At 39.6% G+C, this 58675-nt stretch overlaps 2 protein-coding genes across 2 annotated transcripts; both read right to left on the bottom strand.

The window, feature by feature from the left end:
- Positions 1-3384: 3384 nt before the first annotated feature.
- Positions 3385-10681, bottom strand: LOC133215370 (ciliogenesis and planar polarity effector 1-like). The gene is made up of 9 exons (XM_061359371.1): positions 10542-10681; positions 9553-9688; positions 9213-9332; positions 8129-8358; positions 7642-7748; positions 6242-6398; positions 5371-5474; positions 5083-5265; positions 3385-3668 (listed from the first exon to the last, which is right to left on the bottom strand). The coding sequence occupies exons 1-9, from the start codon at positions 10620-10622 to the stop codon at positions 3407-3409; spliced, it is 1380 nt and encodes a 459-aa protein (XP_061215355.1). The 5' UTR covers positions 10623-10681; the 3' UTR covers positions 3385-3406.
- Positions 10682-13947: 3266 nt separating this feature from the next.
- Positions 13948-43089, bottom strand: NUP155 (nucleoporin 155). The gene is made up of 35 exons (XM_061359370.1): positions 42891-43089; positions 41317-41454; positions 40874-40970; positions 39679-39749; positions 39016-39108; positions 38045-38211; positions 37487-37592; positions 36862-36935; positions 36466-36557; positions 36230-36327; positions 35985-36137; positions 35125-35225; positions 33926-34096; positions 32696-32806; positions 31757-31851; positions 30709-30788; positions 28169-28231; positions 27933-28047; positions 27196-27262; positions 26244-26362; positions 25940-26043; positions 25157-25290; positions 23793-23984; positions 22372-22510; positions 21574-21709; positions 21003-21156; positions 20626-20730; positions 20337-20491; positions 20118-20247; positions 19741-19854; positions 19156-19276; positions 18113-18223; positions 16831-16967; positions 16018-16118; positions 13948-14802 (listed from the first exon to the last, which is right to left on the bottom strand). The coding sequence occupies exons 1-35, from the start codon at positions 43024-43026 to the stop codon at positions 14664-14666; spliced, it is 4119 nt and encodes a 1372-aa protein (XP_061215354.1). The 5' UTR covers positions 43027-43089; the 3' UTR covers positions 13948-14663.
- Positions 43090-58675: the final 15586 nt, after the last annotated feature.

Raw genomic sequence — 58675 nt, 5'->3', positions numbered from 1 at the left:
AAAAATATCAAAGTATTACGGAGAACATAATGAAGGACTCTGCAGAACACGAAGGACTCTGGAGAACATAGAGAAGGACTATAGAGCCTTGGGATAAGTGGTTAGGGGCTCTGGAGCTCAGCCTGTCTTTTCATCAATTCTCCAGGATACAGGGGAGAACCCTAAAAAGGCTAGGATTGCCTAGGTTAACAAATGGTTAGAAGGGTGGTGCCATAGTCAGGGGTTTGGGTGTCTTGAACACAGGAACTAAGTTTGTAGGCCAGGTCTACTGGAGGCTGGTGAAGCTGCTGCTTGAAGAGTAGTTTGGTTAGGAGGCTTACTAGACTGGTCAAGGAAGCTTTAAGCTAGATGTGTTGGGGGAGGGGAGTATCATTCCATCCCAATGCAACCAGTCAGTTACCAACACCTACAATAAATGCTTGGAGCAATGTAGAGATATTCCAGCTGCTCCAGCCAATGAGTTGGCTTCATTAGGAGCTCGGCTCAGATGCCTCTATACAAACACCCATAGCACGGTGAACAAACAAGAGGAATTAGAGATGTGTGCACATCTACGGGGGTATGATATAACAGGCATCACAGAAACATGGTGGGATGGCTCCTATGACTGGAGTGTTGGAAGGGAAGGTTACAGACTCTTTAGAAAAGACAGGCCCAGCAAATGGGGAGGGGGAATTCCTATTTATGTTGGGGACAGACTGGAGAGTATGGAACTCAGTCTGGGGAGAGGCGAGCAATCAACAGAGAGTTTGCGCATCAGGGTTAAAGGGAGAACAGCGATGGGAGACATTACTGTGGGGATCTGTTACAGACCGCATGATCAAGAGGACTGTGGATGAAGCTCTCAGCAGACAGACAGGAGCAACCTCATGCGTGCAGGCACTTGTTCTCATGGGGGACCTCAACCACCCTGATATCTGTTGGAGGGACTGTACGGCCTAGCACAAGCACTCCAGGAGGTTCCTCAATCGTGTGGAAGACAACTTCCTTCTGCAAATAATAGAGGAGCCGACAAGGACGCGTGCCATGCCCGACCTCATGCTCACCAACAGGGAAGGGTTCGTTGGAAATGTGACACTCCACGACAGCCCTGGTTGTAGCAATCACGAGATGGTCGAATTTGAGATCCTCAGGACAGCAAGAATTGCATGCAGCAAGCTCACTGCCCTGGACTTCAAGTGAGCAGACTTTGGCCTCTTCAGGAACCTGTTCCATGGGACATAGCCCTAGAGCGCAAGGGGGCACAAGACTGCTGGTTGATATTCAAGGTTCACCTACTGCAAGCTCAAGAGTGTTGCATCCCAACTAGAAGGAAGTGAAACAGGAGGGCCAGGAGACCTCCTTGGATGGATAAGGAGTTGCTGGGGAAACTTTGAAGGAAAAAAGAGGCTTATAAAAGGTGGAAGCAAGGACAGCTGGCCTGGGAAGAATACAGGGATGTTGTCCGGGAAGCTAGGGACCAGCTTAGTAAAGCTAAGGTGCAGTTAGAATGAAACCTGGTTAGGGATGTGAAAGATAACAGGAAGAGATGCTATAGGTTCGTAGCAAATAAAACACAGACTAGGGACGCGGCCCCTCTCCAGTAGCTATCAGGAGAACTGGCTACCCTGGATTTGGAGAAGGCTGAGGTTCTTAAAGACTTTTTGGCCTCTGTCTTCACTGGCAAATGCTCTGAGCACACCACCCAAGTCTTGGAAGGTAGACACAGGGACTGTGAGAATGATGACCTTAGGTGCTCTGCAGGAGAGGATCTGGTTCGAGACCATCTTAAAAACCTGAACATACACAAGTCCATGGGACCTGATGAAATCCATCCGTGGGTCCTGAAGGAACTGGCAAATGAAGTTGCTAAGCCACTGCCCATTATATTTGACAAATCATGGCAGCCAGGTGAAGTGCCCGATGACTGGAAAAATGGAAATATAACCTCCATTTTCAAGAAGTGGAAAATGGATGACCAGAGAACTACAGACCCGTCAGTCTCACCTCTGTGCCTGGCAAAATCCTGGAGCAGATTCTCCTGGAAGGCATGCTAAGGCACATGAAAAAGAAAAGGTAATTTGTGACAGCCAGCATGGCTTCACGAAGAGGAAATCCTGCCTGACCAATTTGGTGGCCTTCTGTGATGGGGCTATGGAGCTGACGGACAGTGGTAGAGCAGTTGACGTCATCTAGCTGGACTTGTGCAAAGCGTTCGACACTGTCCTACACGACATCTTTTGTCTCTAAATTGGAGAGACATCAATTTGATAGGTAGACCACCCGGTGGATAAAGAACTGGCTGGATGGCCGCACACCGTAGTCAATGGCTCAATGTCCAGCTGGAGACCAGTAACGAGAGGTGTCCCTCAGGGATAGGTGTTGGGACCAGTCTTGTTCAACGTATTTGTCGCTCACATGGACAGTGGGATTGAGTGCGTCCTCAGCAAGTCTGCAGATGACATCAAGCTGTGTGGTTTGGCTGATACACTGGAGGGAAGGAATGCCATCCAGAGGGACCTCGACACGCTTGTAAGGTGGGCTGATGCCAACCTTATGAAGTTTAACCATGCCAGGTGCAAAGTCTTACAGCTCGGTCAGAGCAATCCCAGGCATAGCTACAGGTTGGGTGGAGAAGAGATTCAGAGCAGCCGTGCAGAGAAGGACTTGAGGGTGTTGGATGATAAGAACATGAACATGAGCCGGCAATGTGCACTACCAGCCCAGAAAGCCAACCGTATCCTGGGCTGCATCAAAAGGAGCATAACCAGCAGGTCGAAGGAGGTTATCCCGCTCTGCTACTCTGCTCTTGTGAGACTTCACCTGGAGTATTCTGTACAGTTCTGGTGTCCTCAACATAAAAAGGACATGGAACTGTTGGAACAAGTCCTGAGGAGGGCCACTAGGATGATCAGGGGACTGGAGTACCTCCTGTATGAAGATAGACTGAAGAAAGTTGGGGCTGATCAGCCTGCAGAAGAGAAGGCTGAGTGGAGACCTCATAGCAGCCTTCCAGTATCTGAAGGGGGGCTATAGGGATGCTGGGGATGGACTATTCATAAGGGACTGCAGTGATAGGACAGGGGGCAATGGGTCAAAATTTAAACAGGGGAAGTTTAGATTGGATGTAAGGAAGAAATTCTTTCCTGTTACGGTGGTGAGGGACTGGAATGAGTTGCCCAGGGAAATTGTGAATGCTCCACCAGTGGCACTGTTCAGGGCCAGGCTAGACGAAGCCTTTTATGACACGGTTTAGTGTGAGGTGTCCCTGCCCATGGCAGGGGGTTGGAACTAGATGATCTTAAGGTCCTTTCCAACCCTAACTATTCTATGATTCTATTATTCTAACATATACTAAATTGAGGTACTCAGTTTAAAAAGTTCCACACTTTTACACACTTTTTTTGCATAAAATCCTCAAAATAATTCATGACCCTACCTTGGAGTTCAGCAAATTTGAACTGATATTTTCAAGCCGTTGGGTTGAATCAAGCAAAAGAGTTCTTATGAATCCTGATGGTGAAAGGTTGTTAGGAAATCTAACCACTGTTATCATGTATCCATCAGAGACAATGAGGTAGGGTAATCTTGAATGTGAAGAAACCGAAAATCTCTGTCTGATAAAGTCATTTTCAGAAGCTGAAGAACCAACAGACTGGCTAGAGTCTTGATAAAAAGAGTGTTGCTGTCTAAAATAAAGATATATCAACATTTAAGCAAATATCACATGTAATAATCATTAACAGATTAGAGAAAAAAAATATGAATGTTTAATACTACTCACATTACTACCCTTATAGGTCCATTCAGAATTCTAAAGCTTCTACATTTTTTAGGATAAGCACTGCAAATAACACTATTTATGCTTGCAAAATACCAGTATTTTGCTGAGTTGCAACTTTTTTTATTTAAAGAAAAATAAAAATGCTCTTACTATTCTCTTCTTCATTAAGAAGTAGTATACATATTTTTCACAATTTGACTTCAAATTTCAATAGCACACTTTCTTACCTTTTAGTGTCTATAAGTGCTTGAAGATGGAATTTTAATCAGATGCTAAAAGTCATGTATGAAAAAGAAAAAAACCCTCTCAAGTTCGGAATCTCAGTATTTCAGACACATTTCAGACATTCCACAGAAAAATTTTGTATCAACACTCAAGTCTTCTCTTACGAAAGAGGGCTTACAAAACCTATTGTTACAAAGATATCACTCCTTAACTAAGATCCCGAAATCTGTGTTGTGCATGTAGCCCCATAATGCTCTGACATAATGTTGCTGGGTTTGGGGTTTTTTATTATTTCTTCATATTCCAAAAGTTAGTAGATAAGGTGAAAAAAGTAGCTACGTACATTCAATAAATAACTGTAACTGAGGTGTTTTAAGGTATTTTAGTATCTGATTTTTCAACCACTGTAAGAAGGTATTAGGCTGCTTTGAATGTTTTCATAAGATGTTTACATTTATACACTACCCACCTGTAGTAATTCAGAACTAATAGGATAAAAATTAAAGTTAGTTTTCTATTTTGTTTCCTATTATTATTCAAACTATTTTACTTTTTTGTAACTTTGAGTTGACGCTAGGAAGTGTTAGAGATCCTTCTATTTCCCCATGCATCCAGTAGTATAATTTCAAAGATTAGATCTGGAGTACCCCCACAAAAAAACAATACAAAAGCTAACTAGCTTTTGTCATACAAATATGTTATTTATAAGACATATGACTATGATAGAAAGTTCTGTAAGTAAAATCTAATATTGAGCAGAGAAATGCCACTGGATTAAAATAAATCTGCACTTTCAGCAATTCTGTAAATTCAGTTTCTTCTTATATCATAAAATCATGTCATTTTTAGTTACTACTAAATCAAATACTTCTAAAAATCAAATCACTTCATGTATACTTAGTGTCATTATGCCAATTTTCATCAAAACAAACTCATTATAAGAAATAGAACTATGAATGAGAACGGATATTGAGAAGGCACATGAAAAGCAGGAGAGGGAATCTGACATAGGAGGTTTATGTGAAATTGTAAAAAATATGAGTAAGATATGATCATATGACAAAAAATGTATAAACATTTTCAAATCCTTTTACCTGTATGTTATTAGTGGATGAAATGAAATAAACTCTGCTGGTCCGAACTCTAAAGAGCAGCCAGAAGTAATCAAGGTCAGCAATTCACCCATGCATGTCAATAAAATCAAAGATCCACGTTTTAACATGCAAGCCAAGAAAAGGCTATCAGGAGTCCAACTCATATCGCCAACCCAGTAAGACCTAAATTGGGCAAGAAAAAAAATACTTTGTCAAATTTCCGTATCAAAATGTTAAGTTAAAAAAAAAAAATTCACAACAGCAGCAAAACCAACATCAGTTACTGACCTGATGAACTTGGCTGGAACTGTGCTGTTCTTGCTACTACAACCTTTAAGGCTACCCGAAACAGTTACAAAATTCAACGTGTTTAAAAACAAAATCTGAGTTGCCTAGAAAGAAAGAGTAAATGTAAAGAAAATATACATTCACATCAAACTGTCACTGTTGTAAAAACCAATTTCTACTAGCAGTACATTTGATGTACTGGAAACATTATTATATATGAAAATGACATGACACTGATATTTTTCACTAATTAGCATACTTACTAATTTCTATGCCTAATTCTATATTTAATGTATACTTGATATATAAATCAATATGCTTTTTAACACAGATTTTTCTAAAACCCTCAAAACAATGTAAGATCACACTTTTCCAGTTTCGCCGATAAATAAAACCTGGAGCTTTGAAGGACTGCATCATCCCATCCTAGTACACTAAATAAGCTGGCCTGTATTCCCTCCCTGTCATGATTAGCACTAAAAACAACATTAAGATTTGGCCTCCAAGATGTTAGAAGAAATAACAATATGAAGTGGGAATACAACTTCCAAGACATGTTAATCATGCCTCAGCCTAAGAATCATCTCACATCTTTGCAGATAACATGCAATATCTAAAGCTAATCCATTACTGTATTTCCTGGAGACTGGAAATGTCAGAGGGTCTTATATGGATTTCTTAACAACAGCATTTAAAATATTGCAGCTTGTAGCAGAATATTTTAGCTATGGTTCATCAATTTGAATATAATCACATGTATCAATAGGAATGCTGAAAAATCATTCTTACAAATATGTTATTAAACCTCTGTTACCATTTCATTTCAACTGAACTACTGGCTTAAATGATGTTCTGTCTATCACTCATATACCTTTGGATCAGTTTGATTAACAGCTACTGCAAGTAGAAGTCCATCTCTTGCAAACGCACACAGCAAAGCTCCTCTTGACTTTACAGACACACACTGAGGAACCATATTAAGAAGCGAACATGCCTGTTGTACCCAGTGTACCTGGTATGGCAAAGAACTGAGTACCAAAACAAAGACAAGAAAAAAACGTTACTCAGTTATGCTTAACGAGATGATTGATATATAGAAAAAAACCCAAACAAACATGCAAGACAAAAATACATAAAGCATGAACAACTGGGGGGAAAAAAAAAAAAAGCCTATTTTTCTTCAAAAGCCTTACAAATGAAAAATATATTTACACAAGTTTAAAAATTATGTCTGAGCACTGAGAATTATTTTTATGGGATGGGAATTTGAGCTATATGTATAGAACATGAAAATAAATATAGATGTATGCCATATAATTAAGGCACTTGCATTCTAGCCAAGAATAGCTTCCTCAGACAGTATAATGTCCTCCAACAGAGGAGTTCAGAATTCAAAAATGAAAATCAACAGTATGCTGCAATGAACAAAGAAGCTGTGGACGCCTCATCATTAAAGAGTACAAAGTGAGGCTGTATTTGGCTTCCACTAAACTGATCTAGTGGAAGTTGTTCTCACCCATGGCAGGGGGGTGGGAACTAGATGATCGTTATAGGTCACTTCCAACCCAAACCACCCCAAGAACCTAGAAAGATTCTTAACATGGTAGAAAACACGAGAAAGATTCCATTTGGAAGCATGCCACCTAACACAAAAAAATGAAGCAGTACCATGAAAAAGTGTATTAAGCAATAGTAAACAAAAACAAGCCACAGTTGCTATAAAGAAATCATGAGTAACACAGCTGAGAAATGTTATAACGTCAGGCTGCAAGTATTATAGTGTATATATATGCACTTCTGCTGTGGGAATGTTATATTTCATTTTAGTATTAACAGAGAGGCATTAGCATCCTACTCACAAACTGAGTGCAGAGTGGTGCAGCTTAAGAGGACAAGGAGGACATCAGTATCAAGAGTATCATTAACAAAAGCAGTTGTACCACGTGAAGCATAGGGCAAATTTCTAACAAGTTACTCAAGTTATACTTGCAAAGAACATATCTATTTCATTTCATATATAATTGTATCTCACTTAGAAAGAAGAACGGACTATACATGGAATGGACTCAGGATTATTGTTCAATTGCATTTTTAAGAGGTCGTATCAGTTCAACTATTTCAGTATATGGTCTCAGCCCAGATAAAGAAAAACACACTCTTGTCTAGGCACACATGACAAAAAGGGGAACAGGAAGCAAAATCCCAGCTCGAAAGCACTTCATAACAAAAATCTTCCTCAAGCTAATTAACTTCAAACATCTTTGAACTTACCTAACATATTTAAAGCTATTTTCATGCCATCGAATAATTAAAAATGTGAGTACCAGATGTTCTCCAGAGTAGAATACAAATGAGCACAAACAGCAATCACCAAGAATCTGTGGGGAAAAAAAAAATCCAAACAACAAAAAAAACCCAATACAACTAAAAACCAGAACAAAACCAAAAAACCTGGTAACACACAATTTTGTCTGTAATTGTTTATATATTTAGATAACTTGCCATTACAATTCACATTAAATAACAATGTCTTTCAGAAAAATAAAAGTTTTCAATATTACTAGGCCAGATAAACTTTTGTCTGATGCAGTATAGCTGTTCTTATGTTTTCATTATATCCAATATGAACTGAACAATAAGCCTACGTACAACACCAAGGAGGTGAAGACACAGACGCTGCTCTCAAATTCACTGTAGCTTCTGTGGCTCTAATTTAAATAAGAGATTGAGTGATCACTGTAGGGCTTATTTTTTTTACCTCATTTTGTATGAAAGCAGCATGCACTCCAATTTCTTTTTCTTCAGCAGAAGGCAACATGACTGATTCATCAGGCAAAATCTGTGTCCAGCGCCCAGGAGAAGAATTTTTACAAGAGGATGTATTTTCATGTTCTGTGCTTTCCCATAAAAAAGCACATGCTGTAGGAGTAGTTAACAGTGCTTTTCTGCCATCTCCGGACACATACAAGTACAATCTCATTAAACACTCTGGGGGGGGAAAAAAGCAACACCACCACAACAAACAGAACAATGTGCCAGAATAGTTTCTGCTCCTCTGTTAGATTCAGATTTAAAATTAATTATAGATAAAGGAGATTTCTTCTCTATCACACAAAATCCAAGCTGCTACCCTTAAGTGTCTCATTTTCAGCTTCATCATTGACAACAGACCTTGGGCAGCAGGGATGTCGGACAGAACACACATTTTTATGCATTTTATTAATTATCTTCTCCACAAGACTCAATCAGTAGAGTTGTTTCCAAAGATATCTTTCTTGAAATCCATCTTTCATGAAAATGCCAAGTGCTCCACTATCTATTATTTTCAGTACCTAAATGCACTACTGGTCATCCCAGAAATGAGATAGTTGCTTATACAGTACTTCACTTTACAATCTGGTATCAGTGAGATTATTTCATACTTAGTTTGCAAATATGTACCTTTGTATTATTCTCTTCAGTGAGCGTTTGTCATAAAAATCTACCTACAGAATACATTTAAATTATGCATACAGGGTTTACATCTGATGTATGTTTTTTCTAAGCTATTCAAAGCCTAGTAAGGAATGTTTCTGTACAGTTAAAAACTAACCATTAAAAAATAAAATACTCACTGGTTTTAAAAATTAATTACCGCTTACAGGAGACAACTAAACACAGAAAACTGTACCATTCAAGTAATATTTAGGACATTTGTCAAAGCTTAGCCAGCATACAAATTATATAAATGCAAAACAATGGGAAAGTACAGCTTTTACCTGTTTGTACACTAACACTTAACAATAAGAAAACCACTGTTGCTCGATTCTAATTGTCAAAAGACCACTTGGAAAAAAAATTACCTTGTGCTGATGAAACTACTTTCCTAGACTCTTCAACTGCTGGCACAATTTTCAAGCAGTCCTGATCTTTATTCCAAAGAAACAGATCTCCTCTTGAAAGTATTCCTGCCAACCAAGCACCTGTGTTCATCAGAAAAGAGATGCTTTCAAGGATATTATTGCGAAGTCTTTAGAATTACTTCCCTTCCATCTTAGCCACAGTTCCAAAGCTGACATTTATGTGTCAGTTCTAAAGCTGACAGTTATCTGTCAGTTAACTGTCTGATCCTTTAGATATTCTACCTTTCTAAACTCTTAAAACTACAAAATGAGTTTTTAAAAGTAAGATATTGTACTTAACCATTTCTTGATGTTGTTAAAACAACTACATTTTTCAGCAATGACTGCAAGTGAGGGATTTTCTTCTTTGTCTTCCCCGATGCCAGGTTAATTTCATTTATACGTTTATCATCTAGAAGAAAAACAGCCTCTTTTTCCTGTTGAAAGAAAAAAAAAAGAGCATTTCAGTTTCTAAAATATTATTTTCTACCTAAGCCTGGAAAACAATGCAGCAATAAAAAAATGTTACTGAAAAATAATTTAAAAAAGAATAAGAAAGAATATGTTACAGCTGCAATTACCATATCAATTTCATTCTATGGTATATTTACTTTACACTACATCACACCGAGCATTATTCTACACTGGTAGGATGGTTCACAGGTTTCAAACTAACTAATTTTGCAATCATTCAAAGAATCTCAACTGAACTACCTGCCAAGAAATGACAGCACAACAACAAATTAGACACTAGTTATCTCCTGTTGTAGAGTTTAATTTAGGGAGATTTTTGCCAGTGATTTCAACAGAAGAAGGAATTGATCTTAAGTGGTTAGCAACTTCAACATAAATCATACTGCAGAAGAAGAAAGAGATTATCAAAAAAGCTTAAGAAAGCACATCCCTCAACAAGTGCAAGATGGTATGGGAAAAACTTCTGTTCACAATTTCCAACAATGTACTGTAAAAATGGTTATGAAAAACTAGAAGCATCAAAACAACAGCATATAAGGAACAGGTCTTTTGGAAAACCAAACCAAATGACTCTCAATTAATTGTTTATCTGAGAATTTTTTAATCTCCTGCCTCCAGTCAGTAAGACAGAAGAATAAGCTTTTTATTTCAAGAACTCTTACATCTGAACACTTCCTGAGGTTTGCTTTTTTTGTTTTGTTGCAGTTTTTTTTACGCACACTCACTCCCACTACACATAAGTGCAAACTGTTACATAATTAAACCCCCACTCTTTGCATATTTTTATTTAAATAAAAAAAAGTTCATAACATTTACCTGTCCAATCCATGAGATGCGGGGCCATGGCTTTCTTTGCTTTATAGCTGTAGAGATGAGTACATCTAGCTTAAACTCCATTCTTATTAAACTTCTAGGTAGCCACTACAAAGAAAAGCAAACAGTGGCATTTTCACGTATCCATAGAAAATCTGAAGAAACAAAGGAAAAAAAATACAGGAAGTTTTTATTACTTGAGGATATGGGATGGGAGTACAAGGTGAGAATCTAGACACAAACTCTTCAACTACAGCAGCCTCCTGCTAAACAAAACAGAACTGATACTTACCTGTATTTCTAAACTAAACTGTCTACTTTCGTGGAGGCCATTTGCAGTTCAGATTACATTGTTCCAGAAGTGAGAGAAAGACGCCGCAAGACCAACGGCTTTACTGAAAGCTCTAACAAGAACGAGGAAGAAACAGAGGACACATAAAGCCTCCTAACCGCGAGAGATCACGGCCGGAGCACGATATTGGCAGCGCTCCTTGGGTGTCGGAGGAGCGCGCCCGTTCATCACCGCCTCGGGGCCGCCCCGGGGCCGCCGGCGCGCCGGACACCCCTAATAAAGGGGAACAGCGGCGGCGGCCAGGCAGCTGCCTCACCTCTGGGAGAGTCACTCGCGGGTAGGTGGGAGCAGCCCCCGAAGCGAAGCGTGGGCTGCTTGGGGAGCGAAGTGGTGGGAAGACTTCACAATAACCCCACTGCCGCTTCTGCCCGAGACGCGGATGTGGCCCCTCAGGCTAACTTCTGCTCGAACCGCACTGCCCCCTCCACCCCCCGCCGCGTCCCCACCAGACCAGCGCCACCAAGGCCGCGCTCACCAGTCGCTACTCCACCCGCCGCGAACAGCCGCGAGCTGAGCGCGGGAAGCGGGGCGCGGGCGGGACAGCTCGCAGTGCGCATGCGCGGGGTTTCGCCGCGAGAACAGCTTCCTCAGCCGAGCCGAGCCACGATCATGGCTGCGTTTTCGGGTTCTGACCTGCAGGCAGGGTAGAAGGCTCACGAGAGGTCATCAAGCCTGGGAGATGGCGGGGGTTGAATGACAGTAAGAGATACAGCTTTAAGGGATCAGCGCTATCAGGTACACGAATTCAGGTGGTGTACAAGAAGGTGAGGTGAGCACATGATCACTGCGTTTTATTCCCTTGCAGAATGACTTAGATTCCTTTAAAGTAGCTACTCTCTCAAACTAGTGCTTGTTCCTGAAACCACTTTGTACCAAGCCTCTTTCCTTCCCTCCCTTAACCAGTCTTGATCGAGAATGAGTAACACTGGGATTAAAAAAAAAAAAAAAAGACCCACAAAAGCAATTATCCAATTGTTGATAACTATTTTAGTGAGATGAGATTCATATCCATGTTGTCAGTTACTTCCTTGTCATCATCATCATCATCATCATGGCTTGACTTTGCGAACAAAGATTTGGGAAGGGCTTTACGCACGCTTACTACAAGCACGCTGATGACTAAGAAGGCCAATGTGGGATAGGCAAATCCGGCTACAAAAAGCACAGCAGAAGGTCTCCTTGGGTGGAACAGGTGGGGTGCAATTCTTCCTGCATTGTCTTTTTTCCTCGAGACTAGTTCTTCGTGAGCACTCAAAGGAGTCAGCGGCATTATGTATGGTGTGCCTCCAAGTCTCCCGATTGGAGGCCAAGGTGGACCACTGATGGTAGTCAATATGGCCAAGGCTAAGGTATTGTTTCAGGGAGTCCTTGTATCTCTTCTTTGGGGCACCTCTCTTGCGGCTACCGGTGGCAAGTTCACCGTAAAACACGATCTTGGGGAGGCAGTGATCCTTCATTCTAGAGACGTGCCCTTGTACTTCCTTGTACTCATCACACATCTCACCTACTGCTTTAATCCACCTATCCCTCTCTTCTGATCTCAGGCTTCCATATTGCTCCAAACTTAAATTGGGAAACTGAACCGACCTTTTCTCCACCTGAGAGCAAAGCAAGTGCTGTGAAAATGTAAGATAATGTCTACACTGAAATTACCTTAGATCAGATGAAAAATATCAAAGATAACTCATAATACTCTTTGAAATGCTTACCTTGAAAACCTTGTAATGTTGCCAGAGGCATTCTTCTTCTATTAACTGGAAAAAAAAATATCTGAAACTCGTATCTGTGTCTTGCACCTGTTCCTAACTCTTCAGTCATTTCTCCAGATATAAAACTAGAAATCAGATTCTAGAGTCATAGAATAGTTAGGGTTGGAAAGGACCTTAAGATCATCAAGTTCCAACCCCCCTGCCATGGGCAGGGACACCTCACTTTAAACTATATCACCCAAGGCCTCGTCCAACCTGGCCTTGAACACCGCCAGGGATGGAGCATTCACAACCTCCCTGGGCAACCCATTCCAGTGCCTCACCACCCTAACAGGAAAGAATTTCCTCCTTATATCCAATCTAAACTTCCCCTGTTTAAGTTTGAACCCATTACCCCTTGTCCTATCACTATAGTCCTTAATGAAGAGTCCCTCCCCAGCATCCCTATAGGCCCCACAACAATTGCACCACTTAACATGCAAACATTAAAATTTAGAAATAAAAAATACATCAGGCAAGACTTGGGACATCACTTTTATGGAGTATGAACTGAACTGTAAGAACAAGACTTGGGTATATGTACATGGCATCCTTGGTGTGAAACATGGCTAACAGCATAGAGTAATTTGTACTAACTAAAATTAATGTACTTTTATATAGAAAGATGCAAATATTTTTCCCAGGACATACAGTAATTCCTCCATTCAAATACTTTGTGAAGGAATTTCAACACTAACAAGAGAAAAGCCAATATTAAGATTGCAGCTCTATTTTCATCTAACAAGGTAAAAAAGGAATACAATTTACATACTACTTTACTAGGTGCATTCTCTGGCTGGAAACCATCATAATGTACCTGACAGTTCAGAAAAAAATAATACTGTAAACAAAACTTCAGAGCATAGTAATCACATCTGGTAGTAAAGGTTTTAAGTTGATAACTTGCATGTAAATGTCAATCTGTATGTTTTTCCCCGTTTTTTTAACACCTCTGATGTGTATATGAACTGCTAATTCTCCTGGGAAAAAAAAAAAAACGAGAATACATTCATCTACTCTGTAGGCATAATTTGCTTCTTCCCCCATTAAAAAGTTCTCTGATTATCTGCTTATGTGAAGAAGATATTTGAGAAAGACTTAAGACTAGCATGAACTGGTAATTTCTTGTGCATGATATACAGAGTTTATGTTGTCGAATATGTACAGAATGCATAGCAGTAAACCAGACAAAACAGATTTCCTTCTAGGACAAGATTTTAAAATCTTAGGAAGCATGTGTAGACTTTGCTCCTTTCGAGGAATATACACGATTTGGTGCTTGTGTGCATGCAATGGAAGCAGACAGAAGTCACGTTTTGAGTACTTTATTTCAATAGATACAACATATTCATTAAAATGCAATATAGAAAGCAAGTCAATGGGCTTTCAATACTGTTATTTCACTTGCAATACAAATTAGACTGCTAGTGTCTGCAATTTCATCCCGAATACTCTACCTGCAGAAGCAGTCTCTGTTTCAAGTAAGATTTATGAAATAACGATTCTTTGTAATTGGAAGACCTGGAAATACAATCATGCAGAGTTATGATTACATCACTACTCCCTGGTATGGCCATGTTTACAGCCTGACTCATCTACATGTGCTTTTATCATCATCCTGGCTTCTGCAATTGTCACTGTTTTGATACTTGTAAAAACAGTGATCAACTAGATTTTGCATCCTACTTTTCTCCATTACTTCAAGTAAAAAAGAGTATTTTCCAAAGTGTTTAATCCTCAAGGGAAAGATCACACAATGTGTTTTATTCCAGGAGTATAAAAAAGCTTTCCATTGTTAAAAAATTTTGTAGTAGTAAAAGAAAATGTCACATTTACATTCTACAATTTGTAGATACCGTTAGAATAGCAAGAATATAGGCCACGCAATCTGTAACTGCAGCAGGAGATACAACGTTCTCAGAATTTCTGATGATCTCTTCTTCCAGAGATTCACTGCAGACATTTGAACTTTCATTTCACAATTCATTCTATTTGAGATACTGCCTGTGTTATTGTATTAGTCAATTAGTGGAGCCGTTCTAATTTAGCCTGTAGTGATTTAAAATTCCCAATCGTAGTCTGCACCATTAGTGTTGGGGTCATAGACTGAAGTTCAACCAGGTAGCAACTAACTGCGTCTAAGCAAACATTTGTGAATTGTCGCCTGTAAAGAAACACAGAATAATGATGAGTTCCTTTTTGTTCCTGTATATTAGAATAAATCTGAAATAGTGAGCACTCTTTGAGTTTTAATGGAATAAAATATCAGCAAGACATCTATCAGCTATTTTGAAGTATCCAACTTAGAAAAATAGATTTTTGAAATCTAACGCTTGTGACTATGGTATAATGGGAAAATCATCAATATGGTTTATCTGGTATTAAATATAAACAATAAAACATGATGCTTAATAACAATGTGAAAGATTTAATATTTAGATACTACTTTATCAATACAATAAATATGCTATCAATTTAGATAATTTTAAATTCCTCAGTCTCAAAAATTTAGACATTAATATCTTAAGTAGATTATTAGACAACATTCATGAAGTTATTAGCACTTTAAATCAGCTAACTATAAGAGATCAACAAAGTGAGAAAAAATAGATGTAAACTCTACACGTGAACAGGGGCTATTTATGTGTATCTTCAAGAGATTCAGAAAAAAATACAGTAAGGTGAGTTACCAAGAATTTGTCTAGTCTAGCACACTGCTTCTGAGGCAAAATAGTTCTGACTGAAGTTTGTATAGTCTATTCACAAAAGTTGCTGAAGCTAGATGTTCCATAATATGCAGGCAACTTACTCAAGTACATAGCTGTACTTCCAGGTAGAAACTTTTTTTGTTACTACAACTGAATTCTTCCCTGTTGCAGACTAAGCAGAATATAAGTCTTGGAGAGTGATTAATCTAGCAACCTTTTCCAAACAACTTGGAAGATCTACCCCCATGTTTAGTCTTCTCTTTTCCACAATACAGTAACTCAGCGCATCTAGGCTTTCTTCATTAAGCAGTTCATGATTTCATTCACAAAATGCCTAATTCTCGTTGTCCCCGATTTCCTTCGATTCCCTCAAATTTGTCTGTACTACTCCTTAAAGTATGTTGCCAAAATTTACAAAATAATCCTCTTAACTCCTTTATGAATCTTCAGTGCAGTGGAGAAAATTCTATATATTGAAGCACTTTATAGATAGGACCCTACAAATTTCCACCAACCTGTGTTGAATGAAGTATCTTAGTAGCCACTGCTAGGAAAGAAATATTTAATTCACTCAAAAGCAAAGAAGAAAAGCTTTGGAGATTGCTGAAGTGCTGTGCTTTAGGATATTTTACCTCTGTCAGTAGTTATTAGGGTATAGTTGCATTTCTTACCTCAGAAGAACTCTGCTTGGATCATGTACATATGCTGATAATAATACATGTATACACTCTAAAAGGTGTAAAGGCTTTTTCATTCTACTCCAATAAGGGTCCTAAAAGAGATTCCAAAATATTAAGGAGGCAAATAATGAGACAAGGAAAAAATTGCCAGCTGACATAATTACTTATACATTGTAACAAAAATGTAAGAGAAATGGGAATCCTATTGTAATCTATATTATGTCTATATTTAAGTACTATTTTGACTACTAAATCTGTATGTGAATTTAACTTAGCTTTCCATTACCTTACAGTCCATAAAATAATAGATTTTTAGGAAGATCTGAACTCATTAAACTCTAAGATATCTGGGTAAAAAAAGTTTGTTAATTTTATAAACCTGTTCTACAAACCGAAAGTTAAAAATATGACTTCTTACTCTTTATACTTATTTCATCAACAGATTAGATAAGATGCAATAATATAGCAAATTATAATTATTAATAGGAATCAAATAAAATTTATATACTCAAGATACGCTGTTTCTTCTGCAACAAGACAATTCTAATCCTATTTAATCCAAAATCACCTTTAGGTAAAATAAGAGAATTAACAAGTTTCTTCATACTTTGGGATTGAAGTGAATAAAATCAACAGGGAGGGTAAAAGCATTAAGAGCCTCTGAGTAAAAAAAGAAAAAAAAAAAAGCAAAAGCGATGAGGCTAGTATTTTGATATATCACACCTTATATTATGTTTCCTGTTACAGAGAGACCTTAATAGCAGTTGAAAACAAAAATCTTTATTTTGTGGGTATTTTCCTTACCCGTGCTTTAAACAACTGATCATATACTTCAAGCAGCCTTGGCAATGGTGTTCCAATTTCTTGCATGGTGTATGTTACAAAACCTACATCCCAGTTCAAAGCGCAGACCTGTTGCTCTAGAAACTGCACTAAAAAATCTGCAGGACAAAAATAATGGGAAGTTTAGATTCCAATTTGTTAATAGGAGTCTAGCAAGGAGAGCTATTTAAAAGCTTTTTATATCTAGCATTTAAATCTATTTACTCCAAGTTTAATTTTCTGTCTTCCACACAGCTTTCTCCCGTGAAACACATGTAACAGTTTCCCTGCTAAGAGAAAGATATACAGAACATATCTTAGTGCTATTTTTGGCAGTATAAATGCGTGGACAAGGACTACTCATATTAAGTACCTTATTTTGATTGTGCCATGGAACTGTGCTGTTAAGAAAAATTTACTAAAGTTTCCGCAGAAAAGAATATAATGTCCTTTCATTTGCTAGAATAGCCAGCAACGCTGCTGCATCTTTTATCATGCTGAAGTGTCAGTAACCATTAACAGCGCACTGTTCCCCACAAAATGTTTTTACAATACTAAAAAAATATTGTTCAGCACTATTCTTTCATGATATTTTAGTGCTGTAAAAGAACGTTTAGTGCTGAACAATATATTTCCCTGGCATTTATATAATACCAAATTGTCAAAATAAAAAAGCATCTTAAAAGCGGAAAGAAACTTCAAAAAGGACTCAGAAACCTCCTGAATTCTTTAAAATCAGCCGCTGCAGATAATAGTAGATACTTGAAGCGACAGCAGACTAAAATCTTACTATATGTATAAATACACATTTTTACTTTGTACTTTGATACAAACAAACTGTATCACTTTTGAAAATGGGATCTGCAGAGCTATACAAAAATAACTGTTGGTGCCTTCTAAGCTTCACTTCCCATTCAGGGTGAGAAACTGTAAGTTCTGGTTAAATCCCTAGACACATTCTACAGAAAACTGCACATATAAAAACTTTAATGGTTCTGTAGTCATACCTCATGATCAACTCCGTCAATACTAACAGTTTAAATTACCGGTGAATTTTTTCACCGTAGCTGAAGCAACAAATTACCACAGTAATTACGTATCATATGCATGTAATTACATATCACAAAATTATCAATATTCTTTCCTTTAGGATTTAAAAATCTAGACATTTCTTAGGTTAAGACTTCTTAAGAGGCTAAAAAGAAACCTGAGACCCAGTCACATAAGGTTTATGTTTATTTACTATGCAGGTGAAACAACTTGCCTAAAGGGAAGTAACGAGGTGTGCCAGCATATATCTTTCCAAGCAATACCATCTTCAGACTAAGTGCTTGCATTCTGTCATCAGGGCTCAGGGACAAACTATCACTCAACTCTGAAAGTGAAAAGAAATCATGTGAAGTTGCACATTGATACACAACTATACTGAGGTACTAACACGTCTAAATGTTACACTACTGTCAGTCAAAGTGAAAAACTCAGCATGTGGAAGTGAAATACTGCTTTTTCTGGTGTGTATGTACATGTATGTTCACAGATTTTTGTTTCCTTGATGTTCAAGGCAAATCTACTTAAAAACAAACCAACCCCCTAAAACCTGACCACCAAACCCAACAGCAGCTGTCAATCACCATCAATGTTTGTACAGTGGAAACCTCCGGCACAAAATCAAAGTAAACAAAACACCACCAAAAAAAAAAGGGGGGGGGGACGACGGATGGGAGACGGGACGGAACAGAGTGAATGACCAGCTTATGGTAAAGGGTGGGGCAGATGATCATATTAAGTGGCTAAGCTTGTAGAGCTGTGCCCACTACTGTTCTGCTCCATATAGAGAAAGCTTTTGCATTTCCACTCCTGTAAACATTATAGAAATTCTGATCGCGATAAAGATTCTTTAATCTTTGTTGCAAAAATTTAACATATTTTTTGTAATTTCCTACTCATGAAGCCTTTGAACAAAATTTTAAAATGTTCTGCAGTCCATACATAATGGCATCTAAGAACAAGGGATGAAGCGACTTAAATGTTAGCTGAAATGTGATTCTTCAATCCATACATGTAATATACTCCAACATATGTATAAAAATATTACTTTTCTGTCCTTAGAGCACACAAATAAGAAGCTAGTAACATTAAAGAACTACTAGGTAACTACATTTAGCAAATACATTACAGAATAGATCAGAAAAAGATGCATCTCACTTGAACAGTGTATCAGTAACTGCACAAAGTCAATCTTAAAAGCTTTAATTATACTGTTTTCCTACAGGTCTAGATTGTACTACTGCTAGTCCATTGACCTACCTTTCTCAACAATTTCTTGCCAGAGAGTTTGTACCAAGATAGGATCAGAATGACCCGCGCAATGTATAATTGCAAGCTTACACTCTGAGAGCTTAAAAGGGTCAGCAAATTCTCCATACAGCTGAAAAAAAAAAAAAATCAGCAGGTTTATATTGCAAGCAGGATGAAAAGGAAATCAGCTTTTCTTTATTTTGTATGGTAGACGTCGGACTAGCAAAGGTGCAACTTCAATAACAGTTGTCAAACACTAGATTTTCTTTTTACTACATTTAGTTTCCCTTCTTAAGTACAATCCCCAAACTTATTAGAAGTTCAATTAATTCTGTTAACTTTCTAACAATTTTCCCAATAAATTAATAAATGTGAGAGACTTATTAAAGAAGGTAAACACGTGGAAGAAATTAAAGTACTGTAGATTGAAGGAGTATCGAAGTACAGAAAAAGACAAAGTATAAGGTAGCAGACATTCTGAGACCAGGAATGCGTAACTTATTTTTTGTAGTCTGCGTATGATCATCCTCTGCAAAAAATCCCCCTCCCCCCAAAAAATGTGGTGAGTTGATTTCTAATACAAATTTTCATCACCCTGGTTATATCCATCAGCTCAGCATCAAGCTGGGAGATGGCTTCTTGCACTGAAGAATGATGGGAATACTGCCGTTGTAATGTTTCTTGTATTTGAAGCTGAATCCTTGCAACCTTGTTTAAAAAGAAAAATAAAGTATTTCAAATACAGATTAATTTAAGTTTACAAATACACCCAGGCTTAATTTTACCTTATTTAAATGTAGAAATGTTACTGTCTTATACCTCAGAGTCTCCTTATCAACTGCGTAACTTTGCCACATCAGGAAGAAAACACAGAAAACTTTCTACAGAATTGGTAATAAAAACATCATATGCCAGTAAGTCAAAGTGAAATAATGCATTCACAGTGTAGCTTAGATTAATAGTTTTCTTACATCCATTTTCTCTTCTAATTCATGCAGGAATTCACCATCTGCAGCTACACAGGACATAGCAGTGGAACTTTTGGCACTCAAAATGGCACGTGCAATGTATTCAAGACGCTGCTGAAGTGAAATTTCTGTGCTGCAAAACAAATATTCAAAATACTAGTTTATTTCCTCCCCCACCCCCAATTATCTCAATATATGCAATAGATCTCACATAATCCATACCTATGCAGGTCAGCCAACTTAGCCAAGATTCTGGCTGCATTATTAAAATTTCTGTTCTTTTCAAAGTATCTCCACAGTAAATCCATGTAACGGACTTTGTTTTGGTCAAGTCTGGCCATCCGCACAAGGTAGGGCTCCAAAAAGGGGGCAGTAACCTGCAGAAGTCATAAAGATAATATTTATATTCTTGCTCTCCTCTTTTCTTAAAGCATCAGCATTATTACAATTAACTCTTCCAGTTCAGTGGAACCTTCTGACAAATTAATTAATTGTAAAGACATGAGCTCACCTGTAATAATTTGTCTGTCAAGTCAACTTGTATCAACCAGTTGTAAAGTGTAGTACTGAAGAGCTCATCTGTGGAATGCTGAGCCAGCTTTAGCATTTGTTCAAACTAAGGGAAGAAAATGCCAAAGGTGTTATTCCAAAGTGGTTAATTACATCAAGCACTGAATAATGTATGTGACAATACTTAAGTTCACATTATTTGCATGTCATCATTTCTATGAACACTAAGTACATAAAGCTGCCAATTCATGGCAAAGCTGGACCTCTATCTACTTTGCCAAACTACTCAGTTGTTTTTTTTTTTTTTTAATAATAAATTCTACACCTCCTCAAATAACACTTTTTTATGGAGAGCAGTAATAATTTTGAGCTTCTTACGTGGTGCCCTGCTTCTTCATTGCTTAGCATATTGGGGTCAGATGACAGCACTGGAGGACCTGGCTTTTTGGGTACACTGGGAGACTGAGGAGCAGCTTTACTTTGATTCACTAACTCTTGAAGGGTGTCAGTGATACACTTGTAGCTGCTCAATCTGTGAACAAAGCAAAAGAAAATAAAAGCCTTAAAATTACCATTTCAATTATCTATAAAATACTCAGATATTATTTTATGCCTTTCCAAACACAATTTCTGAAATTTTAAAAGGTCACAAATTATTGTCAGCTAGTTGCTGCAGTCTAGTTTGTCCTCAGCCATGTCTCGGACAGTATTTCTGTAATGTTCAGATCACAGCATTTTCTGCATCTATTAGTTTACCCTCTGTTCCAGATTAATGGTACCATATTAACAATAATCAAGAAGAGCATGCTGGGCAAAACCATGTATATTGTGTGTCACATTATAAAAGGTTTGTTTGTTATTACCGTGCATACCTTTCCCAAGCTACTTTTTCTATCAGTTGGAAAAAACCCACCCCATATAATGGCAGTAAAGTATCCTGAATACTTGCCTCTCTTGAAAAGCTTGAAGTCCGACAATATCCTCTTCTGGTTCTCCATTTTTATAGAAATGAAGGCCAAGACCTTGGGGATCTTTCTTCTCAGCAGCTGTGAGAGAAAGCTCCACTACTCCCTCATAGAAACGCACTAGGGAAAACAGAAAAAAAAAACCCAAAATAGTATCACCATTAGCTATTAAACCTATGACAAAATGGTAACATGAAACACCATTTTAGCAAGCAAGAAAATATAAACCCTATTCACTTGAGTCTGTATCATATAGAAGTTTACACCTGTACCTAACCTGTGGGATTCTATGCAAGTTTGAAGTTACGTATTTGTAGAAGCTAAAATCTTGACTGTTACAGTACTTATATCCATATCTAAACCATGTACTAGCTTCTAATGCACAAAACAGGATTCTGAACCATCTTTCAAACAGCATATTTGGTATGAAACCTTATCTGCAAAATAGTCATTTAACCCCCACTTACATAGAGCCCAACAATTTTCCAAAAAATATTTTCACCACATATATATGAAATAAAAAATATAGGACAGTGCAACATGAAGTAAGTCAAAGAGACTGTTTTTACACAGAAGTGTTTTCTGGTTGGTTGGTGAAATCTAGAAAGGCTTTAAACACAAACAGTTAACAAATACTAATTGCAAGTGTTATTAAAAACTGTTTATGGTAAACACTATAAAATGAATTGAAAGTTGGCAAACCAATCAAACAAAAAATAAGATGACCCAAAAGGATACTACAGATAGTATTTGCCAGAACATGACCACTGATTTCCTCTTACCTTGCCTATACTGTGCACAAACATTAGCAAGGTCTACTTGATTGCTGATTTTCTGGTACTCTTTCAGTGACTCTCTTAGCATCTTCTCTTTCTCCATTCTGCTTTGAGCCTGTCGAGAACGCTGAAGCAGTTCGTTTGCCTGAAGTCAGGTAACAGGAAAATGGAAATTATTCATATGAACAAAACATAGATACTGTTAACAAGTGGTTACCATACCAAAGTTCAAAGCTGAAACAATAGAGACTACATCCTCTCAAAAACACTCTATCATCACTTGGTAACACTAAATTTCCAGCAGAAAGACTGAAGAAGAGCAGTAGAAAGAAGGGCTTAAAGACTTTAACGAAGTGGTTCCCCATTCTCCCCTCACCAGTTACTTTTTCAAATTTATTTGAAAAGCTTCTAAGACTGCAGTTCTTTAGCACAGGTATCTTTTGATAAAATTGAAAAGCTCAATATGAGCTGGCAGTGTGCGCTTGCAAGCCATTCGTGTCCAGAGCTGCATCAAAAGGAGTACGACCAGTAGGTCAAAGGAGGTGATCCTGCCCCTCTGCTCTGGTGAGACCTACCTGCAGCACTGAATTCAGCTTGGGGGGCAACAACATAAGAGGGATGTGGACATGCTGAAGTTAGTCCACAGGAGGCCACAAAGATGCTCTGCGGGCTGGAGCACCTCTCCTATGAGGACAGGCTGAGAGTTGAGGTTGTTCAGTCTGAAGAGGAGAAGGCTCAGAGAAGACCTTAGAGCAGCCTTCAAGTACCTGAAGGGGCCTGTAAGAAAGCTGGAAAGGGACCTTTTACAAGGTCATATAGGGATAGGACAAGGGGGAATGGCTTCAATAAGGTGAAAGAGTGGAGATTTAGATTATATATTAGGAAGAAGTTCTTTACTGTGAGGTGGTGAGACATTGGCACAAGGTTGCCCAGATAAGTTATGGCTAAAACTTCTGTCCCTGGAAGTATTCAAGGTGAGGCTGGACAGGGCTTTGAGCAAACTGGTTGAATAGAAGGTGACCCTGCTCATGTCAGGGAGCTTAGAATAAGGTGATCTTTAAGATCCCTTCCAACTCAAACAGTTCTGTGATTCTATGAAATCCCATGAGATCAGGAAACAGACAGAAAACAAGAGACTATGCTGAGGAAAGCCTGGATGACATCAGGACGACAGTTTTCTTAGACATAACGCTCGAGATAAAGATCCTATGAACACTACAAATAACTGCAAATGCTTTAAACCAGAGTTCATGTAATTTTCAGCATTAATCAACTACAAGACACAAATATGCACATAACCTGCCTTCCTTAGTTCTTGTACTCCTGAAACTACTTGAGCATAACTATTTACTAGCTCCCCAAGTCATCTCATTTGAACACGTTCTAAAGTAGTGGTTTGGTGCTGTCAAATCTGGAAGCACGCTTACCTTGGAACACACAGCATCATCAGTGCTATAAAGGAGAGGACATATATCTTGCAAATGGGCAATGATGCCATCCACAGCAGCGTTATCTCTGATGTAGCAGTTCACAAGAGAAGCAATCAGTGCTCCAGTCAACTCCCTGTCTCTAATTACCAAGTCTTTAAAAGCAGTAATCTTTAGATGTTCTTGAAGTTCCTGAAGATAGACAGAATTTCATTAGTTTACCAAAGCTTTTACTTTATTCTGTTTAGAAACATCACCATGTGGCAGCAAAATTGCTTTCCAGTGAAGATAAACTCCAATGTGCACAGCACAAAAAAAATATTTAAATAAATTATTTAAAATGCACATTAAATAGCAAAATGGAAATAATAAAGCAAGCCCTATCAGTGAAGGCACTAGACTCTGGGATGTCAAAGGACAGCAAGAACTTTTCTCAGCAGACACATCTTCCCTATGTACCACTTTCAGTTATCTGTACAAACGAAATTAGCAGTCCCCCTTACTTCGCAGGGCACTGTCAGAATGCATACCCTATAAAACGAGTGTATCACAGATTTTAATAATTTGAGTACTATCATAGGTGAAAATACAGATACACAAAAAGGAGAAATTTTAAGAGTTTGAAGTCTGTGCTCTTTATGTTTTTTATATTAAATTTTTCTTTTTGTTTTATTAGGAATATTTGCTTACACAGAAGTGCCAGTAGTGGCTGTGTAGCGTCTATGGATGTTAACTAGAATCAAGAAAATACTATTACAAAAATATTACAAAACCTCTGAAACTACTGGTGATAGAAGAAAAGACTGCATGGTACTGTCCTACCAGCTGAGCTTAAACCACGACACCTGCTGCAGGTGACCTTGCTTTGAGCAGAGGGGGACAGATAATCTCCAGAGGTCCCTTCCAGCCTCAGCTGTTATGCGATACATTCTAGACCCTTACTTACACAAAAGTGCAAGGGTTTCAGACTTTACAGTCATATTGGTCTCCGCTGTTAAACCTTCACCAACAGTAAGGGAAAGAGTGAATTCCTCTGGGCTGACAACATTGGTCTATAAATTTCAGCACAATTTGCACTTTGTGCTTAAGGTGACAACACAGTGATTATAAAACCATACTCATTACTAACTGTCAACAAAAGTAAAATAAAATCTATTGTGACACTAAAATCAGGTGATGAGGTCAATACTTCAAGTCAGTCTCTTAAAAATAAACATAACCCAAGTAAAAATCTGTATGTAGTTTAAAATTAATTATATATTTCTCAATGAATTAACGTAATACTTCTTTGGGAATATTTAGGTATCAGAAGAAAGTCAGATGTCATATACAAACAAATTAAAATCATATGATTCAGCTCGTACCTTCTGAAGCTCACCTACTACAACACTGAATTGGTGCTCACACAGCAACTTCCATAAAGCCAGTGCCTGGCAGGTTTTGCGAACAAGCTGCTGGATGCCTTGAAGTGAGGATTTCTCAGTTAGCTGTGCCTCAGCTGGAAAAACAAAGAGATTGTCAGTAAGTAACCATTTTATGCATTTTAAAGTAGCATGGAAATTTTTGAGGTTTTACAATAACAATCTCCTTAAACTTCCTTTTTTTTTTTTTTTTCTGCTGTTCTTGATTAATGCTGTTTAGCTCTCTCTGGAGAAAAGTGCCAGATTAAAATTTCCTCAAGACATACAGTATCTGTTAACACTTAAGTGTTGCAAGATGTTTTATACTCACTGACACAATAATATGGGCACACTTATTACTTGAGTGAAACATAACTGCAACAATTCATGTATTTACTTTTGAGTGCTTGCAGTTCAGAAATAAGGCAGCAATGATTATATCATGTCATTTAGCAACCCAGAAAGGTTTATGGGCTCTGGAATACATAAAAAGGGGGAAAAAAAATTAAACAGCTATCAAATTCTACATAATGACTGATGACTTAACACTTTCGCAGCCCCTGCCACAAAAAAACCCAAAACCAAAAAACCTTCCCACTATTGAAAGTGAACATTACATTGATTAATGTCAGATTTTTATTGAAAAAAACATGTATTTTTACTCAGAGGTTTTAACAAGAAGGGTGAGAAAAGCAACATCCAAATGCACCATTCCCTCATACTTCCTGTTCAGAAGTAATGGCATACCATGGTATTTCCTCTGGAGTTCTTGCTGGAGTTGCTGAGAACTTCCACCATCAGGCCGCATAAAACCCAGGAACCTCTGCTGTAGATCAGCTGGTGTGCCAAAACTGCAATTCAAATAAAAAGATGTTAATATGACTAGAAATACTGAATCTGTTACAGGCGAAGTCTTAACACTCATTTTTAGCATCTGAATACTTGAAGCTGGAGACCATACATACACCTTCAATTCAACACAGACACTCATGGTATATTCTTTCAAGAGCTGAATATGAAATACCACTGCTAAACATAACACAATTAATACCTTGGGTTTCCAAGGGCTCCTACTGTAGCAAACTGAGAATTTCTATCCAGAAATTCTTGTAAACCTTTTAGTTCCTGTAGTACACATTCGAGCACATGGGATGGAACACTGCTTTCTACCTGCAAAAGAAAACAGACTTCTTTATAGAAAGCGTAGTTTCCAAACTTTTACAATTTTTAGCTAAAGCCACTAAAAATACAAACACTGAGAGGTTTCAACAATTAACTAGAATAACAGTAATGCTGCCACTAGAGCACAACATTGTTACACCACAGTCACTAAGGTGGGGGGACACAGTTGAAGAGGCAATAGTCCACTAAACATACACAGTATTCAAGGTGCCACGTTCTTTGCCCTTCTGATACCTAAATAAGCTGTGTTCTACTATATACAACTCTGAACTGAAACAATGGCAGCGTATGACTGTCAACATCTTCCACAGTCTCCCAGTTACCTTATAACTGTAGGAGGAAAGCTCATGTAGTAGTTAATTTGCATTGCTGAAATTACTCAGCCAGAAAAGATCTTGTTATTTTGACATGGACAAAAAGTGAAACACTAAGAGATTATGTTAGGAAGATGCTGGACTTTTTTTTTTTTATACTGTCATGTAACTGCAATGCTTCTCTAATCCATTTAAATTTCAGGCTTTGTCTGGAGGGGGCAAGCATAAATGAAATGAAATCACTGAACATGGAGAAGACTGGCCATTGCCAATTAACAACGAAGAACAAATTACAGACAGGTTTCCTAAAAAGTACAATTTAAAATAGTAGCTTAAAAATAATTAAAACCTAAAATTACTCCTCAGTTAAGAGCACAGAACTTAAGCAAAAATTGAAATGACAATTTTTTTTTTCTCATCGATCTATAATGGAGAACATAAGCATAACAGGGCTTCAGACATGTACTGTAAGGAACATTTAAAAATACAGAATTATCTTTTACATACTGCAACAACTTCTCGACTGCCACTTTTGAAAACTCTCTCCACAACTATACTGCCATCCCAAATATTTCTGCAACACAAAAAACAGTACTGTGTTAACAGTGTTAAATGCCAATTAATTTCAGTAATGTATAACATCTTCAGAAAGAAATGGTAATGTTTTTTTTACTCCAAGGTGTAAAGCAAGGATTTAATTTGAATGACAACTAAACAATTAAAAAAAAGTTATCATTATACATTACTGAACAGTAATGTATAATGATATAGATATAATATGTAACAGATATAGATAATTGAGAAAGTTTCAAATTTTAAAACTTTAATCATACTTTAGATATAGGCTGGTATTATTCTCTGGACATAATAGTGTAGGCGAGCATGCAAAAAGATGACTAACATGTGAAGAGCTCTGTTCTTGCTTGGGGTGTTTAGCAACCCAGGACTCAACAGAATCCTCTTTAGTCTTGCTTCATTGCACTGATTTGTGCATATAGACTCAATTGCTGGATCAACATCTAAGCAAATTTCCTGTCCCAGCTATTCACTGAATGTATTATTAAGACAGCGAAGAAGAGGAGGTATTATATCAATGGGTACTTCAAACACAACATCAAAATGCACTTTACTGATTTCAAATTTAAATGCTATTAAAATAGGATTCATCCCCTACAAGCATTAAGGGAAAGAAAAACTATGGAACAAATTGAGTGACAGAACCTCTTTATATACAAACACCTCACCCTATAATCCGTGCAAAGTATATGCAGATGCCATTGTGCCTTCCAGAGAATACTATCTCAGGGCCCATCATTCCAGCACCAGCGTGAGACATGGAATTCCCAGAAGGTTGTAAACCTAGGGTAAAAGCAGGTACATATCACTCATATGAATGCAAATAAAAAAGCCTAGGTAAAAAAAAAAAAAAAAAAAAAAAAAAAGGAAAATTTTTTCTTCATTTGGCCAGCAAAGGTGTTACCTTGCCTAGGTGTTGTCAGAAAGCTAAGATTAGGACATGGAGTATCAACAGACAAGGAGGAACCTAAAAGGAGAAAGAAGTAATGGTAAATTTGTTTAAAATAACCAACCAAAACTGAACCAAAGTATAACCCATAAAATCCCTGTGCAAGAGCAGCAAAAGTACTTTAAAGTCAGAACTATTCCAACAGGGCTTTTTTACAGTTAAGTACCAGACTGCACTCACTTCGTCAACCCAATACCCCATAAGTGAACCAAATGGATATGCTTCCTTCAAGAGCAGTTATTAAAGCATTTTTTTTTTCTCTCCCAGCATTCACATTGTATTTATTGCATACCATCTGTTTCCTGCAGCCAATACAGTACTGTCCATATACTACTTCTTGTTCAGTACATTCTGACTGTTTCCATTCCTCATATGGGCACGTATTAAAGCACTCACTTTCAGTCATTTAGATCTTTCCAAACAGTATGAATTTTACCATCAAAGCACTCAGCTCAAAGAAACCGGTATTATAGTTCTTAATTGTTACATAGGGCAGTTGCACAAATACCACAGCAACATTAACTTAGAATATTCAGTTTGAGATTGTCCACAGATTCAGCTGAAGTGAATACTCAACCCTTCTGTAAATTAAGTCTGAATACCTAACTTAAAGCCCCAAAATATCAGGAACACATGTGGTTATCTACAGAAACGTTCGCGTACTACCAGCACATAGGACGATACATGACAAAAGGGCAAGAAAAGTGTCTCTGGACGTCTGGCTTTCATCAATGAATCTGTCTCTCTTGCCTTAATCACTGCAGTTCTCTCAACCTGGCAACATACGATTGCATAAAGGGTAACAAACTCCTTCCCTAAACAGTGCAAATGCATTCTCAGAGCACATTCTCCTGTGTGCCAAACCACAAACTTGCAGAAAAGCAGCATGCGAATGCACAGCTAGACTTTCAACAGTGAGAACAGGAGGGTACCAAGTTAAAGGTGCCTGGCTTTTTAATGCTAACATTATTGTAATGTAGTATCACATGCAGAACTTCAAGGTGTTTTAATCCATTTCTGTCAGTGCTGTCTGACCCACCACACAGGACACCACAATACCCGAATCTTAATTTCACATGACTGTTCTCTACCCTTTGAGCAAACGGAGTAAGGAGTAGCAGAAGAATGGTGCCATCTTCCACGTGGAGCTGACACTGAAGCAAAATGGAAAAATGTGGTTTGATACTTAATTTCAAAAGGCATGTATAACAGCAAATGATAAAAATAGTCAAACATTTAGGCTTGGGAAAAATATATTTACTTATAAAAGGAGTCACCATGTTGATTACAGAGCTTCTTATAACTTCCTTCAGACATTACTTTCATTCTCAGTCTGTTTCTAGCACCTGCTCTTCCCACAGCTGCTGTCCTCTCCAAATCAGATTTCATTTTACATTCTTATGCCCTGCCTCAGCTCCTGCCCATATTGCTATTGTTCCACAACATCAGGCTTGGAAAGTGATGCCACTGATGCATTAAAAATAGCCACTCCTTCTGGTGCTTTAATACTAGCTAAGAATTCTGAAAAAAAAAAAAAACCACCAAAACCAAACAAAACAAAACCCCACCTCAAAACGGGTCAACTGTTTTTTCAGAACTCCATCCCAGTTCCTAATTTCTCCAGAACTTAGTAATTTGGATATATGTTAAAAATAGATTGAAATAGAATTTCTTTGTATTCTGGGCAATCAAGTTTTTTCCCCAAGTCTGATGTGTAAAATGGAATGCTACATATCAGGTAAGGGTTAAGAGCTTGGAAATTAATGAGCTCCTGATTGAAAAAAAAAAAATAAATTAAAAATCATTAAATTCAGTAATTCAAAACTAGAAGTTCCAACTTCATAATTTCTTTTTAAAAAAACCCTTAAGATCTGGAATTGAGTAAATCCTGAAGCAATGTAGACATTTAAGTGAACCTGAGTAATACAGAAAGGCTTCCACTCCAATTACCATCAAATTCTGAGGAGAAACAGCAGACCGTCTTCTCATCTGTAGGTAGCACTGACAACTCAAGCAGATACCACATGCTGAAGCTTTTACAGGAAGAAACCACTCTAAACAACTAACCCGTTTCTTGACCAAAACTTTTGTTTTCTTGTCATAAGCAGTATTTGCAGAGGTATGACAGTGACACTGTCAGAAGATACTCTGTTACAGCCACAGAACAATCTTCGTGAAGTCTGAAATACAGCACTGATGAACTGATCTTTGGCTGATGAAGTGCCTCTGGCAGCAACAAATACATACCTTCTTCACATAATCTTAACAGATTAAATGCAACATTCAGATAAATTTTGAGATCACATCACCCTCTCACTGACTCCAAAAATCAGTCAAGACAAATTGAAAAAAGCCATGTAGTTAATTAGACAATGAGTGGAAAATTAAGGACTATTTCAGACAGTAAGAACACAGGTACTTGTGAGGAGACAAAATACAGCATACTTATGGAGGAAAAAAAACCCTGTCCAAACCATAAAATGGTTGCTACTTACTCATAGGAACAGGAGAACCAGGAATAGGTGCAATGTTGCTTGGAACTGATGAAAATCTCATTTGCGCTTCTCCACCATACCTAAAATTTATGTGAAAAGACAAAAATTCCTTATACTTCATACAGAGTTAATTTAATTTTCATGTCTTTGAGGATTAACAGTAGTTTTGAGGGTCTTTTAAAATGGGGAATAAAAATCCATTAGCATAACATTTCAGAAATATTCTGTGTGATACTTTTGTCAAAATATAACTTCTATTCACCTCTCTCCAACAGTGCTACATGAGCACTTTGTAATATTTTTCCTTGCTAACACCGATCTTTCTAGAGTTACCCGCCTTTTCCCTCGGATAACAAAGAGCAAATATTCGCACCCTACTGAAAATAGATGATTAGATATAATACCTGCACATGTTCTGCAAAAGAACAAGCAAGCTTTTGCAGACACAACATTCAAAATCTTGCACAACCATACAGTCAAAGCTGTATATTTTATCATCACTCTCAACAGCTGTTTTTTATCAAAACCCTCTTTTCCTCCAGACTACATGCCCTGTGAGGACAGCCAAGATATCTACAACATACCAAGTTGTTTAAGGCAGCTAATTCAAATACATAAGTCTGCATCATACCTAAGATACGCAGTACTTAATATACTAGATAACAAATGAATCCTCCAGAATGGAGGCTAGTATTTCTTCACTCAATTTGTAGTGAGTTGGTCTCATTAAAGATACTTCTACACGTTGTATTTAAATGGTCAGAGGTACTGTGAAGTATAGATAACTGCATTTCAAACAGATTAAACATTTTCAGTAGCCTCCTCTACATGTGGAATGCAAGCATGCCAAGAGGAGTATTAAGCAGAAATCATTATAGGAAGCTTCCTTTGTTTATGAGCCCTAAGTTAGTGCAAAAGCATATGCTACCAGGTTTAGCAAGTCTATGCTTATTTTGAAACAGTGCTGTCTCAGGCAGCACGTTAAAAAGCCTGTACAATTACTTAGTGGGTACAATATTCAGAACAACCCCCCAGAATTGAAACTTACCTGAAGAACGCTCGAGTGGCCCAGGCAGATACTTCTCTATCACAGGCAGCATTAGAACATGCCAAGATAAGGCAAGTGGCACAGGCCTGATCTTCCTAGAGCATATTATATTACTAGTTCAACAGCTTTATCAAGTTGGTGAGAAATATATAGGAGTTATGTTGCTCAACAATTAAACAGTAAATACTTTTTGCATCATTTTATTTAGAAGGCAAGGAAATCAGCTCTTCCCAATTAATATAGACAGGAAGTGAATTATAGTGAGGCATGCCATCATAGCAGGTAAGTATCGGTTACGCAGTTTTTGCAAACTCAGTATGCCTACTGGTAGGAAACATTCCCCATGCCTGTCAACTACATATGACTAAGACTCATGCATTTTCTACATCAACATATATTAAAAAAACAACTATACAAATAATGGATTGCATATTCTAATAAATTTAAAATATCACTAAGTATATCCTACCAAAGTACAAGAGAGTAGATTACAGTGAACATTCACTACTGATACTAACCAGTACTAGTCAAAACTGTAATCCATGACAGCTTCCTTCCTGCTTGTTTATTATTTGCCGTAAACAAAAAAAGAAAACCAGACCAATACTACACATCTTACTGGCCTTCAAAATGTAAAAACATCTTACAGTGGTAGGAATTTAGCCTTCTTAGAAACTCTTCCTCCCCTACTCTTAGATGCATGCTTTTCTGAAATCAAGAACTACATTATGCTTCTGCATACAAGACATAGGAATTTTAGAAAAAGTGAATTAGACTTACATTCTTAGCTACCATAAAATGAGAAATCATTATACAATCTTATGTAGACAATACAGGAGAAAAAACTGATACTTTAACCAATGAATGAAATATTAATTAGATGTTTATAGCAACAACAAAAAAAAGCTAAAGAAATTGATTAGATTTACATAGATTTACCTGATGCAACTTGAAAAATCTTTCAATCTCTTCTCCATCTCCACCTATATTGCTAACAAGCAGATGGCGCAGCTGATCGACAGGTCTGAGCTTATGAAACATAAAGCTCCCCTAAAAGTAACCCAGAATAAGTCAGAATGAAGCTGCCTTTACTCTGGCCATCCCAACGTTCGCTTCCCACAATGCTTATCTTTAGCCTTCTGAATTTGCTTTGCCAGCAGGTCAAAGTATAACATGAGTGGTGCCTAAAGCCCAGTCCGCATTTGCATGCAGAAAATTCTCTAGTGAGTCTAGGAAAGGCTGGAAAAACACTGCAAAGGTTATGAACTTCCATAAACGGAATTAATTTTGAGGTTCTTAGCCTAACATGAAGCATACAATGTAACGTATAGGAATTATATACACGACATCAAAGCTGTATATATCTTGCAAATCCTTGAAACTGTCTGGAAAATATGCTTGAAAAATCAAGGATCAAAGTCATGGCAAGACTAGATTTGTATCACCTTGCCTGCATCCATACTAGCTACTGTAGAAGGTCCAATCAGTACCTTTAACAAAACAGCTGCCTTTAAAAACAGGCAAATTTAAGTCTAGAAATTACAAGACATTAATGATTAAACTTTTTTTTAAATTTGTCTGTCAGTTAAGATACTTAAATGACCTAAAATATCGCTCAATGTAATCAGAAAAGAGAATTAGGCGAGTTAACGTCTTTTTTCTTTTTGTGGGTTTTGTTTTTAAAAGCCCTTTGAAAAAAAAAAAAAAAAAGCCCAAACCAAAACAAATCTCTGGGACTTTTCTACGACAAAGACAGAAATTATTCATTGAAATTCCAATTGCCAACAGTATTACTCAAGCTATTCTTTCTGGGCAGGCAAATGTCTGTTTCAACTTCATATAATCCAGAGCATAACCAAGGTTTTAAGAACTTCTCAGACGATCTGTACTGCAACAGTCTCTGGAGACCAGTAAAACCTATTGATACCCAAAGGGAGCTGGCCCAAAAGCTTTGAATAAATTTAAGTATAATCATGGAACGGTTAGGGTTGTAAAGGATCTTATGCCTAGTTCCAACTGGTTTCAGCGGTCTTCTTCCTTAATTCTTCTTACGTTCAGAATATAATCCTTAAAACATATTCAAAATGAATAACCATTTACAGGTTTAGGTCAGACTTCCAACTTCGTATTTCCTTTACTGATTCTCTATATTAGAAAATTAATACTCACCTGAGCTGAAAGCAGAACAAACTTCTTAGATGGCAGCATGTGTTGCTGCACAACTACAGGTGAATCAGTTATTGGAATAATGTCTTTATTTAGCGGTGTTACTATCTTCTGAGCTTTAAATTCATCAATAGCAGAAAGAGCCCAAGAATGTCCATCAACACGGGTGGTCATCTGAACAACAGGTATTATCAAAAGTCGGGTAGCAGACATAGATTTTGTACATCCATGGTGATGTTTTACTATTTACATTTGAATTTACACAGAATAGAAACTACTCTTGACATGAGGAAGCCCAAAGAAAATAAGCAAATGCCTTGGGAAAAAGAGAGCCGGTATGCTTTTGCAGGGAAGCAATCTGGACTAATTATAAAACTTTTTTGTAAGTTACTCATAACAGCCAATAAAAACTTGACCTTGAAACTTAACTTGCACATTTTCTCCTGACCTTAAAACTTAATTTGCACATTCTCTCCTTATCTTGAAACTTAACTTGCACATTCTCTCCATTCACTCCAACTCTATCACTGCTCCTCCCATAATACTATTTTTGACATTACTCCTTTACTTCAGCACAAGACTTCAAGCTTCCTTCAGAGCTGCAGTACATGAAATGTTCTCCCTGAACTGATGTAGAGGGCAACTACCCAGCTTCAGCCACCTCTTACAAACCTACTAAGGTTACAATTAGGAAAAACAAAGGGGGAATAAATAAATAAATAAATAAAACACCAAAAAACAATCTGTTTGAAATTTAACAAAGATGTAGCACATTAGTTTAAATAAAGAAACCCAAGTCTCTACCACCTACATTTTAAACAATTTGTGCCAAATTTTAGAATGAGCAAACAACATTATGGACTGTGAACCATGTCTTCCCGTGCTTAAGCAAAATATGCAGCATATTACAGATAACAGCACTTTCAAAAATATTAACTAGAAGTCTTCAAGTCATCAAGCTAGAAAGTATGGCTGAAGTAGGAATTCCTATTAAGATATCAGTTACCATTCATTGACAAAATTGTCTTTTTTTAATTTGCAGTGTATCTATTAGTAGCTTTGTAAATGTTTCCAAACTCCTCATGAAAGTTCTCTATGAACTACCCATTTCATGCAGATAGCATTATTCAAGTATCTGTTATCAGAAAGAAAAAAATAGAATCTAGATTCCATCAAAACTGTATAAAAGTTTGCTTTAGTACCTGTGTTTCCATCATTGGCTTTTGAAAAGGGAAAGAATCATGATTAATGCACCACAGAATGTCATTATCTTCATTTTCTGAAGCTGCCATCAGAAGGACCCCTAGCAAGAAGAGCAATATTAAGCTTGCATTAGAAGCAGTAATCATGTGTTAGATCCAAATTCATTCATTCATTCATTTCTCATTTAGTAAAAATCAATCTTTAAGTCCTAATGATACAACGTTATTTCCTGAGTTTGTATGTCACAGGGTTCTCCAGAAAGTCACTTTTAACATTACTTGCCATCTACTCTAACAAGTATAAACAAAAATGAGGCTATAATAGGTTTAACATGACTCAAAAATGAGATGTTTGAACTGATCATGGAGTTAAAAATGTCTGGAAATGACTTAAAGGATAAAAATCACTGCATATGACTAAAAAGGTCGGCATCATAGAGACACAAAGCCCCCTACCTTTTCTGCAGCACTCTTTAAAAAGCAGCTTACAATCAGAAGTGACTTAAAAGTGGAACCATCTAGCAGCTGCTTGGCATCTTATATGGTAACGGTAGCTTAATCAGTTAAAAAAATAACCAGCAAATGCTAAACTCAGCATGAAAGGCACTAAATAGTTAAGAAGCCTATTCTACTCCCGGCTTTCAAGAACTAATAACACATAGCTAGGACATGTAGTCGAATTTTGAACACATTAAGTCTACTTCAGGGGAGATTAGAAGAAAAGAAGTTGAATAACACATGAACAGAGTTCTTTGCATGACAACCTACCACTTCAAAAAATCTCCCCACAGTCAAATGACTGTGATACACACATACACAGAGAAGAGTCAATCTCACATGAGCTGTGCCCCACTACTTACCTTTGCTATAAAGAGCTCTGTGAACCTTTGAGGGCTTCTCCACATTAGAAGAAGCTGAAAATCCAGGTGGCAAACGGATGTGAACCAAGGTTAACATGGAGGGACGAGCTGTCGGATGTTTAAATTGTGAAGTACTAAAGTACAGTCGTACGCCTGAGCAAAAGAAAAACAGGTCACAATTTTGCTAAACCATGCAAATGCCATTTATTAGTTTAAAAGGGGGGCAATTAGCATTTTTTTCTTACCTGCATGTGTGACTGCTAGTAGCTGACAGTCTATGGATTCAGAATTTTCAATTGCTGCTATTTGAACAATAGGCTTAAATACAGAACGATCTATTGTTCTAGGAAACAAAACCAAACCACAAAAAAAAGATATACTCTCCATGCAAAGAAATAAGCAAACTAAAGTCTTCAAAAATACAGCATGAAACTATTGGCCTTAAAGAGAACCTCCGACCTTGCAATTGTCATAAACATACCTGGCAATGCTCCCAGCAGCAGACACTATAGCATTTTGTGAAAGAGAAGTAACCCTGGTCATTCCTTCACCATCTTGTCCCAAATCATAAACCTGCAATTCAATAATACAGCTTTAGCAATTTACAGGTGAATTAATTAATAAAGCCTTGCCAATCAAACAGCAATTCAAACTGCTTTTACTATATCCTCACATTAATATAAAATTGAGGGGAAGACCAAAAGGCCACTCTTTCCTCAGAAGGAAGTATTTTAGGTCTTCAGCACACTTTTTACAGAAAGATAAACTGGATTATTATCCTGACATACCTACATGGAATTCCCAAGTATTGAGGAAAACTTGTAAGTTACATTCACATTATTAACACAGCCAACATTCAGTAGAAGAAGGCACATACCTGCAGCACTCCTTTTTCTGAGCGGGTGTATAAGATATTTCGAGAGTTGTCAATGGCAATTTGAACTACAGGATCTGGTGAGGGGGCCGAGAAAGGGAGAACCAGCAAATCAACACAGAATTTGGTGAAAACAAGTTTAAGACAGAATATAAAATAATTAATCGTAAGTTAACAAAAACTTCAGAAGATGCACACCGGACTTCCACCAGAAGTGATTTAAAATGCAATCAATTTCACAAATCATTAGTAAACTAAAATGAAAAAAAAAAAAAAAAAGTAAAAAAATTTATATTTTCACATTAATTTTTCTTTCACTTAACAGTGAAACAGAATAAAATCATTACTTACAGATTCTACAGTTTGCAGTGATCCCATTAAGGACATACTAGTTTTGTACTAGAGAACACTAACTTTAGTGACAAATGTCAAACTTTCCAGGCTTTTGTGTCTATATCCGGAACTAGATACACAGGTGACCTGATTTTTATAACCATCAACCACTGCAAGTGTCATTGGCAGTAACTAAATGCTTCGAATGAGGAAACTATTCAGTCTGACTTCGTGGTAGTATTATTTTAAAAGGTTACATAAAATTATTAGCTATGGCTTTAGTATCAGTACTTACCGTCCTCTGAGAATGTGAACTGTAGCAATGAAGGAATAAGGAAAGACAGCGCACTTTTTGAATGATTAATTTTTCTACAGCGTTGGCTAAACCAGCCTGCTTCAGCCTACAATTTAAAGTTAATATTGTGTTGAAAGAAAAACAAAGAAACACACACACAACCCCCCCCCCCCCAAACAACAGTAGTTAATATAAATTACTAACAGGACAAGTGTGAAAGCAAGCAAAAATCTAACTACACACCATTGACTTAATTGAAAATGTACTATTCGAGTGAAAGAAACAGGTGATCACAAAAGGTGACCATTAAAAGGAAAATTTTACATGAAAAAGGGTGGAGAATGTCACAATTTTATTTTTGAAGTTGACCAATGCTACATTGCTATTCCTCATGTAATTGCTACTCCTCCAAAGAAAATGCATCTACACTAAGTTGTCAAAACTGTTGTACAACCAAGCCATGCACAATTATGTAAAAAAAAAGATGGCAAACCTGACTGTTTTAGAACTTTTAATGCCTAGATGCCACAACCATGAAATAATGAAAAATATAGTCACCTGATATGCTACTTCATATAAGCAGCCATCTTTTCCAGCCAAAAAGATACGCCCGTTATCACTGGATGTTATTGCCATAACGCAAGTATTGTCAGTTGGGAGTGAATAGAGAGGATCTGGCAGCAGCTGCATTCCACCAGACATACTGTCATTAAGCGATCCAGCACCTTAAATAAATAAATAAATCCTCTTTAAGATTTTAAGTTGCTGTAAGAAATATTATGGGTCTGTGATAAGAAGCATTTCAGAAAACAGAATAGTAATTTTCATAAATACTGAACATGTTCTAGGTGTTCTCCAAAGTGAACTGCAGAGTAACAAATCTGGTTAAAAAAAAAAAAAACAAACGTACAGCAAATTCTCTTTATGTTTCCAAATAAGAAAATGCAGTATTCCCAATTTCTATACATTGTCATCTCCTCTAAATAGCAACAAGTCCATACCACAGATTTCTATTTTTTTTTGTCTTTCACATCAAGATAGTATAAAAATAGAGCAAAAGATCATAATACTCTTACTTTCTCCAAACAATTTTGTATTTTCTCTATTAATATATATGGCATTAAAAAAAAAGTCTTATCAGGTTCTCAGTTCTGTGGTTGGAATACAAATGCCAACCAGCTTAATGACCTGCGTTCACCAGCTCAAAGATTCATGCTCCATCTCTTCTCTGTCTCTCCAATATGCTGCTTAATTAACAGGAGTATCTGTTTTTAAAATCTCTTTTTATGTTAAACAGGTGAATAATGCAATTCAATGCTCCTATGGGAGTCCAAGTTTCAGCAAGTGCACACCCCATAAAAACTACTTCCCCCTGTCCATAATATGATTTAAGAATCAGCAAGGCTCTTCACACAAGGTCATTTTCTTTATTTATTATTTTTAAATGGTTGCTAATAAAAATATGTTTATTTGTTAATGCACAATGCATTGATAGCTGAGATGGGAAGATAAGAGGAAGAGAGAATTACCTCCTTGTATATTAGCACAACTGAGCCCTAAAATCACAATATCCACAGGGGTAGCCAAAACAAGTAAGTGTCGTACATGTGGTTGGAAGATACCTAAGAAAGAGAAAACAAAATATTGGTTTGCAGTCAGCCTCTCAGATCAAATGTCGTATCCAATGTGTCCACAAGACATACAGACTGACTAGAGGAAATAGCCTCATATTCAAGACAGAACGATCTGTCGAACTCTAGAATCAGGAAGGAGTTTCAGTCATTGGTTCAGCTTCCAGTTCATGAAGTAAAGGATCTTTAAAATTACATTTTTCTAATAAACATACTTCTTTTAAACTCAGTCCTATTGCCAATTCAGCTGTGACTTCAATGTTATCTGGGCATTAGCTACCAAAAGAACTGGAACACCTAGAAATCAGGATCTCATGGAAATTATCACTTGAATGTGTAAAGTTATGAACAACACAATATTAGAGTATGATGTGGAAAAAAATGATTGATTATGTATTATTTTTGGCTTGTAATTGAATTCATGTTTTTAAACCCAAAACAAAACCATGTATCATGTGTTTACATATATACAGATTTTTACGTATGTGTATATATATATATAAAGCATATATAGAAGGTGCAGTAACTGCCTAATTCTAGTTACTGTCATGTACTTCTTACCTCCCTTTGGCTTTACAAGACCCACTGCAAGAATAGTTTCACTAAGTCCATCAAAATAAGCCAAATCTCCCCTGTCGACAAAAAAGAAAAGCAAACAAACCAACTTGCATAAAACTTGTTGTATAGTATCACATAAAGCTAATTAAATCAGATTCTGTATATTTAAACAATAATTATTTTAACACTCTGAAGCCATCTACATCTTTTGCTTTGAGTGAAAGGTTTAGCAGAATATAATGACAGAGAAGTTTCACAACAAAACTATATAGGCAGTCATTTGAGCTGCTTGGAGTGCCTACAGCTAAGTGTCAAAACTGATGCCCATCTGCATTTTTTTCGATTTTCTGATTTTGTTAATTCATACTCTGAATTACACAGTGCTTCATTTGCAATACGGATTCACATCAAGATGGAGAAAGATTCTCCCCCACTAAAATTACCTAAATCAAGAATTCCTAACCTACTCCCCAGCACCTCATGAGTAACAGCATGCAGTGTTGTTTTATTTGGGGAATGTATTTAATACACTGTGACACAATGTAAATGCATGGATAGGAGCTATGTGAGCCACCATCTGAACTTTAATCTTTTCAGGAAATGAAACAATATGTAGAAAGCAATTCTTACTAAATAATTCTTACTACATAGGCAAAGAAAAAAGAAAACCTGCAAATTACAAACATATCACTGCCATTTGAAAATATACTCAAGTTATTTTCAGTTTTATACATCTTTAAAATAAAGTAGGCAGGAGAGCTTCAATCGCAATACTTCTAAGTATTAATGCTGTATCACCATTGTGGAAATTATCAGCAACTGTACATGTATCAGAGTACTTACTAAATCTACTTAGAAAACTTAGGCAATTAGTGTAATTTTTTTCTACCTTTTTTTTTTTTTTTGAATAAGCAAAGTCACAGCATAAATACAGCAGTTAAGTTTAGGGTTAGCTATGTCTAACCCTAAGCAAAACCCTTTCTTTTACCTCAAGATGATTTGGCAGCAATATTACTAACTCTTAAAAATCCTTAAACCCTTACTATTTAAAACTTTTAGTAAAACCTGAAAAAAATCAGATAGACCGACTGCCACACCTCTGAGCTACCAATAAACAATCTCTCCTTACTGCAGTCACTTAATTCCATGGTAATACCAATAATACCATATGCCCTCCAAGAATGCATACTTTACATACCCATCTTCATAGTTCCACATAAAGATGTCACTGTCAATAGTCAGCCAAGCTCTACTGATTTCTGGAAATACTCCCATCATGCAATTGCACTGCATATCTGAAGCTCTGCTGATGTAAGAACTAAATGCATTTTGGCTAGCAAAGGCAAAATCCCCTTTGGAGCGTTTAGAAAAGAAATAGTATTACTTTATATACACTAGTACACAAACTGTTTACCATAAACATTAAAAGTTCTTCATACATGCACTAGTTCCACCAGCAACTCCATTAAAATGGATCTTGTTGTCACTTAAGAGTGTTAAGAAGGGAACGTGAACAACATCAAAGTTCATTATGGGACTCTGACAGAAATACCATGAAAGAAAATTCTGGAGAAAAAAAAAAAAATTTGATTCTAACATTATCACTTAGGCAATCTAACACAGCATTTTTCACAAGGATACGTCCAAACTGTTCCACTAGCTCTGGGGGAAGTGGGACTCTGCGGACTGCACTGATTTCTGGAAGATTAGGTATTGACAGCAAACCTGGTCCTTGCAAAGGATAATCCATATCTGACATACCAGAAACAGTAGGGCTACCTGCAAGTAATAACAATAAAAAAAATCAGGATTCTTACAAAGAATGAGGAATTCCTTCCCCTCCCCCCCCCCAAGTAAGGTTATATTCTCCGTCTTAACCTAACTGCTCCTGAATCTATCTGTGAAATCCAAATTAGACTAATCATATTTCCCAATTTACTCCAGGTAAATAGGACAGCCCTTCAAACTATTAAAAAAAAAACAACCAAAAAAACAAACAGAGAAAAGCCTTGATCTGAAGAACCTTTTAAGCATATAAATGACACTATTCACAAGATATGTGTGAGCCAAGGTTTCTGTAGGCACAGGGCACTCAACAATAAACCTGTATCTCAAATCAGACATGAGCAAAGATTTGCAAACAAACTCTTACAGTAACTCATTTGGATCCCAGCCTACTCTTTACCCCCTTTTTACTGTGAATCATATAATCATAAAATGGTTAGGGTTAGAAAGGACTTTAAGATGATCTAGTTGCAACACCCCTGCCATGGCAGGGATGCCTCAAACTAAACTATGTTGCCCGAGGCATTCATATGGCCAGACATTAAATATGCATATCAACAAGGCAAATTCCTTCACCGAAGAGCTAATCTGTACTCCCAATACAATTTAAAATACCCACATAGGCCCATTATTTTATTTGATGTGCACCCATGAGGCTGCTAGGGCAGTTACTCTTTAGCCATTCACATCACATTATAGCATAACAGAAAACATACTCCTTGTTTCAACCTGGCATTCCTACATCTGTATTAGGTCACATACAGCTCTGGAGCAGCTAGCTCTTCACAGCCCACTTTGCCAGACAGTAGGCACCAATAAGTAGGAAATACTGGCGTGTTTTAAGGAAAACAAAACCAATGTTTGAGAGATATACCTTACACTGTAACTACGTGTGACATACAGCTATAAAAAAATGAAAGCCAGTTAAGGAGGCTTAAGAGTTTTTGAGGCTGCTTGTAACGTAGGGATGGTGCTGGACATTTAGTGACCCTAAGAACATTCTGAATAATCTTCAGAACAGATATAAAAGAAAGGGCTAGTTTATTCACTTTCTGGAGGGAAATGGGACAGCGGAGCCAACCAAAGCACACTGCTCCTGCAGCGCACACCCTGCCACGGAGAGATCTCACACCCACCACTTCCACCCTGCACCAAAGCGCTCACTATACGGTCTCCTCCCTCCACCCTTCAAGCCTCAGGAGCCGCGGGCTCAGCCATGACGCGCTCCCGGAGAACGTAGGGCCCGCGGCTGCTGGCCCCGGCTTCTGCCATCTGGCGGTCGGTAGCCCCCCAGGAGACGGAGAGATGCCGCGCCGCAGGCCGGGCAGCACCGGACAAAGCCGCCCTACAGGAGGTCTCGGCGAGGCCCGGGACCCGGGGAGGCTCAGGCGTCTAGTGCCGGAGGCTACGGGCAGGACAGGGCTCCTCACCAGGCGCCGGCACGGCCAGCAGCTCAGACAGGTCCGGGTAGCAGCGATCATCCTGGATCTGCCGATCGATGATGCGGCCCGCGATCTCCAGGGCCTCCTGAGCGGTGGGCGCCGCGGGGATCATGGCTGTGGGCATGGCGATGGCGGCGCCGGCAGGAACGGCGGGACAGGGAACCGGGTTCCGCGCACGGAGACAAGGCGCAAGGCGGCCAACCGCTCGTCTGCCACCCGCCAAATCCCGGCAGACCCTGCGCGCATGACGTTTTTCTAGTGCGCCGAAGACTACTTCCGCCGGCGGTAATAGTGGAGGGGCGGGGTTGAAAGTAGAGTTGGGGCCGACCTGTGACTTCGTGGCTAAGCTGAATAATGGAGGCGTCCTGTGTTTTGGCGCAATCCCTGTGGACCAGACCGGGCTGTTGTGACGGGCCTCAAATGCATGGGACGGCCCCTAGGAGAGGGGCGGGAAACGGCTACCGTCAGCTTTGTGTAGCTTTTTCTCTGCCCAGCCGTAACTACCGCCTGGCCAGTTTTGACCAAGTCTTGCCCAATGCTTATCTTAGCATTAGAGGTTTTGGTAGGAGACTTGCCAGACTGGTCAAGGAGGCTTTAAACTAGATGTGTTGGGGGAGGGGGGCATCATTCTATCCCAACACACTCAGTCAGTTGCCAGCACCTATAATAAATGCTTGGAGCAATGTAGAGATACTCCAGCTGCTCCAGCCAATGAGCAGGCTTCATTTGGAGCTCGGCTCAGATGCCTCAATGCAAACACCCATAGCATGGGAAACAAACAAGAGGAATTAGAGGTGTGTGCACGTCTACTGGGGTATGATATAATAGGCATCACAGAAACATGGTGGGATGGTTCCAGTGACTGGAGTGTTGGAATGGAAGGTTACAGCCTCTTTAGAAAAGACAGGCCCAGCAGATGGGGAGGGGCAATTCCTATTTATGTTAGGGATAGGCTGGAGAGTATGGAACTCTGTCTGTGGACAGGTGAGCAGTCAGTAGAATTTGTGGGTCAGGGTGAAAGGGAGAACAGTGATGGGAGACATTACTGTGGGGATCTGTTACAGACAGGATAGATAAGGAGCTGCTGAAGAAAATTCGAAGGATAAAAGAGGCTTATAAAAGGCGGAAGCAAGGACAGGCAGCCTGGGAACAATATGGGGATGTTGTCCAGGATGTTGGTGGCCTTCTGTGATGGGGCTACAGAACTGATGGACAGCGGTAAAGCAGTGGATGTCATCTACCTGGATTTGTGTAAAGCATTCGACACGAAATCCTTGTCTCTAAATTGGAGAGACATCAATTTCATAGATGGACCACTCGGTAGATAAAAAAACTGTCTGGATGGCTGCATGCAAAGAGTTGTGGTCAATGGCTCAATGTCCAGCTGCAGACCAGTAACAAGTGGTGTCCCTCAGGGATCGGTGTTGGGACCAATCTTGTTCAACATCTTTGTCAGTGACATGGACAGTGGGATTGAGTGCGCCCTCAGCAAGTTTGTCAATGACACCAAGCTGTGTGGTTCGCTTGATACGCTGGAGGGAAGGAATGCCATCCAGAAGGACCTTAACACACTTGTGAGGTGGGCTGATGCCAACCTTATGAAGTTTAACCATGACAAGTGCAAGGTCCTACACCTGGGTCGGAGCAATCCCAGGCACAGCTACAGGTTGGGCATAGAAGAGATTCAGAGCAGCCCTGCAGAGAAGGACTTGGGGGGGGTGTTGGTTGATGAGAAAATGAGCATGAGCTGGCAGTGTGCGCTCACAGCCCAGAAAGCCAACCGTATCCTGGGCTGCATCAAAAGGAGTGTGACCAGCAGGTCGAAGGAGGTGATCCTGCCCCTCTACCTTGCTCCCGTGATAACTCACTTGGAGTATTGTGTGTAGTTCTGGTGTCCTCAACATAAAAAGGACATGGAATTGTTGGAACAAGTCCAGAGGAGGACCACGAGGATGATCATGGGACTGGAGCACCCCCCTGTATGAAGATAGGTTGAGAAAGTTGAGGCTGTTCAGCCTGGAGAAGAGAAGGTGATGCGAAGGGTTAATTGACGTACGGGGGGGTAGGTCAAGCTGCTTGCTTAAATATTACTGCTTGCTCATGTTTATCGTACTTGCAAGGGGGTAAATCAAGTTGTTTACTTAACAATATCACTGCTCATTCATGCTTATGGTACTTGCCGTGTATGTTAGAACAAGACATAAGGACATAGCTATTAGTAAGAAGTAAGGACCGTGACTTGATTCCAGTCCTTCGAATACCTAGGCCATCTGAAATTGGCTCTGCGCTTTGGACAATGACCAAGCCTCCAGGGAGCCTTTGGAGGAGCTATCCCCCATGCACCTCAGCACTGAATACAAGCATACCTACTTTACAACATAAAGTATCCACGTATCAAAGGCTGCATGGAGACCTCATAGCAGCCTTCCAGTATCTGAAGGGGGTTATAAGGATACTGGGGAGGGACTATTTATTAAGGACTATAGTGATAGTACAAGTAGTAACGGGTTAAACAGGGGAAGCTTAGTTTGAGAGATTGAGAGAGCAGGAAATACTCCTTGTATCTCCCCAAGACTGAGAAGCTTGGAGCCAGTCACCCTTGGGGTTTCCTCAATGCTCAATTTTAAAGTTTTCATAAATGATCTATGATTCTTTGACCTGGGTGAAAAAAATTACATGCTTATTAAGTATGTTTGCTGATACTAAACAAGGATGAGCTGTGGACTCTGTGGAGTGTAGAGTGGCCTTATAGAGAGACTGGGTGGACTGGAGAGCTGGGCAATCACCAACCATGTAAAATTTAAGAAAAGGAAATGCCAGATTCTCCACCTGGAACATGATAATCCCAATGATAAAGACAAACTGGGGAATGAGAAGCTGGAGAAAGCCCTGTGGAAAGATATGTGGGTTGATGGCAAGTTGAACATGATGCAGAGGGTTCACCAATGTACAGGAGCGTTGTACAAGGGAGTTGTACAAGGGGGTTAGAGGAATTCACTTGCTTAAACAAAGGTATTGTACCTATCATGCCTACTAAGCAGAACGAAGGCACTAACTATTGACAAGGAAAAGCAGACACCTGGTTCTATTGACAAGGAAAAGCAGACGTCTGATTCTACTGATAAGCAGCTATTGATAAGGAAAAGCAGACTCCTGAATGTACTGATTAGGGGGAGAAGCAGATGCTTTATGGCTAGGCCATATGTGAGGACTAAAAGGTGAAAAGTTCAAGAAGAGGAAGACTCATTTACTTCATCTTGAAGACCCCTGCCCATGACCAGAGGGGGCACTCCACAGGCACAAAGGACCTTCTAGCTCACTGTAGTATGAAGCGGGGATAGGACATGAGTATGTATAGGCGTATGGTGCAACCTTATAAATGTAGAGGGAAACAACACTGAGGTACGCATGACTTTGAGGAATTATCCCCGTGCGTCTCAGTGCTGAATAAAAGCATACCTACTTTACAACTTTTAAAGAGTTGTGGAGTCTATCCGCGCATCAGTTTGGCAAGCCAGGCAGGAGGCCTCTGTTCAGCTCCAGGATCGGCTGAGGGGCAGACATTCTAGGCACCCCAGGCCGCTTGCCTGGAGGAGCTCCGCTTCCCATCCACTCACTGCGGGGACAGACAACAACCTGTGCCGGCTGCGGAGAAACAGTATGCTTGAAATTTAGGTAATTTAGGGGGCCTGTGAGGCGTACGTGTGGCCCAGGGCTGCTGGTAAGGCATGCAGAGATGCCTGGCACACAGCGTAGTTCCCCTTGGTAGGTAGGGCTTGCAAGTAGGGGACTGCCCAACCGACAGAGCTGCCACTAGCAATCCTGAGGGTGGATCGGGTGAGTCTGGGTTTTCACTGCATCCCAAGTTTTGGGAGCCAGGAAGGACCTGCTACCATAAGAAGCAGGAGAAGGGCAAGCAAAACCATAGTGTGAGTGTGTGGGATCCCATGTGTAAGTGTGTTTGTGTTTCTGTGTGACTGAGACATAGCATACGAAGCTAGTGTGGAGTCCTGATCTGCGGTTCTGTGTTCTCCGCCAGGAGAGCGGCCTGAGACAAAGCGCCTTTGTTTTGTGTTGTGTCTAAGTGCTTTGTGTGTGTATATGTCTCTCGTTAAAAGATTAAGTGGTGGGGGAGGAGTAGACAGAAGTAAACTGTGGCTAATGGGTGGTTAAGAAGAGTTCCCTCTCTGTGTCCCAGTGGCTCTAGAAGAGAAGTATAACCTCTAATATCTGTAGCCCTACTCTTGAAACCCGGACTTTACACTCAGTACCAGAAGCTTGCAGCCTCACATATGGGTGCATAATAACTTTTGAACAGTGGAACCTGCCGTGGATACTAGGACAGTGTAAATTTTGCTGCAACCAAAACTATGATCTAACAACAGGGGAGTTGATCTGCAGAACCCAGCGATATTATTTTACTGAACCCCCTGAGAATATCATAAAACTTGTGTGTAGGTGCTCTCATATTTTCTAAGTGCATTTGCAGAGCACTAGGAAAGAGAAGCTATAGAGATTTGTAAAAGATTGTTTGAAATGGGAGCAAGTTAAAACAAGGGAATTCTGAAGAAAAGCCCATCGGGTTACATTTTGGCACACTGGAAACAACTGGGAGAGTCTTCTGGGGGCTCGGTAAACAAGAAAACATTGATAAAATATTGTAACCAATGGTGGCCTTTATATACTTTGGAAGATCAGGAGAAATGGCCTAAAAATGGAACTCTGAATTATAATACATTGTTACAATGAATGTTGGTTTTGAGGTGGACTGGAAAATGGGTTGAAGTACTATATACTGATACAGAGGGTTGACCAATGTACAGGGGGGTTGTACAGGGGGGTTGTACAGGGGGGGTTAGAGGAATTTGCTTTCGTTAGAGGAATTTACTTGCCTAGACAAGGTTATTGTCTGTTGTAAGTGCTTACTAAGCAGAACAAAGACACCAAGTCCTATTGATAAGCAAAAGCAGACACCTGGTCCTATTGATAAGCAGACACCTGATTATAATGATAAGTAGCTATTGATAAGGAAAAGCAGGCGCCGGATACGGGAAGAAGCAGATGGTTTATGGCTGGGGCACCGACCAAACCCTAAGACCATATGTGTAAAGACTAAAAGGTGACAAGTTCAAGAAGAGGAAGACTCATTTACTTCATCTTGAAGACCCCTACCCACAGGAGGAAGACTCATTTACTTCATCTTGAGACCCCTGCCCATGACCAGAGGGGGCACTGCGCAGGTGCAGAGGACTTTCTAGGTCATTATAATACGAAGTGGGGATAGAATATGAATATGTATAGGCATATTGTGCAACCTTGTAACTTTAGAGGATAAATGTAGAGGGAAACAACACGGAGGCACGCATGACTTTTGGAGGACCAATCCCCCGTGCGTCTTCAGCTGAATAAAGCATACCTACTTTACAACTTTAACGAAGTTGTGGAGTCTATTCCGCTATCAATACAGATACGTTTTTCACTTTAAGAAACCATCTGGAGTGGCAGACAGAATGTGAAATTAATATAGCTCTGCCAGATCCCTGATTTTGGATTTGGAAAAGGGTAGGAAAAAACAAGGCTAAGCTGGAGAGATGTTGTTCAGCCTGTGATATTTGGGGAATGATGTTTAAAAGTTAAAAAAAAACAGTAATGAGGGAAATAAATAGGAAAATTATATATATCACAGATACCTCCAAGAGGAGCACCCTCTATATCTGTCCTATCAGATATTGATAAGGAGGAAGAGATTGCTGTTGCTGGCAACAAGCAGCACATTCACATTAAACCAGAAGTGCTGTTGCAGAGGCAGGCATCTGCAGCGCCTGCAGAGCAGGGTGAGCAGCTGTGAGAAAAAAAAAAAAAAGGTAAAACCAAGGGGGAAAGGAGGGAAGCTAGCGCAGCTCCTGTGTTTGAGCACAGGATGAGTGCTGGGGCAGGCAAACAAGCGGGAACAGACATGTTGACAGACGGGAGTGAGGGGTTGTTGAATAAATGCGGACAGAAGTGAGCTAGGTTGTGCTATAGCCATGGCTGCGGTGGTTCCTTTGAAACTGGTGGAGGAGGAATGTCGGGCAAAGGTGGGGGAAGTGGGTTCTTCTCCTAAGGGACCAGATCGGTGTGTGTGTGCTGTGGGGAGTTTTGGATGTTGGAAGTGAGACTGCCCGGGGGGGGGAGTGCCATGGGGTGGCTCCAGTGACTGAATTGGAACTAGACTGACAAGGGACCTGGGCAATCTACCCTAGCAGATCCACTGATTAAATTAAAATTATGGACTAGAGGAAATAAAGCGGAATTTTAGTGGATATAGGAGCGACTTATTTGCCGTTAAATCAGAGGGAAAAGAATTTGTTACAGATGTGGGAGTTACTTGCCACCAAGGAAAAGACACCCTTAAAGTACAAATTGGGAAAACAAATAGGAATGCATAAAATTTTTATGCATGCTAAATTCTCCGAAATCTTCATTAGGACAAGAAGCAACATTTAAAGAAGGCAAAATGGAATTAAGAGTTAAAAGTCAATTAATTGCAGTTTTGAGTTTATTTTTAATTCAACAGAAAAAGCAAACAGGAGGACCTCCCTGCAATAGAAGAAAACCTTAATCAGGTATATCTGGGAGTATGGGCATCTGAAGTTCCAGGTAAGGCAAAAAATGCTTTGCCTGTTAAAGTAGAAATACAAAGGTGGGGGCTGCCCAATTAGGATAAAACAATATCCCCTAAAATTGCAGGAAAGTGAATTAAAAATACATTATTAATTGAATGTGAATTGGAATATAATACTCTTATCTTGTCAGTAAAGAAAAGTTGCAGATTGGTTCAAGATCTCAGGAATCAACAAATTTATAGAGGATATTCATCCAGTAACAGCTAATCCATATACCTTATTGACTAAATTGAACCAGAAATGATTTGCCATCTTGGATTTAAGGACTCTTTCTTTTGCTTACCATTGGCCAAAGAAAACCAGAATTTATTTGCTTTTGAATGGGAAAATCCTGATACAGTAAGGAAAACCCAATTAACTCAGATAGTATTACCTCAAGGGTTTTAAAACAGTCCAATGATTTTTCGAAATCAGTTAGCACTGGATGGAAACCACTCACTCAGATGGGGACTCTGTTACAATATGTGGATGACCTGTCAATTGCTACTGAAACAAAGGAAGAATGTGTCCAGTTAATGGTGGTATTATTGAATTTTCTGGGACTGAATGGTTATTGGGTAACCAGATAAAAGACCCGACTAATCCAAACCCGAGTTTCCTACCTAGAATATGAAGTAACAGGAGGACAGAGAGAACTTGGAACAGCTAGAAAAGAAGCCATTTGTCAAACTCCACGACTGTCAACCATCAAGGAGCTCCAGACATTCCTGGGAATGACTGGATGATGCAGACTTTGGGTGCATGATTATGGTGTTCTTGTAAGACCCCTATATGAACTGGTAAAAGAAACCCCTCTCTGTTTGGAGTGGACTGATTCAGCAGAGGAGGGCTTTCGAAATTTAAAAGCAGAGCTAATGAGAGCTGCAGCTCTGACTTCTGGATGTGACTAAATCCTTTTGGCTATATTCCTATGAAGAACAGAGAATAGCTTTGGTGGCCCTTACTCAGAAACTAGGACCCTGTAAGAGGGCAGTGGTGTACTTTTCAAAACAGCTGAATGAAGCGAGCAAAGGATGGCCCGGATGCCTAAGACTAACTGTGGCAGCAGTTGTCATGACTATTGGAGAGGCCCACATATTTACCTTGTGACAAAAGATGGCTGTACTAGTGTCCCATGTTTCATCAGCAGTCCTGGAACAGAAAGAAGCCCACTGGTTATCTCCTTCATGCTTTTTAAAATACCAGGCCACCCTTGCGGAACATGATATAGGAACTGTGGTCACTAATGTTGTCCATTCAGCATCCTTTTGCAGGAACAACCAACAGAACTATTAACACACAACTGCTTGGCCACTATATGAAACCGTATATTCAAGCCAACCAGATTTGAAAGAAACCTCTGGAACATGCCCTGGAATTGGATAAAGACAAAAGGATAAATATTTGGACTGATTCTAAATATGCATTTGGTGTGGTCCATGCACATGGTGCCATCTGGAAAGAACAAGGACCTTTGAACACACAAGAGAAACAGATTAAACATGCTACAGGAATCCTACGACTACTGAAAGCTGTTCAGCTACCTGAAGAAGTAGCTATTATGTATTGTCAAGGGCATCAACAAGGTGACTGATCAGGATGTTGGAAAAAATTTGGCAGACTTTGAAGCCAAATGAGCAGCTGAACGATCTAAACTTATTCCCTTAATCCCTGACAGCAAACTAACAGTTGAGAAATCTAAACCTAGATATTCAAAGGAGGATAGAAAAATGATTGGAGATCTCAAAGGAGAGGAAAACAAAGAAGACTGGGTTCAGATACCTGATGGGCGAATTGTAATCCCCTATAACCAACTCTGGAAGCTAGTTCAGGAAGAACGTAATAAAACTCATTGGGGTAGCAACCCTTCGTATAAATACTCAGATGAACAAATTGAAGGAAGGAATCATAGAATGGTTAGGGTTGGAAAGGACCTTAAGATCATCAAGTTCCAACCCCCCTGCCATGGGCAGGGACACCTCGCTCTAAACCATGTCACCCAAGGCCTCTTCCAACCTGGCCTTGAACACTGCCAGGGATGGAGCATTCACAACCTCCTTGGGCAACCTATTCCAGTGCCTCACCACCCTAACAGGAAAGAATTTCTTCCTAATAGCCAACCTAAACTTCCCCTGTTTAAGTTTTAACCCATTACCCCTTGTCCTATCACTACAGTCCCTAATGAAGAGTCCCTCCCCAGCATCCCTATATGCCCACTTCTGATACTGGAAGGCTGCTATGAGGTCTCCACGCAGCCTTCTCTTCTGCAGGCTGAACAGTCCCAACTTTCTCAGCAGATCTTCATATGGGAGGTGCTCCATTCCCCTGATCATTCTTGTGGCCCTCCTCTGGACTTGTTCCAACAGATCCGTGTCCTTTTTATGTTGAGGACACCAGACCTGCATACAATACTCCAAGTGAGGTCTCACGAGAGCAGAATGAAGGGCCAGGATCACCTCCTTCGACCTGCTGGTCACACTCCTTTTGATGCAGCCCAGGATACGGTTGGCTTTCTGGGCTGCAAGCGCACACTGCTGGCTCATGTTCAGTTTCTCATCGACCAGCACCCCCAAGTCCTTCTCCGCAGGGCTGCTCTGAATCTATATACCATAGCTCAATTAGTGACAATGTCAGCTCTGTCTCAAGAATAATCCTAAAATTGAAAATAGAAATCAAATAGGTACAACTGAGGAGCAAGTTATCCGGGATAGCACTGGCAAATAAATTTTTCTGAATTACAGAGAACAGGAGGTTACAAATATTTGTTGCTGTTAGCAAATACTTTTTCAGGGTGGCCAGAAGCTTTCCCTTGTAGAATAAAGAATGCAAGCCAAGTAATTGGAACACTGTTAAACAGTATAATACCTTGTTTTGGAGTACCAGAGGCAATTTCTTCCAACCGAGGCTCACCCTTTAGTGCAGAATAGCCACAAGAAGTTAGCAAAAATTAGAAACTGATTGGCAACTACATGTTCCGTACAGGCCTCAAGCCAGTGGGCAAGTAGAAAAAATAATCAAACAACAGATTAGTAAAATATGTCAAGATATTGGTACCAAGCCTCACCACTGGCTCTTTTAAGAATTCGAACTAAACCTCAGTCAAAAGAAGAGGCTACCCTATGTAAGAATTTTATATGGAAGACCATATCAGTCCCAGTTCAAAGGAGAAATTCTTCTGGAAGTTGGAGAAGGTTATATCCTAAATTTTCTGGTCAATCTGGGAAAACAATTAGAAGAAATCAGAGAGTACTGAGGAGAAGAGCGAGAGGAGTGGATTATCTGACTCACCCTTTTAGATCCAGAGCCTGGGTTTATGTTAAGAATTTTTCAGGAGATCCTCTACAGGAGAAGTGGAGCGGACCGTACCAGATATTATTTACCACCTTTACAGCAGTGAAGATAAAGGAACAACCTGCTTGATACATTATTCAAGTATAAAGAAAGCACCAGAAACAGAGAAGACATGGCGGATCGAACCTTCAGGACCCTCACATATGACTTATACCTGAAATTAATACAGAATGTTACTGAAGTTGTTAATTGTAGTGACTGTTGGGTGTGTGCACAGTTGCCTAAATCAGGAGAAGATCAGGGCCTTCCATTAATTTGCGTTCCAATTTCCAACACTATCTCATGGACAATTTTAAGATTTGGAATAGTTAATCCTAATCCAAGTATTATACCTGTATACAAAGATGTATTACACCAGGAGCCAGAATATGAGACTATGTTTGTTTAAATGCCACAGGTGTAGGTCACTATTCAAATTTAGTGGTTCAGTGGTGGTCTGTTCCTGAAGGGAAAAGATAGCATTGGTTAAGCGAGGGTTTAACCCTATTGCTGAACAGAATACTGCATTTCATAGTTTTGTGACATGGCTAATTCCATCTTTGGGAGTAAGTGAATTAGAGAAGGCAATCATAAGTATCTCAGCAACAATGGAGGAAATAGAAAGTAAAACCATTGATATAATCTCAGTGGAACAAGAATCAATGAAAATTGCTGTTCCTGAAACAGATCTGGAGGAAATCTGGAAACAAACTAAAATATTTAATAAAATGGCCAAGGATGATACCTCCTGGGGTAGAAATGCAGAAAATGTACCTTCATGGTTACCTGATCTCTCCTGGTTAAAGCAACTGGTTGCATGAATATTAATATTAATTGTTTTACTATTGATTACTTGTGATATAACAAAATTTTTTCCTGGAATTGTAAACAATATATAATAAATTATGAAGATTGAAAAAAAATATTAAAAAATGAAATTTAAATATCAAGTAGAAACAGGAAACTATTTCAAAAAGACTCTGGATGATAATGGCAGTATATAAAATGTTGCAAGAGAATTTGCAAAAGGACAGAAAAAGGGGTATAGACATTTGGTGGTACTAACAGACACCTTTTCAGGTTGGCCAGAAGCCTTTCCAACTAGAAGCGCACAAGCCCGGGAGGTAACGAAGATATTGTTACAGGATGGTTGTGAGGATTTCGAAGGTATGTGCTACACGAACTTATCTGACCATTCTGAATAAATTCATGCTAAGCTGCGAAAATTGCAGGAAAATATGCAAGAGCTTAGAATTGTTGGAAGCGGATTGGATGAATGGCTAAATAACCTAGGAGTTCCAGGATGGTTCAGGGAAATACTTAAAAAAGGCCTTCTAATCTTAGCTATAGGAGTACTCATTTTAATGATTGTACCTTGCATAATACAATGTATATCAAAATCACTTCATAAATCGATAGAAGGAACATGGATAGCTCTGCCATAAATAATAGAATAAAAGAATTTACTCATTTTATCGAAAAAGGGGGGATTGATGCAGAGGATTGACCAATGTACAGGAGCGTTGTACAAGGGAGTTGTACAAGGGGGTTAGAGGAATTCACTTGCTTAAACAAAGGTCTGTGCCTATCATGCCTACTAAGCAGAACGAAGGCACTAACTATTGACAAGGAAAAGCAGACACCTGGTTCTATTGACAAGGAAAAGCAGACGTCTGATTCTACTGATAAGCAGCTATTGATAAGGAAAAGCAGACTCCTGAATGTACTGATTAGGGGGAGAAGCAGATGCTTTATGGCTAGGCCATATGTGAGGACTAAAAGGTGAAAAGTTCAAGAAGAGGAAGACTCATTTACTTCATCTTGAAGACCCCTACCCACAGTAGGAAGACTCATTTACTTCATCTTGAGACCCCTGCCCATGACCAGAGGGGGCACTCCGCAGGTACAAAGGACCTTCTAGCTCATTGTAGTACGAAGCGGGGATAGGACATGAGTATGTATAGGTGTATGGTGCAACCTTATAAATGTAGAGGGAAACAACACTGAGGTACACATGACTTTGAGGAATTATCCCATGCATCTCAGGGCTGAATAAAAGCATACCTACTTTACAACTTTTAAAGAGTTGTGGAGTCTATCCGCGCATCAAACACATGTCAGCTGTGTTTTGGCAAGCAATCTGCACCTTCCTCATGGGGGTTGGGTGCAGGGGAGGAGAAGGCTCTGATCTCTCTCTGGTGACTACCAACAGGTGTAGGAGTGTGATCCCACCACTCCCAACCTAACCTTTATGTCCTAACTCTGCTCAGGTGAAAACCATCATGGTGGTGATAATTGGTCCTGATGGCTTCCACCCTCAGGCTATAATCCTGGCCAAGGTCTGACTCAGTACAAGTTTCTGTAGATATTATGCAAACATCAGTAAATTATCTTACTCCATAGTGGACAGCCCAGGGCCTGAGGCTTTGCTGCATGCAGCAGGTTGCATGCCAGGATCTCCCTTTGAGTAAAGACACCTTGAGGCTGAGATTCTCAACAGATTCTTGTTGAGAATCTCAACAGATTCCTGGTGAGTGATTAACAGCCTGCTAAACTTTGTAAATCTTAGCTAAGTGATATGAAGGATTGATTGTACATTTATTATCCTTTAGACATAAGCCATTGACACATCATTCACAGTCTGGATCCACCCACACCTAGGCTGCTCGCTGGGGAGTTTGGATAGCAAGAGGGCCCTTTCTGAACCTCATGACTAGTAAGAGGGTGTCCTGACAGTTTTGTCTTACCCTGTGCTCTATGCAGTGAACAATCAAGTGTACCTTGCCATCAAATCCTGTTAAAGCACTGTCACATTTACTAACAAACTTTGTTAAATCCCTGTTTTATATCAATATTCATAGAATCATAGAATGGTTTGGGTTGGAGGTGACCTAAAAGCTCATCCAGTTCCAAGCCCCTGCCATGGGCAGGGGCACCTTGCACTAGAAAGGTGTTTCTATTGATTCAGAGAAAACTCCAGGAACAAATTCGCCAACAGTTTTAAGTTGACAAGCAGGTATTCTTTCTTGTGGCACCGGCAGACACGGGGGATAGCTCCTCCTAACGTGTATCACCGTATTGCTGCACAGGCCATCCTTATATGGCCACTGGGCCTACATACATATTCATGAGGCTACACATGAATTACATCATTTTCCAGAAAGTTTTCCGCATGCATACAAAAATGTGGTGGTGGTCTCTGAGGGTTGTTTGCTTCTTCCAACAATCTTCACCACTTCTGACAGCCTTCGAAGCACCAGCTTAATTAACATTACAGACATAGCAATCATCCTGTCCTTCTACTTACCAGGTAGTTTAACTGTGCCCATCCTGGATATCAGCTAGTCCCAGATACTCCCCAGTAGATGATTATACCACCTTAATGGGTTCCTTAACACCACAAACATAGCAATTATCCTGTCCTTCTATTTATCAGGTAGTCCACCCTGGACATCTGCTAGTCCCAGATACTCCCCATCCCCAGGTCCTGTTTCTCTATTTTGCTTTTGTGGGGGTTGGAATGTATCAGAACTGGGAGAGACCATGGGAAGGGGAATCTACAGTGGACAATTAAGAATGATCATGGACAGGAGGAACTGCAGAAGGCAATTAAAGAGTGACCTGTCCCTGACTGGTACTTGGAAGACGTCGGAACTGGGAAGAGGATGTGAAGAAAATCAGATGGACTTTTCACCTGATGTAACTGCAAGGCAGACACAGATGTGCTTGGCTAGTTGCTTGAAAGTGTATAAATATTGTGTAATCTTTGCAATAAACGATCCAGCTCGCACTCTGCCTCTGGGTCTGTGCCTCCATCCTCACAAATGGCGCCCGAACAAGGACAAGACAGAGAGCCGTGACTCGGCAACCGGTGAGGACGCCCAGCCGAACTCCGAAAGGCTGCAGCAATTAACCGATACCTCTGACTGAGGTAAGCGGCTGGGAACGGGAACTTGGGAAACTCAGTATCCCCTGAGCACAGAGTACTAGTAAAATTCCTAGCGAAGAAGGGAGTTACTGTAAATGAAGATAAATTGAAAGGCTTATTAATGTGGGCCTCGGCCCATGCCTCAGAGGCGACATCAACTAGTATTTACCAGAAGGGAGTGTGGGACAAGATTGGGGTCTACCTTTGGGACGCAGCCACAAGGGATGATGCGGCAGCACCCAAATTGCTGGGGGTATGGTGCTCAGTCTATGAAGCACTTGACAGGGCAGTACAGGAAGCGTCGTCACCGTCAACCCCTTCTGTCCCAACAAACAACACCCCTTCTGTTCTTGCAAACAACACTCCGGACCCTCCCGACCCGGGGCCGATAGACCCAGAAACTGAGCCAGATCTATTCCCACCTGATCCTGGCATTGGCTGTCGTGAGGCGCAAGCTTTCCGATGCTCCCACCTCCGCCGGCAGGCTGCAACAGCAAATGAGCCAGGCAAAGATGACCCTTTTGATCCGGACCAATCGACCCTGACAGAGAACCCTGCCTCTACCCCCCTGACCCGCATGATATGTGGAAAAACATTAAAAAAGAAGCGGGAAATCAAGGTGCTGTGAACCTGCCCCACGACCTGAACGCTCCACATCCCGTCCGTCACGGGGCGAACCGCGGGCTGGACGGCGGGGAGGAAAACGGCGCTCCCGCGGGAGCCCAGCGGAGGCTGCGGGGGGGGCTCCCCTCCAGCAGAGGGGCTGCGCCTGGTGGCGGCGGGACAAGGAGCTGCGGAGCACGGGCGCGCCGCCTCCACATCCCCGCTGCCGCGGCCTCACTCACTCGCACGGCGGCGGCGGCAGCAGCAGGCTCCAGCGGGCTCCCCCCGTTGTCTGCCCGCGGGCAGAGGGGTGTGGTGCTCGCCCGCCCCTCGCCTCTGTGTGCCCCGGCAGGCGCGGGTGCGCGCTGCGCCCGCCGAGATGCGCGCTGCAGGGCGGCGCGGGGTCCGCTCCTCCCGGTGAGAGGCGGGAAGAAACCCAGCCTCTGCTCCGGAGGTTTTTCACCCACAGCAATGGTCTGTTAACAGGTAACGATTCAGTCAAACATGCTACCCTTCAAAATGGAGCTGCCATAGATTTTTTGCTGTTAGCTCAAGGACATGGTTGTAAAGACTTTGATAGAATGTGTTACATGAACCTGTTTAATCATTCTGAGTCTGTCCATGAGGCAATTCAAAACCTAAAGAAGTTCATGTGTTGTGGGTGGAGAGTAGCTGGAATTGGCTAGAAAGTTTGCTGTCAGAATAGGGCATCAGTGCATGCTTCAAAGACATTACTAAAATCGCAGTAGCCTGTGTAAAAATCTTTATATTAATCACAGTTCCTTGTTTAGTTGCTTGCATAAATCATTTGATTGCTAAGTCTATTAACAATGTTTTGTTAGTTTATAAAGAAGGGGGAGATGTGGGGAATGCTGCACAAGAAGCTGCGCAAGTAGACCTGGACAAGAGCCCGGACATCTGGACTCTCATCAGCCACAAACCTTGGGAGAAGTGAACGGGACAAGTCGGGAAGAACTGGAGAAAGAACACTGGGTGGAACTGAAGAAAGACCATCAAGATAATTTCTGAGGACTGTAAATTTGTAAACAGGGGGATGCTTAAGACAAGATAAAGAATGTGTAGTCAAGGGGAAGTGGAAGTGACAATGTAACGAGTAATGATAGCAAAGGACTATGTTTAGAAATAATTACTCAAGCAAAGGCGAGTGAACAGTAATGTTATTGGCTGAAAGAGTGCGTGATCGATAAGACTGTTTTGTGATGGAAAAGTACCAAAGGAACTAACCCCTACTAACCGCTAGGCAGAAT

This window comes from Neopsephotus bourkii, unplaced genomic scaffold (genome assembly GCF_033783945.1).
Source record: "Neopsephotus bourkii isolate Nb327-2 ecotype Australia unplaced genomic scaffold, CSIRO-AGI_Nbou_v1 NB_966, whole genome shotgun sequence".
Classification (NCBI taxonomy): Eukaryota; Metazoa; Chordata; class Aves; order Psittaciformes; family Psittacidae; genus Neopsephotus; species Neopsephotus bourkii.
Note: the sequence above shows the minus strand (reverse complement) of the source record. Positions and strands in the feature narration are given on the sequence as shown.

Bases quoted from the DNA above. Each gene is read 5' to 3' on its own strand.
- LOC133215370 (XM_061359371.1), bottom strand. From the start codon at position 10,622: ATGGAGTTTAAGCTAGATGTACTCATCTCTACAGCTATAAAGCAAAGA. The intron at 9,689-10,541 runs GTAAATGTTATG...TTCTTTCAACAG, and splicing joins GCATCTCATGGATTGGACAG to GAAAAAGAGGCTGTTTTTCT. The intron at 8,359-9,212 runs GTAATTTTTTTT...TTCCCCCCCCAG, and splicing joins AGTAGTTTCATCAGCACAAG to AGTGTTTAATGAGATTGTAC.
- NUP155 (XM_061359370.1), bottom strand. From the start codon at position 43,026: ATGCCCACAGCCATGATCCCCGCGGCGCCCACCGCTCAGGAGGCCCTG. The intron at 25,291-25,939 runs GTATGCCATTAC...TTGTTTTTCCAG, and splicing joins ACTCCAGAGGAAATACCATG to CTGAGGCACAGCTAACTGAG. The intron at 23,985-25,156 runs GTACGAGCTGAA...GTCTATCTTCAG, and splicing joins TAGTAGGTGAGCTTCAGAAG to GAACTTCAAGAACATCTAAA.